The sequence below is a fragment of the Lathyrus oleraceus genome, chromosome 5 (genome assembly GCF_024323335.1).
Source record: "Lathyrus oleraceus cultivar Zhongwan6 chromosome 5, CAAS_Psat_ZW6_1.0, whole genome shotgun sequence".
Classification (NCBI taxonomy): Eukaryota; Viridiplantae; Streptophyta; class Magnoliopsida; order Fabales; family Fabaceae; genus Lathyrus; species Lathyrus oleraceus.
Genome location: NC_066583.1, coordinates 293,376,321 through 293,438,837, shown reverse-complemented (window position 1 = coordinate 293,438,837; position 62,517 = coordinate 293,376,321). Strand labels below are relative to the sequence as shown.

At 34.9% G+C, this 62,517-nt stretch overlaps 4 protein-coding genes across 4 annotated transcripts; 2 read left to right on the top strand and 2 right to left on the bottom strand.

The window, feature by feature from the left end:
• Window positions 1-6,815: 6,815 nt before the first annotated feature.
• LOC127084019 (abscisic acid receptor PYL4) lies at window positions 6,816-7,710 on the top strand. Its single transcript, XM_051024387.1, has one exon. The coding sequence runs from the start codon at window positions 6,831-6,833 to the stop codon at window positions 7,461-7,463; it is 633 nt and encodes a 210-aa protein (XP_050880344.1). The 5' UTR covers window positions 6,816-6,830; the 3' UTR covers window positions 7,464-7,710.
• Window positions 7,711-16,612: 8,902 nt separating this feature from the next.
• Window positions 16,613-19,543, top strand: LOC127080269 (uncharacterized). Its single transcript, XM_051020596.1, has 5 exons — window positions 16,613-17,395; window positions 17,473-18,417; window positions 18,525-18,918; window positions 19,322-19,380; window positions 19,478-19,543. Exons 1-5 carry the CDS (start codon window positions 16,613-16,615, stop codon window positions 19,541-19,543), a joined length of 2,247 nt encoding a protein of 748 aa, XP_050876553.1.
• A 149-nt stretch (window positions 19,544-19,692) lies between these two features.
• On the bottom strand, window positions 19,693-20,498 carry LOC127080268 (uncharacterized). The gene is made up of 2 exons (XM_051020595.1): window positions 20,048-20,498; window positions 19,693-19,968 (listed from the first exon to the last, which is right to left on the bottom strand). The coding sequence occupies exons 1-2, from the start codon at window positions 20,186-20,188 to the stop codon at window positions 19,693-19,695; spliced, it is 417 nt and encodes a 138-aa protein (XP_050876552.1). The 5' UTR covers window positions 20,189-20,498.
• Window positions 20,499-37,760: 17,262 nt separating this feature from the next.
• LOC127080267 (uncharacterized) lies at window positions 37,761-38,534 on the bottom strand. The gene has a single exon (XM_051020593.1). It carries the CDS (start codon window positions 38,532-38,534, stop codon window positions 37,761-37,763), a length of 774 nt encoding a protein of 257 aa, XP_050876550.1.
• Window positions 38,535-62,517: the final 23,983 nt, after the last annotated feature.

The window sequence follows — 62,517 nt, the reverse complement described above, 5'->3', positions numbered from 1 at the left end:
TTTTGTATATAATTTTTATAATATTATAATTATTTTTATTTTTATTTAGAAAATAGAAAAATAGTTAAATTAACTAATTAAATTAGTGAAAAATAGTTTTCCATATATAAATTATACTCTTTAACATCTATCTTAGCACATATTTTTAGAAAAATAATGTTTAAACAATAAAGTATGATAAATTGTAATTGATTTATAATTATTATTATTTTTTAATTTGACAATATTATAAAATATTAAATTTTGTTTTACTTACATATATTTATCCTATGATTTTTAAAATAAATAATTATTATTTTGATTATTCTCATTTTTATTAAATATAAAAATTAATTTAATTAATTGATTAAATATATACACAAATATTTTAATTATTACCAAATAAAAATATTTATTTAATAAAAGATATTAAGATGAAGAAAAAAAATCAATCTATGTAGCAACAAATTATATGAATGTTGTGGTCTTTTTGATAGTATTTTATATTTTTTAATTATATAAAAAGAAAATTAAAGAAAATTAAAACCAATATATTTCTCTCTCTTTTTTAAATGATATTTTTTTATTTGTTATTTTTTTACTATTAGATTAATCCAACCGTAAATAGTTGCACATGAGAGAGAGAGCATGAGACAAAAAATTGGAGAGAATCCAATTCCATAAATCTAAATATGTGTTACTTTCAATTTGAGTACAGACAGAATTATACTTATCACAATTATTGTCATAAATATTTCTTATAAATGATCTTGCTTCGTGGTTATCATTTTCTTGGAAAATCGGGTATGTAAAATTTTGATCCGTAAATTAGTATTGAATTAACATATAAGCCAATTATTTTTGCATAATTAATTGATATTTTGTAAACATAAAGTATTAAAGTATAATCTATACAATAATTTAAAGTTTCTAACCCGTGGATGGAACGCGACTGTCATATGTGGTACTCGGTCCAACTTCACTATCATGTGCTCTTTGATAAAATCGAGAAGCAAGATTGGCATTTGCCAAGTCTTGAAATGACATCATGGTTCTCATATCAAAAAGATCAGATGTTTGAACTTGTTTTCCTTTGTCTTTATTTTGTCTTTCGAACGTCTTTTAGCCAATTCTTGTTGTCTTTGCTCAACACTCATCCGTTGTCTTCGATGTCTTGCATTTTGTGTTCGTCTTTCTCTTTGACGTTCTCTTGAATCTTGACTACGAATATTTTCCATTATATTATTTTATCTGTAAAATTAAATGTAGGATTTAAAAATATCAAAACTTTAAAAACATATATGTCTTTATGCTTCATTTTATATTATATTTTCCATTATATTATTGTATTATATTTTTTAATCTATATTATCTTCAATATCAATGACTGGTATGATTAGGTTGCTAGAAATCACAATGCCTTGAATTTACATATAAACAAATAAGATAATAATACTCTATTAAATGTAGCAAAATGATTGAGTATGTGACCATAATATGATAAAATAGATGCACATAGAATGAAAAACCATGCAAAAAAAATAATTAGAAATGCAAATTGTCACCTTTTTTTCGCTGCCGTCACAGCTATTCTCTTATATACATATTATTTTCTCTTCTCCAATTTTCATGGATATATCTCACCTTCAGCCTTTCTTGCCTCAACTTTGATTTTTTTTCTCTGATTATGCAGTGGTTCTCGATTTTTAGTTTGTAGTTTTATTGAATCATCAATTATTAATAACTTCCTTAAATTATAACTGCTATATATATTATTTATGTCTCATAATCATTAATTTAAAACAAAAGTAAACTAAAAAATATGTACATACCTGTAATCGAAATAACGCAAATTGGAAACTATACCGAATTCTCTACAAAAAATTTGATCGAAAATCGATATATCATCAGACGATGATTTGACATAAATTTTGTTCTTCAATCGCTGCCAACTGAAAACTATACCGAATCCTCTGCATAAATAATTAATCGAAAACTGACATCAGAAGATGATTTGACATATTTTAAGTAGAAAGCTAATTATTAATTACAAAGAAAATAAAAATGTAAAATCAAAAGAAAATAGTAAAAAAGAATATAATAAGGAGAAATAGGATGTAAATAGAATAATAAGTAAAAACAGAAAACTGGAATAAATATAAATGTATTGGCAAAAGAAACTTATCTAGTATCTTTCAATTATTTTTACCATTCTCTAATGTGAAACATTGTTTTTCTTTCTTCTAAAACAAATATTTATGACCACATCCCAGGAAGTAACTGCATGATTATAATGTGTAGAATCTATTTACTGAAAGACCAAATTTATTGTAGAATATGATCTAACCACCCAACTTTTGAAAGACAAAAAAGAATAGGAATGAGAACTTTTACATGTTCATCAATTCTTCCTCTCAAAAATCAGTTTTTATTTCTTCTATTACTATCGACCAACCACCCTCATCCTTCTTTTGCCATGGAACTGAGAATCTATAGAGAATCTATAGAGAATCAAGGAAAGAAATCAAAAATATTATTTTGAAAACAATGGACATTCAAAATGAACTAAAATGCTTAGCTTATTTTTTATTTTATTTTATGTTTTACCACCTTTCTCTCCCTTGATGTAATAATAAGAAGTTAATTGAATGGTTTAGAATGGTAATGGAACACATATGAACTCAAAAGTTAGTGGTAACGGTGAGAAGTAAATAAATGAAAAGAAACTGCCATCAATAAGAAAACTGACATTCAAAAGGTTGGAGGTTATACAGGGGTATTTTTGAAAGAAAAAATTGGCTACAACAAGATAATGTTTTAGCTTTATATTTGTCTGCTTTTTTTAATTTATTGGCGAATCAAAATATAAACGGATATTTTTGTGTGTAAACTTTGTGATATGTACTTATATGTTGATTTGTCCACTTTTTTAGCTTGCACACTCAAGTAATTATTACTCTCTCCCTCCCTCCCTCTCCTCTCCCTCCTAAGGAGAAAAAAAATTATTCAAAATAAAAATTAATTTAAAATCATGTATTGGTTTAATTTTTCTATTTTCGAAAAACATGTTTGTTAGCGAATTATAAAATTACAAATATCTAGACTTTTTAAATATATTATTAATTTATATAATGTAACACTTATATTTTACAACAAAGAGGAAAGTATACAATCTCTCTCCCTCTCCCTCCCCCTCCCCCTCCCCCCCCTCCCCCTGTGAGCATATCGTATGACAATTACTATTTTACAACAAAGAAGAAAGTATACAAAAGACAGGGGATAGAAAAAAAAAAATCAAAACGCAAGACATTATTGTCATGAGTGCAAGATTTTGTACTCTCTCTTATTTATATGCAAGAGATTTTCTTTTTGTCATATCTATAATAACTTAATAGGAAGAACATGAAGAAGTAAGAGAGAAATATGTAAACAACAAACATTGAAAAAATAAGATAAAATGTTACAACAGTGTTATAATGGATTTGAAACACACAATCTCTGAATATTCCTTTTGAATGCTCACACATGTATATTTTTGCTTCTTTTGTCTTTCTATCCTCATTTTTATTTTTGTTTCTTCTCATCATTATCATTATGTGGTTACCTATTTATTGTTTTAAAACTAAATCAAGCAAAAGTAATTTATATATTAAACCGCTAAATGCTCAACTTCCTACGTATATTTTTTTAGTTTTTTTTAAATAATAATTTTTAAGGGTTCTTTTAATCATAATAAAAAATTAAAATTGATTTAGAAATTAAGAAAAAAAAAAAATAGGTAGTTATGCAAAGGGTAATAGTGGAATGAAAAAGAGCCACACCAAAATGTGTATCCTTAGATACTTCTTCATCATCATTTTCTTCCTCAGCTTTAAACATAGGAAAATCAAAGTTTGGAGAGGGAGTATGATCATTATATTCAGTGGGTTTGAAAATCAACCTGCATAATGATTTAATATTTTGATTTTAGAGAAGTGGAGTGCAAATAAATATTATACAGATGGAAAGATTGTTATTTATTTATGTTTTTTGTGATTACCATTTTCAGAAAAGTAAAAAGTAAAATGAAACATCATAGATGTGAATGAATAAAATTGTCTTTTATTGATGATAATAAAAAAATGTCCGACAATGTTCACTTGTCCCTTAGGCATAGGAGAATGATTTTTCTTAAAATAAATGAAAACAAATTATTTAGAACGCTGAATGATAGTAGGAACATCAACAACAACTCAGTTGTTGCAAGTTTGACCATGTGTTACAAAGTTGGCGTAAGCTTCGTTTTCGTCACTGTCTTCGATAATGGCAGCTGAGTGTTGACTATTCTCATGAATGAACCCTCCACTGTGGAACTTTGGTTGCATAACCTTGACAGAGAGAGAGAGAGATAATTTTAACACAGTCTTTTAATACAATAAGGAATCAAGATAATGTTGAAAGTAAATGATCTTCGATCTGAATCCTCTTTGATTATATACGTGTTTGACACTAGTTCCTTGCGAAATATTTACTTGATCTTGACTTTGATATTCAGTTTTAAGAATCTTACTCCAAGCTTTTGTTCTGCAGTGACTTTTACTCGACCCTACCGGTTCCTTGAGCCTTGAAGTTTTTGAAGATGAAAAAAATCCAACTCATTTTGTAGCAGCTTCCACACAGCTCTATCGAAGAAATTTTGGAGAGAAGAACCTTTCTCTTTTTCGCTAGATTGTCGATACCAGCCACAACCACACAAATATGTTAACCCAGAAACCTTCAAATATCCTCACAAAGTGTTAATCACAAGACGAGCTTCCTCACACAAATATCACACCCTAGGTTGAGAAGGTAATCCAAACACCAATGGAAAACGCAAGAGGTTGAATATGAAGAGAGATTTCAATTGCAAACTCAAAACAAAACTCAAAATGCTATGAGTCACACATTTGATTTAAGTAAAGGGAAAATGGTATGAGTTGTGTCAAGAGAGTGAGTGATTTGAATCAAGACTTAAAAACTCATAAAATTTGTCTATATGATTTGAGTCAAGCTTTTTCTGATTTGAGTCACATAACTCTATGGTTTGAATCAATTTAAGAGAATCAAAATCCAAGATTTGCAAGCTTGATTTGATTCGAGTCAAGCCTTTTCATGATTCAAATCAAAATCTCTATGACTAAAGTCAGATTTTCCAATTATTCGAGTCAAATGCACAAAAGCAAAATAACCTGCTTTTCAGAACTATGATTGATTTGAGTCAGCTTATGCCATGATTCAAATCAAAACCTCTATGATCCTAATCAAATGTGCAGAAGTAAAAACCTAATTTTTAGAACTATGTTTGTGAGTCGGCTTATTCCATGATTTGGATCAAGTCGACATAATCAAATTCCTGATTTTTCACATTTAGATTTATTCATGTCAGTCATTCTCATGATTTAAATCACATTACAAAGATTTCAAATTTTAACAAAAATGAAATGCTATTCTGAATCGATACTTTACACGATTTTAACCATGTTATTTGATCCAAATCTCTAACTTATTGACTAAAAACATATTATATTGATTTTAATCAAATAATTCAATTTATGCATATGTAAAAATGATTTAGCATTAAATTCTAGAATGTACAACTATATAAAAATATTTAATTACAACAAATAAATCAAACTACTATATTAACTAGAAAAAAACATAACCAAATAAACTCTAAAAAGCATATCAACCACTAATGTTATAAATAAATATACTCTTTCGTTGTTCCAACTGGATTAGATTTTTTTGGACTAAATATTAATATAAATCTTCCCTTATAAAAAATTATTTAATAATTACATGCATATGAATGCCTTTTTTTATTACAAAAGATGACGTTGAAAAATGAATTAATAAAAAAAAGTATTTATATTAAAAAGTATTTTGTGAACGCCTCACCCTAATAAATGTATACATTTGAAGAGAAAAAATGAGCTAGAAAGTAATATGACATACTGATAATGTGATAGAGGAGATAAATAAAGATAAAATTGAGAGTTAGATGTTAATAAATATTTAGTGTCCAAATGTCATAGTTCATCTGTTTACATATTTATTTAAGTATTCAATTCTAATTACTAAATGCTAAGGTCTAATAAGACAAATTATTTTATATTTCAGGGACCAAAATAATAGAATTCATATATAAACTATTTATTATTTTATATAATTTAACTACTAATCAAAGAAATAATGATATTTTGAGAAACTAAAATAAAAAAATCATTATTGTGCAATTTGATTTATTGTATTTATAAAGAAAAACCAACACAATAGCTAGAAAAATTAAGAAAATGGTGGGAATTAAAAATGCAATATAAGAAAATGTGGTGGGATCCATAGAAAAGAAGTTGGCAAATAAAAAAAATATTTATATACAAGTGAACAATAAAATAATAGGATGGAGGGAGAGAAGCAAATGGTTGAAGTTTGAAATAAAGAAAAAATTGGATAAATGATAAAACTAAGACCAAATACACTTGCAAGTTGATGATCCACTTGCATAAACATGCGTAAGCTCCTTCGTGGCTTTGCCAAAAATCAATAACAAAAACAACCTTGTATAACCAAACAAACCAACCTCAATCCCATTCCTATTACCTATAATCTCTTACTTTCTCAGCTTCGCCCTTATCTCTCGAAGCTGAAAAACAACAAAGAAAAAACCCTCAACACCAAATCTATTGCAACTTGTACTACAAAAATATTAATCACGCAATATAAAGGTTTCTTCGTTTTCTTCTTCGTCAATACATCAATAATTCACATTCTCTTTTCTCACACACTTTTTTATTTTATTTTCTTTTTTAAATATTTATAAAAAAATAATTAAAATGCCTTCTTCTCTTCAGCTTGAGAGATTCAATCCTACAACCGATGCAACCGCTTCAGCAGCCATCGCCAACTGTGTAAACTGCCCAAGACAACCACCAACGCCACCACCCACCGCAGCGCGTCGTACTGTAGACACCTTGTCTCTTCACCACGCGCATATGGTGGGACCTAACCAGTGTTGCTCCGTCGTTACTCAAAACATCGACGCGCCCGTCTCCGCCGTATGGCCGGTGGTTCGACGCTTCGACAACCCGCAAGGATATAAGAACTTTGTGAAGAGTTGCCATGTCATTACCGGAGACGGCATTAACGTCGGTGCAGTCCGTGAGGTTCGCGTGGTTTCCGGACTTCCAGCCGAGTCGAGTACAGAGCGGTTGGAGATCCTCGACGATGAGCGACACGTCATCAGCTTTAGCGTTGTCGGTGGGGACCACCGTCTGAGAAACTACCGGTCGGTGACGACGCTTCATTCTGTTGACGGAAACAGGACACTTGTCATTGAGTCATACGTCGTTGATGTACCGCAAGGGAACACGAAGGAGGAAACATGTGTTTTTGTTGACACAATCGTACGATGTAATTTACAGTCGCTGGGTCAGATCGCTGAGAACATGATCAGAAACAATGTTTAAGGATCATGAACTCATGTTTCATTTTTTTAATGTAATAATTTAGGGTGTGTCTTCCGGTGTTTTTGTTTCGAATATGGGTATGTATGGATCTTGTGATCATTATCGTGACTAAGATGCCAGCCTGTATTGGGAATTAATGGATGGGATGGGTAGATGAAGATCAGTAGGGTTTTTTTCGGATGACAAAAATATAGTTTGAACTTTGAATATGATATATGCCTAAATGTATATGTGTTCATATTTGTGATGTTGATCTTGTTTGCACTAAACTAATTGAGATACCATACCATATTGCATTATGTTGATGTGCTCTATAGTAGATTAGAACACTAGGGACAAATCAGTCAGCAATGTTTCTTCTTTTTCTATTCTTTTTACAAGAGCAATGTTTTTTATTAGATTTTGTTTTTGTTTTTATGCTTGCATTTATATATTTATATATTGGTGTTTGTACAATTTAATTATAAATTGTTTAAATTGTACAATTTACAATTTATAATTAATTAAGGTTTTGTATATTTGTGTTATATGGTTGAGCTCGAAGTATGTAGACTCATTTGAAGCTCTCAAGAAGTCGGTCAAAAGCATATATAGCTAAAGGTCAAAGTTTATGTATATTTACTCCACTTGATCTAAAATATATAAAGTTATCTCATGCGAAATGCAAGCTATACTTTTGGATCTCCATTTTTCATTACACTTATCTTGAATTTTGAATTGGACGTTGAAGTGCTAATCATGGAGGTTCGCTCTCGCGTCACCTTATCAAAGATCAGCACTACTGGTTTATGGTTTTGTATCATCCAATTACATCCAATTATGGTTCTAGAATGGAATAGTGGCACCATCGATAAAAAATGACTTCTAATTCCTGCGAAAACTCCACGAATGGATAATCCTAGATCCAAACTCAGATTTGTACTAGAATTACCCAAGAACTTAGGTAATTACCTCCAAGATCGTACCAACGATTCTCGATCAACTTTCTAGTCTCACATCGCCTCAATTACCCATCATCAACATGATCCTCTTAGTGACAACTTCGAAGATATGGCGAATACGTAACAACTTCTGGTGTAGATCCATTACCGGAACAACTTCTCCATGTGGCGAAGAACCTATAAACGACGAACGAATATCATATCGGACCAGAGTTAATTGATTAGACGAAGTAAACCAAATTCCTAATGTAGAGTTATCAGCGGTTGAAGTGGTTACCACAGTAAATCGTGTTATACACCACTACGACGCAAAATGTTAGAATTCTTATTTTGCTAGACCACGTCTTATTATCACCACTGAATTTCACAACATTGTTATATTCAATTTTGATATGACGATTAGAAAACTACTTCCTCCTAGCACTTTGACAATGAGTCAAGAAATAAAGATTAAAATGCGAGAAAACATTTGAGGAACAAGGAAGTTCCAAGAATCAAAGATAGATACCTACTAGTGATTGCAGCAGCTCCACTGCTGACGGAAGTCTTTACGTGATACCTCGTAAGAAATAGACTCTGAGCGATAATTTATGATCCAATGCAATCAAAGTACCAAATCTTTGCCAATCGAAACCAAGTGTATAGGATCATAAAGATCTTTTGATCTTTAGTAACTATATAGCTTACACTAGCATAACGATGAAGATCATGACCCATATGGAGGAATACACGGGGAAAAGGAAAACTCAGGGCTCTCCATAGCGTTAAAGGTGAAGTATCCTCCAACATGCCTCTAGTTAGAACTCTCACGTAACTTCACGCTCGGCTCCACCGATTTGTAAGGAGACAATATGGAGAAAGAAGGAAACCATGTTCAATCTGTATGAACCGAGGAAGGTTTTAGCGAAGAATTACTTAAGAAATATAATCTCCTTTTGGCAATGGTCTCAGCGTCAAAAAAATCATGTCAGACGCTAGGGGATAAAATCTTACGTCTCTTGTAAACATACTATTAATTATGCTTTGAAGGATCATGGAGAGCATCTACCTCAAAGTGAAGAGAAGCAAAGATACTGTCGTCCAAATATTCAAAGGGTATAACGTCGAGCTACTCCCAGAGACAATCAGGCTTCTAAGGCCGTCAACAAGCAATGTCTATGAAGGCACCACTGCCCCGCGGAGCTCGTCAGTTAAAGGTACATGGAGATGTATGAGGCAAACCATCACTCCATCGGGGGGACGAAGATAAGGTTGTCTCCACCGACGCTATAGTCAGTCGAAGAATATGTGATATCCTTATGAGTTCGAAGAGTACCATTTGATAGATATGCCATACATGCTTACATTTAAGATCATTATATGGAAAACTCAAGGAGATATGACCCCTTTTCAATACAGGCAGGCAAAAGGTAACTAGGACTATAATTGTATAGATACAGAGATATGCAAAGCAAGAAAATGTTACGAGTTAGGATAAGATGGGTATCGTATTCGTTTCAAGAGGTCTAATTCGATAGCCTTATTTTCATACAGTTTAGATTTCACTGATGTATACAACAAAGGTATGATTTCTATTAATGAATCAATGAACATGTTACAATAGAGAATACAGAAACCACATGCTCTATATAAGCCCATACTAACATTGGAGGACTTCAACAACTACCTTCAGTGGCCTACAAATAAGCCATTTTACTCAAAGTTTTGTAGTGGTGGTGCTAGTGGAAGTAGGAGAGGAGATGAGCATACACAAGGTGATGATGAGGAAGAATAATTGGAAGGTGAAAAGGAAGAATAAAAGAGCGGAGAAGAGGATGGTAAAGAAATGGCTAGTGAAAGTGATGACTAGATCAATGCTACCATTTTCATACATCAATGTGAAGTTTTTAATACTTTAATTTATTTGCTTGTTGAACAATTTTTATTTGTTGTTTTATTGTATTATGTTACTAACAATTTCCATGCATAATAGACTTAGGTGTGTCATTAATTTTGTACCGAGTATATGAGCACACCCAAGTTTCCAAAAACATTCGAGTATGTTATTAAACACCTTTTTCCCTTTAATTACGATGTGTTTGGAGATAAAAATTGAATGAGAAAAACATGTATGAAATGTTGTTACAGAAGGCTTATATGTCGAGCCTTGTGTGCGTCTAACACACTCTGTTGCAATTTTAGTCTAGGGAAGGATTCTTTGGCTAAGCGAGAAATCCCTTCAAAAGTCATTCCTTGTCTGATGCCTGAGGACATGCAAACATTTTCCGAAGAAGGGTGGAATGCAAGGATGATTAAAGCCTATAACTGTAAAATTTAAATTTTTTTCATGATTAAATACTTGTTCAATTTGAATTTTCTTCAAAAATTGCTTTTAAGAGGTTTGTATGCAGATGGTCCAGTTGATGATTTGAAAAGCAATAATACATTGGAATCATAAAAGCTAGGTTAATGGCAAAGGTCCAGGGCAATTTACATGAAAAATGTTTTATTCTTTTAAATGCTTCCACCACTACAAAAAGTATATATCACCACAGTTGGAATAATGATTTCCTCACAGTTGATGGTCCGTGGTAACGAAAGGTGTGATAGAAAGTATGCTATTTTCCACCACGGGATATTGGTCGTGGTAATAAAATGGACAACACATCGCTTTTCACCATGATTGGTATAACCAACCGTAGTAAAAAGTGGAAAGATCATGGGTTCGATATCCAACAACACCATTTTGGTGTTTTTTAAATGGCGTGTATCACTACCTTTCAACCATGGTTGCTACATATAATCGAGGTGATAAAATAATCATTTCCCCATGGTTGGAAGAAATAACCGTGATGAAATATGTTATTTTTTTAAATATATATTTTTTGATTTTACATAAATCTCATTATTATAACCTATATTTTTGTGAATTATAACATAAATATATAGAACACAACAACAATACAATTGTGAATATAAACCAAAATGACAACTATTATGAACCAAAAATATCTATCATTATAAAAAAACAAGTAAATAACCAATATACAAAATTATTGTGCATTTGACTAATTATTCTGAAGGAAGTCAAATGCACAATGTGACCCATCATCTTTTCGTGCCTTGTTCTAAACACCTATAATTTGAAATAATAATACTTGTTATTATAACACTTAGAAATTATAACATCTCAATAAATTATGAATAAACAATAAAAAATATTTACTTGTTAGTTTCCCCACATGCATTATTCATGATCATAACGAATAACATGCACATCATCTGTATCAACTTCTTCATAAGAAGTAAGCACATGTGTTGCGAAAGAAAAGGTCTCGGGAATATCAAGATTTAAATCTTGATTTTTATCATTACAAGGAATGTGTTTTCCTTGGAGAAAAACCGACCATATAATGTTAGAAAGGCCAGTGGCATAAAACACTTGTTTTGCCCGGGATGCCATGATGAATGGTCCGTTCATATAAGTTGTCTTGCGAAGGTCAACCCATGTGAATCCCAACTCATCAATTTATACGCTAGCGTTACTGTCAATCCACTTGCATTTAAATAAATGCACTTTGAATACAACATAATCAATCTCTCAAATCTCTTTAATGACCCAAAAGTACGATCTAGATGCCATTATAGGATTCTTATCTTTGGAACTAGAGAAGAAAATGAATTCAGCCTCAACCATAACCCCAATATTTTGTAATGTACTACTTTCATCCTTTTATTTTGATTAAAGGAAAATTTACTAATGTTGTATGCAATCTAAGTTACTAAATTAAATTTAGACATGTATGACATCCATTTAATTGTCTCAGGTTCACTCCCATCATTAGAAATCCTTTCATTAAACAAATTTATGAATATCTTGTTATGCTCTTTCAATAACCACTTGTCACTCATCTGGGGGAATTTGTCCTTGATAAGAATTTTGTGAGCAGATAAGTAAGGTTGAACTTCATCAACATTATTCAATATATATAAATGTGCTTGAAGAACTACATCTCGTGCCATTGACTTAAAATTTAAACCTTGACTACCTCTGCCTTCATATTTTCCATCATGACGAGGCTTTGGAATTCCTATAGAGTTTTCTTTTAATAAATAGTTTGATCAGAACTTAACAACTTCTTCTGTGATGTACCTTTCAACAATTGAAGCTTTAGGATGATGATGATTCTTTGTCTACCTTTTAAAGATCTTCATGTATCTCTTTATTGGACACATCCACCTTAAATAAACTGGAACATACAATCTTATTTCCCTGACAAGATGAATAATAAAGTGAACCACAACGTCAAATAATGATAGAGAGAAATACATCTCCAATTGACACAAGATTATTGCAGCCTCATCTTCCAACTCATATAATTTTTTTAGATCAAATACTTTATTACATATAACATTAAATAATAAGCATAATATGGTTATATTTACCCTTACATTTTTTGGTAAGATGCCACAAATATCCACTGGTAGAAGTTGTTGCATCAAGACATGGAAATCATGAGATCTTAAGAAAATTAACTTGAGATCTGTCATTGATACAAGTTTCTTTATATTTAATGTGTACCCTTGGGAAACTTTGATACCATGCAAACACTTGCAAATGTTTTTTTTCTTTTCTAGATAGTGTTGTACCCCAAAATTTGTCCTCCCTTTTCGCTTCTCATATGACTTATGGCTTGAGACTCATTCATATTTCATTCATGTGCATCATTTATTCATGATTAACATTTGCTAATAGGCATCATAGATTCAAGGTTTATGGTTGGTAAAAATAAGGGCTTTGCTTGAAGATTGTGGTATTGCAAACCTTATGGGATGAAACCCTAAATCTTGACTTTGCTCCTATGGGATCTCGTGTTTGACCTTCTGTGTAATTAACCTGACTTCTGAACCCTGATTATGGGTCCATGGTTTGAGGTGTTGCCTGTAGAGCTTTGGACTTTGTTTGAAACCCTAATCAGGAATAATTGGTTTTCAGGTGCTTTACTGGTTTGGCTTTCTGATCTATGGTTCATCAAAACCCTAGTCCTTGGCTTTGAGGTTTGTAAACCATATGGTTTGCATTGAGGTAGTGGAAACCTTGGTTGTGGTTCATGGCATTGATGCACCACTTGAGTTGACTTCTCACCTGGCTTGAGGTTCTTGATTTGATACACAACTTTGAAATTTGACCTAGTAAACCCTAATTCATGGTGTTATGTGATTGATTCAAGGTATGTTTACATTCATGTTTCATTGACCTCATGGCCTCATGATACATTTGATCCGAGTCTTATTTCATTCCCACTTCATCCATTACTTTCATGGTTTTATTAAAATGTCAAGATTCATTCATGCTTTGATTTATTGTCCCATTGATACAAATTCATTGTCCATTTGATCAAGTCATTCCATGACCCATTAATTCCATTTCATTCATTTATTCAAAGAAAGCCAAGTCATTATGCCTCACACATGAGCCCATGCATCAAAACAAAGAAAAAATACATTCCTAGGTGATGGAAATCGATTACCATGTTTGGGAAATCGATTTCCCCTGCTCCAGTAGCCAAATAATACATTTCTGGATGATGGAAATCGATTACCATGATTGGGAAATCAATTTCCCCTGGGACAGTGGGCCAAAATACTGCATTTTCAGCAGTAATACAGTTTCATTTGCACTCCAAACTAGTTCCAATGCTTGCATCAATGCACATTGAAATCTTTACATAATTATGCAGCAACCAACCATGTCATTCATGCATTGGACCAAGCTCCTAACAATTCAATTCACCAACCTTCTCAACATTTGCGAGTTACTCATAACAGTCTCAAACTAATTCTAAACCATATCAAACTAACTCCAAACCACATCAAACTAACTCCAAACCTATTCAAACTAATTACAAACCATTTTAACTAATTACAAGCCTCATTTAACTAATTCCAAGCCACATCAAAACTAACTCCGAACCTCCATTTGATCCAAACCTATAATCTATATAAACTAATCACTCTCATCAAATCAAGGGGAATGACCAAAAATCAGAATCACTCTCAAATTACTCATTGCAAATTCAACTTTTCTCCTCTCACTTCATCTTCTCCAATTCCTCTCCCTACACCAAAGCTCAAATCACCATTTGAGCAAGCTTCACATTGAAGTTTGTTATCAATAGAGATAAACCTCTTGCATTCGACAATCATCCCTATACTCATATAATCAACATCAACAACAACAATTCAATTCAAAAATTTTCAGAGTTGATTCTTGAAGAGGAGGAGTTCATAGTAGAAGTAGAAGATTAAAGGTTCAAAGTAGCATACCTCTGGTTTTCACTTCTTCTTCTTCTTCATCACCTTCAAATTTCAGCAAGTTCCAAGATAATCCTCTGTCTTGCAGGTCGGCGATTTTCTATCCTTTCTTGTTTGCTGAATTTTTGATACCCCAAATGTAGCTTGTGTAGTGGAGAATCAAAACCCGAAGGTTTGGCGGTTTGATTATCCTTCATCCCCATTTAATTTTAGATTTTGTGCTTAGGGTTCTTGACTTTATTGGCTCAATTTTCAGAATCGATTAACTTCTAGTTATAATAGATGAAAGGTTAGGATGTAAGAGGTTGAGAGGAGTAGGAAAATGATGCCTTTTCTTGATTTCGGTCAACTCTGTCGCATCCGGCGCGGTGGTGTCGGAGCTCCGGTGGTGGTTCTGTTTTGACATGAGAATTGGAATATGATGTGTAGAGAAGAGAGTGAGTTGCTTAATTTTTTTTCATATGTCCCTTTGCAAATTCTATTGGGCTTAGCCATTAAGCCCAATATTTTGCTTTCTACACCCCTGTTTTGCTTAGCAACATACTTGCTCAACCCAACTACACTTCCTTGTATTTGGGCTTATTATGTTGGGTCCAAAGCCCCTATTGTTGAATTCTGCACTCTATATTCAGGTTCTCCACCCCTTTCCTTGGGCTTCTTTTATGCTATTTGTTAGCTTTTACTAATGGATTAATATTTGAATTTTCAGAAATGTTGATAATTAGTTTTAAGGGTTAAATACACTTTTCCCCCCTGTAATGTTAGCGAGTTTAGGATTACCCCCCTGTAAAAATATTTTTTGTAAACCCCCCCTTATGTTATGTAGATTCCTTCATAGAACCCCCTAATATCCAGGTGGCATGGAATCTAATAAGAGGTCCTACACCTGGCATATTTTTAATTTTGTTAAAGTGATTATGTGTCATTTTACACTTTTTAATTTCAAATACCCCCTTAGAAAATTAGGGTTCTGAACATAGCAGGGAAGACGAAGACGAAATTTCCAGGGGAAGACGAAGACGAAGAAGAAGAATGCAGGGAACGAAGCAAACGAGAAAGACGACCGCAGTGAAGACGAAGATGAAGACAACCTCAGCGAATACGAAGAAGCGATCCAGCTCAGTGAAGACGAGCTCAGTGAAGTGTCCAAAGTCCGAGGTTAGTAAAAATTTGAAGTTCATCAATGTCGTAGGGTAAAATTTTGAAATCAACAATCTTTGACATGTGGATATAATATATTGACAGGATTCACAACACTTTAGTGTTACACTCCACCATGGGGGTGAATTTTACAGGGTTTTTGAAGAAGAAATTATATACAGAGGGGGTACGGATACGACAGTTAATGGGATACATGTTTCAAATTGGAACATGGATAACATTGAGAAGTTGTTGAGTAGGTTAGGGTATAAGGCTGATTGTGTTAGGGTATGGACAAAAGTTTTAGAAATTCAAGATGGTTTTTTTCTGATTAGGAAAGATGATGATGTTGTTGATGATTTTGCTCTATACTTTAGTGCAATGAATGTGAAAGGAGATTTGTATGTTGAACATAGTACTGGGAACATGGACCCTGCTGATAGGGAACCTAAATGTGTGAATGATGATGACCACCCCCCTGATAATGGAATTGATGGGTTAGATGAGGAGAAGGTAGAGGGGTTAGATGACAGTGAAGATGAAAGAGCTACTGCTTATTTTGATGGTTTTGAAGGAATAGATGTTACTAAGCCTATTAGGTGGGAGCCCAATAACAGTATGGAGGAGCCCAATAAGAGTATGGATTCAGATGATGTATACTATAGTGATGAGTTGAATAGTTCTGACCCAGATGATTCTTGTGATGAAGAAAGGCCCAAGTATGCTAGGTTTAGGAAAGAGCATCTAAACAAAGACTTTATATTCAAGTGAGGTATGGAATTCAACACACTTGATGACTTTAGGGCAGCTATCCGTGAGTGGTCAGTGCTTAATGGGAGGGAAATTTCTTTTGTGAAAAATGAGGGAGATAGGGTAAGGGTGGTGTGTAAGCATAAATGTGGGTTTTTAGTCTTATGCTCTAAGGTGGGCCACAAGGAGACTTTTGCTATAAAAACACTTGTACATAAGCACACATGTGCTAGGGTTTTGAACAACAAGTCTGCTAGCTCAAAGTGGGTGGCCAAGCATGTGGTAAAGAGGATGCAAACTTCTGATACAGTCAGGATAAGAGACATCATCCAAGATATGAGGCAAACATATTCTGTGGGTATTACTGTTGCAAAAGCATGGAGGGCTAAGCTAATTGCCAAGAAGATAATTGAAGGTGATGCTGACAATCAGTATGCTTCCATATGGAGGTATGCAGAAGAACTAAGAAGGGTAAACCATGGCAACACTGTGAAGATAAATGTAGAAAGACCTAGTCCATCCATACAACCAAGGTTTGGGTCATTTTATTTCTGTTTTGATGGCTGTAAGAAAGGCTTTATTCATGGATGCAGACCATTTGTGGGGGTTGATGGATGTCACTTAAAGACCAAGTATGGTGGACAGTTACTTATTGCTGTAGGCAGGGATGCTAATGATCAATACTTCCCTTTGGCATTTGGTGTGGTTGAAAATGAAACAAAGGAGAGTTGGAGATGGTTTATACAACTACTAATGGAGGACATTGGTCAGGATAGAAGATATGTATTTATCCCTGATCAACAGAAGGTATGTATTTAACTCTATCTTTCTGTTGCAAATTATTCTATTCTCTAAATGTTGAAAAAATTTCTATTTTGTATCAGGGACTTGTGGCTGTATTTGAAGAATTGTCTGATACTATTGAGCATAGATTATGTCTTAGGCACTTGTATGCTAATTTCAAGAAAAGGTTTGGTGGAGGAGCCCTTATTAGAGATTTAATGATGGGAGCTGCTAAAGCCACATACTATCAGGCATGGGTCCAAAAGATGAATGAATTGAAGAATGCAGATCCCAATGCTTGGACTTGGTTGATGGCTGTTCCTACCAAAAGCTGGTGTAAGCATGCCTTTTCTTTTTACCCTAAATGTGATACATTGATGAATAATATCTCAGAGTCTTTTAATGCTACCATTCTAGCTGCTAGGGACAAACCTATACTCACAATGTGTGAGTGGATAAGAAAATATCTGATGAATAGGTTATCCACCTCTGCAAGTAAACTAGAAAATTGGCCACATAAGGTGATGCCAATACCTAGGAGAAGGTTAGATAATGAGGTGTTCAGGAGTGGTCATTGGTTGCCAACATGGTCAATTGCTGAGACTTTTCAGGTTACACATAGTTACAACACACATGAATTTATTGTTGACATTGCTAAAAGGTCATGTAGTTGTAATTTTTGGGAATTAGTAGGAATTCCATGTAGGCATGTTGTAGCTGCTCTGAGTTATAGAAAGCAAAACCCTGATGAATTTGTTGATGCTTGTTACACAAGAGAAAAGTTTGCACTATGTTATGGATTTTCAGTAAGTCCAATCAATGGTCAAGATATGTGGCCAGAAGTTGAGATGGAACCACCTCTACCACCTGCATATAAAAATGGTCCTGGTAGACCTAAGAAGATTAGGATAAGAGAAAGTGGAGAGGATGGTGCAAGGAAGAGAAGATCTGGTGTTGCATATAAGTGCACCAAATGTGATAATTTTGGTCACAATGCTATGACTTGTAAGGCTACCACTCAGGATCCCAATGCACTTAAAAGAAAGGTAATTCATTGTGATATACATTTTGTCTTACATTCTACATTCTGTCTTACATTCTTCATTGTGATATGCATTGTGATGACAACCATACATTGTGTCTTACATTGTAGAGAAAACCTAAAAAAGGACATGTGCCAACTGCAACTGATATGCCAACTGCAAATGATATGCCAACTGCATCTGATATGCCTGCCCCAACTGCAACTGATATGACTGTTCCAACAAATGTGCCTGTTCCAACTGCAACTGATATGCCTGCCCCAACTGCAACTGATATGACTGTTCCAACAAATGTGCCTGTTCCAACTGCATCTGATATGCCTGCCCCAACTGCAATTGATATGACTGTTCCAACAAATGTGCCTGTTCCAACTGATCCACAGCCTCCAACTGATATGCCTGTTCCAACTATTATGAGTCAAACAGGATCTAGTGTGGCTGCCTCAATCACAAAACAATCCAGAAAAAGGGTTGAAAAAAAACCTATCATCAAAAGAAGGCAAAGTGAGAGGATCAAGTTGAGTTGGTTTAAAAGACCCATAACAGGTGAAGGAATATCTAGTGACAAACCAATTACCCTACCAGAAAATGAAGACATACCCACTTCAAAATGAGGGACTGATTATTATGTTTCTGCTATGTATTTTGTAATCCTTTTGGAAAACTCTTTTGTAATGCCAACTGATCTTTGAAGACATGTATTTTGTAATCCTTTTGTAACAAACATATGCACTTACTGTGATGATCAATTCTAATGTATCAGTTTAACATTATTGGTGTGTATTGTCTATAAAACACAATGGCTAGTCTGTCACATTTTTTTCTTGTTTTTCATAAACCATGAATTCTGCAGAGAGCCATGGCTAGTCTGTGCACTAATCTTACAACAAAACCATGAATTCTGCAGGACCTAAAGAAAAAGCCAAAGTATTTAATTACATTCACCTTGAATTCTGCACTGAAAAAGTTTAAGAGATAGACTACATTAATATATTTCAATTTATTTATATGTTTACTATGTCATATTTTCTTTAGAATTACTGACTATAAAATTGTTCTGTAGTTTTCTGATGATTTTGCAATTTTGCTCTTTCATTATGATATAACTTTTTTCTGTCATTATTGGTAGATTGAATGCTGAAAGTTTAATCAAATAATGATGCTGCACTGACAGTTTAAGATTGATGAACAGATTACATTTCATTGATGAACACATTACAAGTTCAACATTACATTGCTGAAAAACACTAATGACATAACAATTACATGACAGACTCATTAGACTAACTTAACCATTGCTGCTATCAACATCCATGACAGACCAATTACAAACATTAACCATAAATTTTTCCTCTTTTCCATTGCAATCTTTTTCTTCAGTTTTTCTAACTTGTTAAGCTTTCCGACTCTGCAATCTATCTCCTCAACAATCTCTTTAGCAAATTCAATCAAATAAGCCTTGTTGACTTCACATTGGCGGCATCCGGACGGATTGGTTTCTTTCACTGCAAACTCACTGACCAAATCATCCCACAAAAATAAACCGCACCCATTCTGCAATTTGAGACAAACACCACCAACAATTAATTTCGAAATCAAACTCAAAATAATAAAATGCTTCAAAATTGCTCACCATATTATTCCTGCATTTCCAAAATTTGCGACCGGGGTTTTCAATTGACTTGGAGACCAACAACTTCATGGTTTCATTGCATCCACATCTTGGTAAGCCGTTTCCAACTTCACTCGTGGAAGATGCCTTGCTGCCACCCATAACCCAGATGAAGGGGACACGGACGAAGATGAAGAGAGGGATGGATTTGGGGTAGGGATGGATTTCACGAAGAGAGAGAGGGATGGATTTGGGATAGGGATGGATTTCACGAAGAGAGAGAGGGATGGATTTGGAACCCTAATTTCTAGTTTATGCCATGCTGGAGACCTAATGAAGATTCACATGTGAAAATAAAAAAATTAAAAAGCCACGTCTGAAATAAAAAACCAAGATTCCATGCCACCTGGATATTAGGGGGTTCTATGAAGGAATCTACATAACATAAGGGGGTATTGAAAAAATAACTTTACCAGGGGGGTAATCCTAAACTCGCTAACATTACAGGGGGGTAAAGTGTATTTAACCCTAGTTTTAATTAGATTTTTTAGGAAATTAAAACTAATTATATTTGATTGATTTTAATTGATTTTCATGATTAGGATTTAATTTAATATTAATGATTTTGTGAAATGACAATTTTATCCCTTAAGGGTTTCTTTTATTATTTTGACCATACAAATGCATGATCCCTTAGGAATTTTGGCTTAGAATTTTTAATCGAATTTTTGACTAACCAAAGCAAGTTCCCCTTTGGAGTAGCTTGTGAATATTTCTAACCATTAGATTAGGCTAGTCATAATCTCAAAATCAAATCAAACCCACGATTCAAGTTGGTCAAAAGTAATTTTGATCAACTAAATCCTCTGACCTTGTATAATCCCATAATCTAATTGGAATGACCAAAAGACCCTTGGTCACTTGATAAGACTTTTCCTATAAGCTGTGGAGCTCAAAGTTTTAAGTCAACGTCTTAAACAAGGCATCCTCAGTCATACTAAGCAGCAGGTTATACAAGATAAATCAAAGGTCAACACTTGGTAAATACGATTGAAATTGTACGAAACGAGCCTTAAGTGATAAGGAATAATGAGACGGAGTGTCTCCTATCCTCGTCTAGAGTGACTTTGCGTACAGGGCATAAACCATAGCTATTCAAAGCATTCACCCTTATTCATAGACTTTAGTGCAATACAAATCGAGTAAACTACCAAGTCTTCTTCATACAAAACAACATCAAAACAAGGACCTATAGTGAAGATTATTCTCTAACAACTTGTCAGTTATGAGAAGTATCATACACCATGAGCCTTAAGTAATAAGGAATGATGAGACGAAGTTTCTCCTATCCTTGTCTAGAGTGACTTTGCGTATGGGGCATATGCCCTAGCTATTCAAAGCATTCACTCTTATTCATAGACTTTAGTGTGATTCTTATCAATCAACTATCAAGTCTCTTCATATTCCATAATCATTCAATCAATAACTTCTTTCCTCCTCAATCATCTTTTTTCAGCCCTAGTGGGCTGAACTACAAATGCTCTGATTTCCTTATTGCACTATAAGGATACGTGGGTAGGAGAATTCAGATTCTTCGGGAGCTACCATATTTATTAACACACCATTCTTCATTCATCGATCAATACCATCTTTTTGAGATCAAATATACTTCTCCTTGTACATCCTTTTAGGACGATATAGCGACACTCCACCTCATCAATCGAGAGTTGTTTGGATCATCCCCAAACATATAATTCATTCTTTTTTAGCTTAGACACCAATTTACTCTTTGATTCAGAGTCTATCTCCTTCACGGATCCAATATACTATTCTTCTTTGATCTCGAACTGTTTGTTCCCCAGCCAGTGATATATTATTCCTTGTACATAATAATACTTTCCCTTGAGCCCTGCCTATACCCTTTTAGGACGATGTAGTGGCATTCTGTCTTGTGAATCAAGAGTTTTTTGGATCATCCCAGACATTTAATTCAGTCTTTTTAGGTTTAAACACCGATTTACTCTTTGGTTCCAAGTTCCTTCCATTTGGGGGTTCCCTTGATACCATTTTGTTGGTGCAAGTTATACTTTTCATCACTTTCAATGTCTCTCTTTGTTCTCGTGGTTCCATGAACTACGATTGCTCTGATTTTCTCATTGCACAATGAAAATACGTAGGCACGAGGATGCGAATCATTGGTGAGCATACTTCTAATTATTCCTTTCGCCTTAGGGCACCATTCATATCTTCCAGGATCTATTATCTATCTTCGATCATAAATCGTTCACCCTAGTGACATATTGTTTCTTTGACATTGAAATACATATTTCTTTGGAATTCCATATACACCCTTTTAGGAAGATATAACGACAGTCCACATTTGTCCCTAGAGTTGTTTGGCTCATACCCAAACATTTAATTCCTTCTTTTTTGGATAAATACCGTATAGTGATAGCCATGCTAGTCCCCATATCGATTAATGTTGTTTCCCTCTATGGTATAGATCCCATTTCTCCTCTAGATTCCAATATATCTTACCTTTCAGTTTAAAACTATACCTATTCAGTCACTTGTTACCAAATACTTCAATTATATGACTTTGGTCACTTCATTTCATTCGTCTCCGTGATGCATTCATATACTACCTTCATTCACTCCATGTGATATATCAATTATCTTAGATCCAAATACACTACCTCTTTGTGCTCCATCTTGCGTTACCTTGTGAACTGAGAGCTGTTTGGATCATCCCCAAACACTTAATTCACCTTGTTTTTGGCATTACCCTATAGTGTCATCCATGCTAGGCCATGTATTGGTAAAAGCCAATTTACTCTTGGGTTCATATTTTCACCCCTTGTTGGAGTTCAAAACATTATCCTTTGGTTCAGACCATACCCTGATCACGATTCTTTTCATCTCCCACCACTAGTTCTTTGAACTACGGAGCTCTGAATTCCTCATTGCACCATGAGGATACATAGGCATGAGGGCCCTAATCCTCACCGAGCGCTTTATCTATTTCTTTTCCTTTTTCCCATTCTTTGCGAGTAATCTTAATATAACACCTATTCGAGCGAGAATAATCAAAATGGTTCCCATGGAGTACCATGGATGTTAGGGGTGCTAATACCTTCCCCTTACATAACCGACTTCCCTACCCAACATATATATTTCCCCCAGGTTTTATAAATGTTTTCCCTTTACTTAGGGAATAAATAAAGTTCGATGGTGACTCTGTTGTATGTTCGAGCGTGCGATGCATTCGAGTATATTTCCGCTAGCTTCAGATAGAGTATGACATGTTGGGGGGAAATATGTTAAGTTTCCTTATTCTTCTGGAGCCAACTCTTGTCGTATACTCATCCCCGCCATATCTAGACATGAATTATTACCATCTTTTGTCTTGCCTTGAATGTTTAGAAGTGTTCCAATCAAAGTATAACACACACTTTTCTCTATATGCATCACATCGAAACAATGTCTTAGGTTGAGGCTAGACCAATATGGAAGATCAAAGAACACCAACCTCTTTTTCCATATATTTTTCTCAATGGTCCTTTTTTGGTTATTACCAAAGATAAAATTAATATGTTGTTTTCATTTATAAACTTCCTCCCCAATTAAGGGCTTATGAGCGATATCAAACTCATGTGTCCATTAAAATCCTCCTGTAATCTACGATATGGATGATATGGTTTTAGAAATTTGGGATGCCCAAGGTAAATAGTCTTTTTCCATAATGAAGTTGGTAGGAGCATGTGTTAGATGCATATATAGTACATACTTTATATCCCTTAATGTTGTATCTAGACAAATTACCATATGCAAGAAAGTCGCTGATTGTGAAAATTAACATGGCACACTTCTTAAACTTTTCACCTGAATATGCATCATCAAAATCAATGAATTCCTCTCACAAAACTCTTAAATCTTTAATAAATTGAATTAGATAAACATTTATGTCATTTCCAGGTTCTCTTGGGCCTGAAATCATCATAGATAACAACATATATTTTCGCTTCATGCACAATCACAAAGATATTTGTAAATCATGAGAAGAACATGCCATGAAGTTTTAGTACTTAGATTATTGTTGTGTGAACTATTGTTATGTGAAACTATACACAATCAAATACTAGCAAGTGATGTAAAAGTAAGAGTATCAATCCCACATAGATTGTGATAACTTAAACTGATTCTTGCTTCAAAATCTTGTGAATAGCCATGAGCAAAAAAAGGATAACAATAATATTGGTTTATCACAAGTTTAGGTTGAAATACAATAAAATATAAGTGAAGATAAAGAAGTTAATCAACAATAATAGGCATGTTGGGTAATGACCCATCTAATGAAGTCCATATTTTGTGTGTGTGTGTGTGTGTGTGTGTGTGTGTGTAATGAGATATGTCGTGACAGATGAGGCATAAGGTGATCCAGTGGTGTATGTCTATAACATGAAGGCATATGCAATAAGTCAAGGGAACAACTCTCGAGATCTCACAATAACATAAAGCATGTCTTTTTCCATCTTCTGTTTTCCCCTATGATTGTAGTCCTTTATTTCTAAAGTGACTAATCTAGTGAATATGTATATCATACTATTCTTATAAAGTTCATTAGTTAATGATTCTCTCAACCCCTAACCAACTTTTACCTATTTCTAAGGTGATCAATCAAAGAAACAAATGTATATCCATATTTGACATAGAATAATATATATCACTTCAAATCACACCATGTTAACACAAAACACTAGTTTTCATTAAACTTTACATTGCTCAACATAAAGAGTTTTAGTTCATGATGAGCAGAAGAAATACAACAATGTAAGCTCTTACATTCAACATTTCTAAACACGGATGAAAATAAAATGTAAACCTAAGTATGTCACTCTACTCCTTGCAATCTTTCAATCAAGAGGAGAACAATTTAGCCACACCTGAATGCTTAGCACCTCTTCAACAGGGAATGGAAGGAAGTAGCTCTTCACTATGGTTCAAACGTCTTCTTCTTCTCATTCAGTAAGATAATTATTCAGTGTATTTCTCAAGTTTCCAACTTTTAAACCTCTCTCAATTTCGTCCAAGCGGCTCCTTTTACACCCTCTAACTTTTAGGGCTTTTTCTTGTCATTGGATCATGGACCTTGTGGATATTCTTTGGTTTTGGCTGATTAATCACAACACGTTCCTTCTCTCTGCATTTGAATCAGCTCTAGGTAGTACAGTTTCCATCCCGCAGGGAACAACACGTGTGACAAACACATAAAAACTCACAAAAGAGATAACATATTGAGCTCTTCAAAAAATTAATTAAAACAACAAAATAAACTTAAAATATCCTAACAAACTTACTTAATAACAAAAAAAAACATCAAGTATTAAGGGATAGAATACCTCACACATTGTGAGTTATCACACCCCAAACTTGAATCATTGCGTGTTCTCAGGTGATGTGACAAATAATCTATAAAAAAACTTCTCTCATCTCTTACTTTAGCAACACATTTCATGCAACTCTTAATTTATCTAAGAGGAACACATCCAAAAATTGACATAACTTGGTGTTTGTTATATTTAGCCTTGTGTGTGTGTGTGTGTGTGTGTGTGTGTGTGTGTGTGTGTGTGTAAGAGAGAGAGAGAGAGAGAGAGAGAGAGAGAGAGATGATGTTATCTATCATGCTAGAAGTCTTCATTAAAGATAATTATCCTAATTATTAGTTTGGTTGCTCTATCCTATGGTGCAAGATTTCATTTTGTTCAGTTTTGGTAGGGGGATTAACTAGCTTACTTTTTGTTTTGGCTTTTTGGTTCATTTTGAAGTTGAGGATTCTACTTGCATAATTTTTCTTAGTAACTTTTACTAGATGCTCCACCTTTTCACCTGATGGGATATCACTTGTAATGAGTCAAACATGTTACTAATGGTGAAGACATTAATTGTTCCTCCAATTTTAGGCACAAGAACTTTATTCATTACGTTCTTTGGCATTTTCATTCTTTTTGAAAACTTGTGTGTACTTTATAACATTTTAGTAAATGCAGTAGATCCTTGTGCTAGCCTTATCTACTAGTGCTTACCTCCACTAAACTAAATCCTATAATGAATCATATACCATACTTTAGAACAATTCAAATTTCTTAAAAGGCTAACTACTTTTCTGACATCTTTTGGCGTGATAGAGGTTATCATTAAATCTCAAATTGGTGCATTGATTCTGATCAAGACTTTGTTTCCAATATTGTTAGTAGTCTAATTAGAAGTCTCCTAAGTTTGTACAAATTCTGATATATATATATATATATATATATATATATATATATATATATAGATATATATATATATATATATATATATATATATATATATATATATATATATATATATATATATATATGTGTGTGTGTGTGTGTGTGTGTGTGTGTGTGTGTGTGTGTGTGTGTGTGTGTGTGCGTGGAATTTGATAACATATACCAACTTGGTTTTATGAAAGTCTGTTTTAGCAAAGTTTAACTAAAAAATGGTTAAATGCACCTTAAGGTGCAGTTGCTCAAATAGACATTTATAAAAACAAGTGGGTCTATGCTAGAAGACCCCATATATAGGTGCCTTTACCCCCAAACTTAAAGTAAGGACAATGTCCTCACTGTCAGCCTGATGTGTTATGGCACAACATAAAAACATAAGTTAAATTGCAGTAAACTAAACATGATGGGTTAGAAATAACAATTAGGCCTGAGGCCTGTTTCTTTTCCTACTTGGTTGTGGTTTTTCCTCTCTCTTCCTCTTATTTTCTTTGTCCTTATTATTTCTTTCCTCCTCTTTCTTTCCCTTGGCCGATTTACCCTATGACTTAGCCTCCTTATCATAAACAACAACTGATTTACCTTTATTTTCATTTTTTAAGAGGACTCAGTGGTTCTTTGTTTCTCTTCTGTTGAGGGTTTTGTGACATGTTTTATTACATTAAATGACTTACTTTTTTATTTTGCCTATGTTTGCATACTCGACCTTGGTCTTAGATTCCATTGTGCAATGTTATATTTGTGAGTATCCTAAACAAGGGTGCACTTGCCAAGAAGCGGTATCACCAAGGAAGTTTCTTCGTAAGAATAGAGGGTATGCCCTTGGCACTGATGACGGGTGTAACACCATTAGTCAAAGAAGACAGAGTCCTCCATTACTCCTTGAAGATTAGGTGGTCAACAACTTCCCCTGATCACGAGGGAGTGGTTTCCACCCCTAAGGGTTATCCAAACCCCAGGCCCAAGAAGTCTCTATAAATAAGTCTCCCCCGAGGGGGAAAGGGGCAGATCTTAAGCATAATAGATCAAAACTCACATATGCTTATAACTAAGCACATCATTCAATAACTTAGCCTTTCACCTCACATGAGAAGGACCTCTAAACTACCATAAAATAATAACATACATGACTTCTCACCACAGTGGGAAATCCATAACCACCATACATCGTAATATACCTAGTAAGGCCTCTAAGAATCCTTTCCCTTCGTAGGGGTACATGCACACATTTACTTTTTGACTAGTACTTTAACACCTTCGTAAGGCCCCAATAAACCTAAATTAGGCCATATATTCTTCATCATCGTCACCCTACTCACTTCCATCATCTTTGCCCTACTCTCGAACACGGTTAATAGGAGAGCTCCATCCCATATGCCAAAAGGTACTAGTGGCAGCAGTGATGCCGATGTCCTGGCGAAGACGCGTACCGCCATGGACGAATTTCGCTTCTATAACTAGATATTAGAGAATAATGTCCACAACATTAGGCAACGCCAACAGAAGTCCAATCCCTCATAGGAGATGGAATTTTTGGACCCCTATCCATTCTTAGATGAAATATGGGGGCGCCCGTTCTAGAGGGATTCAAACCTCCCTCTCTGGACAAGTTTGATGAGTATGGTGATCCCTACGAGCATGTTTCATCCATCCACACATTGATGGCATTCATAGGAGCATTTGAATCTCTAAAGTGTAAGCTTCAATTTGGCATATTTAAGGACTCCTCCCTGCGATGGTATATGGGTCTTCCCCGTGCCTCCATTGCTGCAGGTGTGAAGATTAGTGCAACAAGCTGTTGATTGCAAGGGTTCAGGTGATACTAAAGTTGTGTGGTTTTTCCGAAACTGAAGTGGATGTGTATTCAAGATTCCTGCCTGCTAGTCAAGTTGAGATATATTTTTTAGGGATAAATATTATGTATTGTTGATGTTTTCTTCTCGGAGAATGGATAACAAATGTGACGGATAGTGAAGTACCAATGGTGTGTGATTCCTGATGTTTTTCTTGAAGATATATGTGACTTACTTCTAGAGCGTGAACTTGAGTTTGACAAAGGTAAAAGGTTGTCTATTATGCTTCAGGACAATTAAATATTCATGTGAGGAATTATCCTACCTGTGATTTTGAGTGGGTAGTTATAGTGTTTGTGGTGAAGATATGGAGGCACTAGTTATATGGTCGAGGTTCGAAGTGTTCAGTAATCATGGGAGTTTGAGATATATGACATGGTTAGAATTTTTGAAGGACTATGATGTTGGTTTGAATTACCATCCTGGTAAAACCAATGTTGTAGCAAATGTTTCAAGTCGGAAATCCTTGCACATATTAGCATTGATGGTTGAAGAGTTGGATTTGATCGATTAATTAAGAGACTTGAGATAATGTGCGAGATGACTACTAATAGTGTGAGATTCAGTATGCTGGAGCTGACTAAATGGTATCCTTAAAGAGAATATCGAGAGAGTCATAAGTTATATGTTGATTTGTTGAATCTTTCGGTATTAGTTAACTAAAGTGAAGCTGAGGACTTTAAAATTGATAAGAATGGAATCTTGAGGTTTTGAAATAAAGTTTGTATGCCTGATGTGCCAGATCTTGAGAGAATGATTTTAGAGGAAAGTCACAGAAGCATTTTAAGTGTCTATCCTAGGACTACTAAAATGTACCAAGATCTTAAGAAGACATTTTTGGTGGTCTGGAACGAAGAGATACATTATGCAGTTTGTTTACGCTTGTTTGACTTGCTAGAATTGGAAGAATAAGCATCAGAAAACTTGTATAATGATGCAATCGTTGGATATTCCTGAATGGAAGTAGGACAATATCTCGACGGACTTTTTTACAGGGTTGCCAAGTACTCATAAAGGAAATGATGCGATTTGGGTTGTTGTAGACAGACTGACTAAGTCAACCTACTTTATCCCAAAAGATCAGTTTTCCGTTGCTCAAGATAACATAAATCTATATCAGTGGGATGGTGAAATTACATGGTATTCCGTCGATTATTATTTATGATAGAGGTATGAGATTTACGTCCAAGTTTTGGGATAGCTTGTAGGAATAATCGAGGACTAAGTTAAGTTGAGCTCTGTCTATCATTCGCAGAAAGATGGTCAAACTAGGGGGACTATTCTTTCTTTGGAGCAAGGAAGTTGCATGGTGGGTGGGCGGGAAAGTTGGATAGTAGAGTTTATCTGAAGCTATTCAAATGGGATTGGGATAGTAATAGGGTGTTTTTATGGTAATTTGGAATTAAAAAGTTTTTACTTTAGTTTGGGAATATGGATAATATGTTATTATATCTAGTTAAGGTACGTGGAGGACAAAAAGAAAAACAAAAAAAAATGAATTTTACAAAAGTAGCTGTTAGGAAGGAACCCAGGAATTCGTAAAGTTTAAAAAAAATGATTTTATCAGGTAATGGGGAGAATTACTTACTGTAAGGTGACTGTTAGGTAGCACGATGGTGAGGGTTCCCTTACCCTCCCATCAGCGCCATCTTTGGCTAGATTTTTATATTAGTTTCTTTGTGTTTTTCTATTACTATCAAATGGGATTTGGGATAAATCTCATTTGGCCATCGTCGATTTTTCTGCTTTTTTGTGTTTGATGTTATGTGGGATTTTGGATAAATCTCATTTTTGTTGCCGTATAATTGTTATCAATGATTATTTTATATATTTTTATGTGTTTGCTATTATGATCCTATGGGATTTGGGATAAGTCTCATTTGACTTAAATTCTTTTGAATTGATTTTTCTTCTCCTATCTTATTGTTGTTTGAATCCCATTTGATTGTCTTATTGTTGTATGATTGATATATGACTGTACCATATTTACTTGGGATTTGGGTTCTATTTAAATTCAAATACGATATATATATATATATATATATATATATATATATATATATATATATATATATATATATATATATATATATATATATATATATATATATATATATATATATATATATATGATATAATCAAAATGATATGTTTTTATTTTATTAAAATATATTTAATTACAATTGAAGTGCATTCAATTAAAATAAGATGAAATTTGTTTTCGTAATTCTTTATAATAATACTCATTATCAATATTCAATTTAAATATTGTAGCATTTATTATAAGTTTCGTAGCAGCAACACCATGTGACTTGGATAATGGTTACAGAAACACTATGTCTCAATTTAATTTGTTTTATAATAATTATATTATTATTATTATTATTATTATTATTAATTATAATACTTTATAGTTAAGTTGGAGATATTTGTCATCTAGAGTTATTTGATTAATTTAAGTGATTTTCTTATCCTGTTAGAGTGTCAATAAAGCCAATACAGTTCAATAGAATTATCACTCGTGTAAAATTATCAACAGAGCAATTTCAAAACAGTTTAGAGTACTTTTTTAGAAAATCGAGATTTTGGGTGAATAATGATTTGGGGTGAATAGTGTTTTCGAGTGAATAATGATTTCGGTTGAATAGTGTTGTCGAGTGAATAGTACTTAAAGTCGCATGTTTATGTATCAGTGTTTCGGTGAAGTAACATCCCACGTGTGAATTTTCTATAAAAATAAAGTATGTGGTTTTAAGGTGTTACATAGTGGTATCACATAATGGTCCATCAAGCCAGCCAGGTTTTTGTATTGTTTGTTTCCTAGTATGCGACATGTGTGTGAAACACAGTCGATACTCATTTGTTTCCTTGACCTCTTTTTAGCATGAGCGGTATTGAAACAAGTGGGGGAGAATCATTTGTTTCTCTGTGTTGCTGCAGGTGTGAAGAGTTAGTGCAACAAGTTGTTGATTGCAAGGGTTCGGGTGATATTAAAGCTGTGTGGTTTTTTCGAAACCGAAGTGGATGTGTATTCGAGATTCTTGCCTACTAGTCAAGTTGAGATGTATTTTTGAGGGAGAAATATTAGGTGTTGTTAAGGTTTTCTTCTCGGAGAATGGATAATAAATGTGACGGCTAGTGAAGTACCAATGGTATGTGATTCCTGATGTTTTTCCTGAAGATATATGTGACTTACCTCTAGAACAGGAACCTGAGTTTGACGAAGGTGAAGGGTTATCTATTATGCTTTGGGAAAATTAAAGATTCATGTGATGAATTATCCTACATGTGATTTGGAGTGGGAAATTGTAGTATTTGTGCTGAAGATATATAGGCACTAGTTATTTGGTCGAGGTTCGAGGTGTTCAGTAATCATTGGAGTTTGAGATATCTGACACGGTTAGAATATTTGAAGGACTATGATGTTGATTTGAATTACCATCCTGGTAAAACCAATTGTAGCAAATATTTCGAGTCTAAAATCCTTGCACACATTAGCATTGATGGTTGGAGAGTTGGATTTGATTGACTAATTCAGAGGCTTAAGCTAGTGTGTGAGATGACTACTAATAGTGTGAGATTGAGTATGCTGGAGCTGACTAAATGGTCTTCTTAAAGAGATTATAGAGAGAGTCAGCAGTTATATGTTGGTTTGTTGAATCGTTCGATATCAGTTAACTAAAGTGAAGTTGAGGACTTTAAAATTGATAAGAATGGAATTTTGAGGTTTTGAAATAAAGTATGTATACCTGATGTGCCAGAGCTTGAGAGAATGATTTTAGAGGAAAGTCACAGAAGCAGTTTAAGTGTCTATCCTAGGGCTACTAAAATGTACCAAGACTTTAAGAAGATGTTTTGGGTGGCCAGGAACGACGAGATACATTGTGCAGTTTGTTTACGCTTGTTTGACTTTCCAGAAGTCAAAGAATAAGCATCAGAAAACTTATAGTCTGATGCAATCGTTGGATTTTTCTGAATGGAAGTAGGACAATATCTCGATGGACTTTTTTACAGGGTTGCCAAGTACTCCTAAGGGAAATGATGTGATTTGGGTGGTTGTAAATAGAGTGACTAAGTCGGCTGACTTTATCCCTGCAAAATAAATCAGGTTTTCACCTTTGGTACCCAAATCTTTTTGGGTCCTAGTGTGTTAGTGGGACCGTTTGTTTCAGATTTTTTTAAAAATGATTTTTATAATGTAATATAATTTTGTTAAAAAATTTGCAAAGAAACTTTTCATAAAAACTTTAAATGAAAATTTGATTTGAATAGTTATTAAAATTTTATTTTAGGTATTTCATCATTTTATTGAAATTTTTTTTGGAGGTCAAATTTAAAAGAAATCACATAATTTTGAAGTTATTTCAAATAGATTGTCATAAAAATCATTTTTTAAATACAAATTTTTGAAAAATTTGCGATTTCAAATATGATTTGATCTTCAATAATTTATGTTTATGTTATAGAATTTCAAAATTAGTCTTCGATTTAAAAAAATGAATTGAAAAAAACTTGTAACATTTTGAATATCATTTTTATAAAAATAATTTTTTAAATAAAAATAAAAAATATTTTTTTTAAAGCTAAAACAAACAAGCCCAATAGCTCTAAGAGGTATAAGTTGATTACCTTTATAAATTCTTAATTTATCATAACAAAATAAGAAAGTTTAATTTCTTTATGTTAAAGCCTTTAGTATGTGCTCTACTTGATTTAAAGCATAATCTTGTTTTGTTCAAGGAAGACCTTTGATTTTAAAGAATCAAATCTATTTTTTCTTTCTCCTTAGTAAACTTACTTAGGAACTCGTGTAGATCTTTCACTTCCTTTTTCATAAAGACACAAGTCTCACACTTACTAGATTGGTTCTAATATTAGCAATTTCATGTCTTAAGGTTTTAGACATATTTTCTAGAAACTCAATATAATCTTTAAGTTCTAAGTTACTCTTTTCAATATTATCATGTTCCCTGATTAACTTAGTATTTAATTTAAACATTTTCTTATACGAGAGAGAGAGAGAGAGAGAGAGAGAGAGAGAGAGAGAGAGAGAGAAACCATATATTTATACAAGTTTAACTTAAAGTGACCTACTTATAGCCCCAAGAATTCTTCTTGAGAGTATCCATTAATATTGAGAGTTTTTAGAAGGATATGCTTGCGAACCTCCTTATACAAGGAAAGAAAGTTTAAAAGCTAACTCCCAACCAAAAAACAAGCATGGTTTATAGTGGTTATCTCCAAACCAAACAAATATTTTCCACGGGCTGATCTCGAACTAAGATAGAGTTCTACATTGGCTATCCTCTGAGCCGATATGGAGTTTTGAGCTAGCTATCCTTCAAACTTAACCAGGGTTTATAAGGCATGGCCTCAAACCGAGTTGAGAATTTACATATGCTAATCTCAAACCAACAAAGCTTTTACGCCAAGCTAAACTCACGAACCAAGATGAGATTTTACATTGGTTAATCTCGAACTGACAAAACATTTACATCGGGATGAACTCAAGAACCATTATGGAGATTTTGATGGTTGGTCTTCATGAACTCAAACATAGCTTTTCTTCTTGGAGAAACTCACGAACCAAGCAAAGACTTCCTAAGACAATCCCCCAAACCACACAAAAGCTTTTACTAGTTTAGCTCACAACCAAACAACTTCTTATATAAGTATATCTTACTCAAGAAACAATATACTCTTGGTAAATTACAATTAAGCCCTCACCCAAAACAATGATTCTCACCTAGACTCAAGAATACTCTCAAAGCACTAATGACAAAGTATATGTCAGAAAATGATAGATTTAGAGAAAATAATGAGAGAGAAATTAAGTGAGAACAAAAGCTTATTTCTTCAGATGAAATGAAATGATTGAGAAGTTATTTATTTATAGACCATATTGTGGTTTAAATTTGGAAATAATCAATGAGCAAAATGAATTCCATAAGCGATTAAGCCAATCGATTATTGACCCCAAATAATCTATTGTTCAAGCCATAAATGGAAGATTTTGATATTTAACCGTAATCAATCATTAAGAGACTGTACCAATCAATTTTAGACTAACCAAGTGAAAATAATCTATTAGGTCATTAGGTCTAATCAATTATTCAGGTTAAGAAGTCATCTAATTGATCAATCAATCCCCTAATCAATTAGTTAGGCCTTAAACACATTTTCAGGAGGTTTTACTAGAACAAGAGAGGCTTCTCAAATGTTTTAAATGTGTGCGTGATTTTTCCATAATATTTCTAGTAATACCCTTGTACCTTTAAAAGACATTGATCAATTGGACAGACACGACAAGGTAAGCTTTCACGCTTCGTCCTTTCCTAACTCTGAAGCTTTAAGTCTTAACATCATTATATTTGAGTTTAGTATCACACAAGAACCTTGAATCTTCTTTCTTGATGAGGTTGGAGATATCTTCAGTTTGATTGCCATCATCTAAGAGGGTAGAAGATAAACCACTAACAAACCTTGAAACATAAGTCTTCACTTAAATTTCGTTTGACCACATTGTTGACTTTAAAGAGATGACTTGTTGACTTCAAAATCATATTCAAAAGGATATCTTGATTCAAGAGGATAGCTTGATAAAACACCTTTAGCATCTTCGTTTGCTTGAGCTATCTTCAATAGTGAAATTCTGGCAAGCAGATCCCTGATGTCGTACACGATGTCACGACCTCAGGGTCAACACATTATCACACCACAAACAATAACAAGATTAAAATAACAGTATGACAGTAAATAACATAATCAATTATTAACACAATTTGATGCAACATCACCTACATCTAGGGGCTACCAAGCCAGGAAGGAAATCCACTATCACAAAATTAGTTTGAAGTCCTGAACAACCTCAGGTTTTAAAAACTTCTCACTTAATCTCTATTTGTGGAAGTTTTTATCTAGAACACTCCTAGTTATGAGACCCCTCTCATTTCCCTCTAATCACACAACAATGGTAACAACTTATATTAAAAACCACAATCCACTCTTTCTTAAAAGCTTCAGAGGGATTGACACTTACAACTCAATACACCAGGTCCAATTCAAGTATGGAGGAGATACTCAAATGGCTCACACAAAGCACACACCCGAAACCCTAATTTTAATAATATACTACACTACTTCGATGCATTCTTAGGTTTAGAACTTCTCTATAAATAGTTGTGGAAGGGCATGGACTTCGGTCTTGATATGCAACAGATCCAAGATCTCTGCACAATCTTCTGAAGATATGGTCTCAATCAAATCAGATGTTTCCTAAAATGTCTTGACATCGTTACTTCGTAAATAAGTCAAGACACAATAGTCTTATGCTTTATGGAAAACGCTCAACATAATACGTGAACTAAATCCTCAAAGAATCTTCAGATAACACATTAAAGAGACTGAATCTCACAAGATACTAAAGCTAGGTATCGCTCTAATATTGAAATAACTGAAGGAGAAGGGCGATCCAAAACGCAGCGGAATTTAAAATTTCTCCTTTAATGATCCTTACGAATGGGCATGATCAGTGATAGAATCGTTACCTCTTGTGGCGATTGTAACCTTTGATGCAGATCTGCGGAGCGATCACGAACGTTGAACAATGACAACACCTCTACTCAGTCCACACGAACAGATTCCTTCAATCTCAGTGCTAGCTGCTATGAATGAAGGCTTTGAGTGAGAGAGAGAGAAACGAAATTGCAACTGCACTAATGCTTCTACACAAGGGTTCTATTTATAGAACCACTTGTGTGGGCTGCAATCTAAAAAGCCCACTCAAGTGTATATGGCCCATATCTTATAATATGCCAAAATCACTTAAGCGCGTGGTACCTTACCATATTTCGTATTCTACTTAAGTACACCGTACCTTACGATGTTCTATAATTCACTTAAGGGCACCGTACATTACGGTATTCCTTAGTTACTCCATCTCTCATCAATCCGTCCTTTGTGTGTGACCCTATAGGTTTTCGTGGTATTGGCAATTATATTAAATCACGTATTTAACATAATAAACAGTGAGCGGTATCTAGCAACACATCACTGCTACCCAAGACACGAAAATGTCATGTGATCTGACAAATCCTTCTGTGATAATAATTATGTGTATAATTACCCTTTTTCCCTTATGTCTATATTGAACACAAGGCATAGACCGTGTCATCGTTGTCCAGTTCAATATTGGGCCATAGACATTTATCCTGTTACGCAGGATGGGCAAATTCCATCTAGGTCACTCATGTCCCTTAGCATGCTTCTCGGAGTACCCATCAACTGTCTTTATGGTCATCCAATTACGGACAACATTTGATCAGCAATAAGGTACTCAACTCTACATCTAGGGTCCATAGTGGTTTCAGGTCGAAGGGTGGTATACACCATTATCACCATGAGAATAACTTATGACACTTTGCATAACATTCTATATAGTATTCTCATAGCGGGTCAATCCAGTATAAATATTATTCTTAATATTCATACCTATGTTTAAGACTTGATAACTCCTTATCCATGATCCATGAGATGTGATCATTAGTCTATATACATAATAGTGTTAATGCTTTAATGTTATCCCACTTCACAATAAAGCTCGACTACGGATACTTTAAGAATAGTGTCCTTATGTTTAATGTGATCTCATGATTAAGTCATACTTGATACATTAAACGGACTATCTATTCTAGGGACTTTATTAAACAAACATAATAAAGAAAAAGCTTTTTATTATTAATAAATAATTCGATACAAGTACCAAAAGTATTGGCCTTTAGGGCTTACACCAACAATAACATGTCAGGACATCTTGTTTAACATCTGTAAAAAATATTTATTTTTCCAAAATGTAGCCAATCACACTATGTCAGACCTAACAATCTCCCCCCATTTGGAAAGTTTTGGCTAAACCAATCTTTGCAAAGACCAACAGGTAAGAGGGTTAGAAACAAGGATATACCCCAACAAGAAAACATACGACATCCTTTTTCACGCAAACACCAGAGGCATGCGCAACGAACAACAAGCCTCATATTGTCTTGTACGACGTCCCTAAGAGGAAAAAATAAATTTCATTTTAGAAAGGATGTCAGGATATTGTTCCTGACATCATGAACATTAGTAACCCCTTCATAATAAACACGCTCCTCCTGAGTATTAGGACCAGGGGCTGAGTTACCCCAAGGGTTACTCCCCCTCCATACATGTGCATGCTCCCCCTAAAGGAGAAAGAGGGACTAAGAAGCAGAACACACAACCAACAACACCACATCATACCTACTCCCCCTTTTTAGCCATAAAGTTGACAAAAACCACACTAACCAAAACAACAATGTTAGCAAAACATAGTTAAGAGAGTTTACAAACCAACCATAACCAAGAGAACTTTTAAAGTACAAAAAAAAATTATCCAGGGCACAACCCACAAAAGAGACATAAGAATAACCAACACACAAAAGAACTAAAGATCTTCAATCCACATAACTGCTAGTGGCATCTTCATCATTACTAGCATCAGACCCATCTTCATTTTCCTTTTTTTTCACCTGTTCCATCACCTTTCAAACCTTCTTATTCTTCAGATAGGGCCTTAACCAACACTTCAATCTTGCTTTTCCTTTCAGTACAAATTTTTATAGTGTCATCCAAGGTCTTGGAGGTATCTTTTAGCTCAGCTAGGATGCATGTTCTGTTAGTAGGCATGGAAGGTGTCTGTCCAAATGTCATGACAATGTCTGGGACATGTTTCCCAGTGAACAACCTAAAATGCAATGAGAGAGGATGATCCCTTTTGCATGTACTGTTATAGTTGGTTAAGATACTATGGCGTTGACTCAGGATAACCCGGCAGATAAATGATGATAAAGCTATTGGCATTTTCACAGCATAAGAGGCAACATGCTTCATAGTTTGATCAAAAACATAGAATCCAAAATCAAATTTTGACTTGGTCCCAACAATATAGATAAACTTACCTAGTCCAGTAGCTATGTTGGAGGTGTGATTGGTTAAAACCCAATTTGCAGCTCCATTTTTGTGGAGAACAACATACTTTACACTCAAGGCACTAGCAAACAATTTCCCTTTCCTTGGCCATTCCTTCACTTGCTTAGCAATAATCTCTCTACAAATGAAATTGTCAGAGACTTCAATTTTATCTTGTTCTTTTTCATTTCTTCCCAAGAACCTGTTGATTATTTCAGGAGAAAAATCCACACATCTTCCAATGACATACACTTTTCTAAACTCTTTGCTCCTCTTGTTATCACACTCCTTGGAGATTTTCACAATAAATTCTTTGACAAGCATTTCATAGCACTTGCCAAAACCAGTTACAATTTTCATTAATCCCACCTCTTAAATCAGATTCATCACCTCTTTACATTCAAAAGCATATTTCCCCGATCCCCTTTACAATGCTTATCTTCTTTGATAAACAAGTTTCCATTTTCAACATTCTCCACAGAGTGAAATGAAATGTTGTCAATTGGATTTTCAGGAATATTAGCTGGTATCTTTTTCCCAGAGGCTTGCTTTCTGGAAGTTGAGATGATGCCCTGAACATTGTGTTAGACATCATGGTAAAATTAACTAGACTCAGAGGGAACTTCCTTCTTTTTCAGGGATTTCTTAGATACAGGAGTAACCACCTTGCTCCATCTTTTTGTGGGACCAACACTTGCTTTGTTCCTGACAGATTTGGAGGGTGTGCTAGAGGTTTCAAAAGCTTGGCCTTTCCTATTTTTCAACCTTTTAGCTATACCAGTAGCCAGTCTTTGCCCGATAGGAACATCATCAGAGTCCAGTTCCTCAACATTTACTAAGTCAGTGGGTTGATCATTTTTCTCAACAGGGCTTTTATCTTTGTCACCCAGATCATCAGTCATTTCTCCAGACCTTGCTCTGTCTTGCTATTTCTTAGGAGATAGAGTAGGTGGATTCACATCATATTTATCCCTGGGGTTCTCAGTATTGTTATCAGGTTGGGCCAAGGATGTGGAGACATCCGGCATGACATTAGTCTTGGGGTCAATACCCAACACTTGAGAGATCAAAACACAAATATTCTTATCAATATCATCTCTGTCAGCAAAGATCATGTTGTATTTACTCAAGATAATTATGGATCTAGGTCTATTGCTGGTTTCAGATGCTTCAATATCTTCCATAACATTTGTCACAATGGGATAATCGTTAGACACATCAACATTAGGTTTAATGTTGATGGGATCGAGATACAGACTAGTCATAGACTAGGGTTTCTTCACTATAGTAGGGGATTCAGGAGCATTCATATTTCTAGAAGTCATGGAAGGAGTGGAAGAGGTACTTACTTTAGAAGGCTTGCCTTTCCTTGAAGATGAAGTTCCATCCTTTCTCATGGGATTTGCATGGACAGGGACGATCGAGAGGGGAACAACCTTAGTAGTGACATCCGAGAGATTTATCTCAGTGCCAATATTTTTAGGGTTTGATTGCTATTTGAAGTGTTTGCTTGGAGTAGAGACATAAGGTTATGACATTTTGGAGGTTTTCTGTATGAAATGTAGAGAGAAGATGGAGAGATGAGAGCGTCTGAGAGAAAGTTTGAGAGAGAGAATGCAGGAGGTAGCGTGAAAGTGGTTGGGGTGCAGCGTTGGAAAAGTAAGAAAAATTTGTAATGATAGTCCTTGAGTTTTATGCATAATTAAGTGGAGGGAAGAGAAAATTTGATTTCCATATCTCTACTTTAGTAATTGTTATAATTCTTCAAGCATGCAAATGCCCAATTCGCCCCTTAATTTTTCAAACTGATTTACATCTAAAGCTTTAGTAAAAATATTCGCCAGTTGCTTCTCAGTAGTTACATGCTCAAGAGTGACAATTTTGTCTTCCACCAGATCCCTAATGAAGTGATGACAAATATCAATATGCTTAGTTATGTTGTGCTGAATAGGGTTCTTGGAAATGTTAATAGCACTTAGGTTGTCACAGTACAATGTCATGGCATCTTGCTAGACATTGTATTCTTCTAGCATTTGTTTCTTCCAAATTAATTGAGAGCAACTACTTCCTGCTGTAATATATTCAGCCTCTGCCTAGATAAGGACACACTATTTTTCTTCTTACTGAACCAAGATATAAGACTATTTCCCAAGAAGAAACATCCTCCAGAAGTGCTCTTTCTATCATCAACAATGTCTACTCAATCTGCATCACAGTATCCTGTAAGCAAGGAGATTGCATTGTGAGAATACAACATTCAATATTCACTAGTTCCATTGATATACTTTATAATCCTTTTCACTTGAGTAATATGACTCATTATGGGTTCAGATTGATATCTAGCACAAACTCCTACAACAAATGTAATGTCAGGTCTGCTAGCTGTAAGATAGAGCAAACTACCAATCATACTCCTGTACAGACTTTGATCCATATTTACACCTTTTTCATCTTTAGTCAATTTAAAATGAGTTTGTGCAGGTGTCCTTTTATAGCTAGCATTTTCCATGCCAAACTTCTTCACTATATTCTTGGCATACTTGCTTTGAGAGATGAAGATAATTCCATCCATTTGTTTGACTTGGAGCCTAAGAAAGTATATAAGTTCACCAAGATGACTCATTTCAAACTTAGATTGCTTCTTCCTGACAAAATGTTGTACCATCTGGTTTGACATCCCTCCGAACATAATGTCATCAACATATATTTGAGTTGTCATGATTTTACCATGCTCTTCTTTAATAAATTGAGTTTTTTTTTCTGTTCCTCCTTTCATGTATCCATTGTTAACAAGGTACTCAGTGAGCCTTTCATACCAAGCCCTATGAGATTGCTTTAATCTATATACAACTTGTAAGTTTAAGGAGTGCCTTAGAGGGGGTGAATGAGGCACTTAGAGTATTTTTCGGATTTTTGACGGTTTATGACTTTTACTTTCTAAAATGCTTAAGTGATGAAAAGTGGTAAAGAGCGGAAGGTAAAGGACACAGCGATGTATAGTGGTTCCCCTCACAGATTGAGAGTACTCCACTCCCCTTTCAACACGAAAGAGAATTTACTATCTATTATGACTTGTACACGACAGACACAATCACCAAGAACAACCTCTTGTGATTCACCAAGTTGATATGAGAACAATCCTCTAAAACTCAACTCTCTTGCTTCCAACAATCCTGGACAACAAGGTGTTTACAAAACACACAATCTTATTTTTCAACAATTAAAAATAAGATATGGATTACAACAATGGATTGAATGTAAAGTTTGTAGTAAAATGATCACACAAAGTGATATATCAATATGCTTGATCTTCTCTTCCAATGAAAATAATTCACAACACAAAAATATTAGATTGCTCAAGAATTTTCTGTTTTGAATGATATGAAAATATGCAGAAAAATCTTGAATGAAGATTTAAAACAATAAGTGTGAATTCTGAAAAATCTAAGAGATTGATTGGAAGAGGTGAAGTTTGAATTTGAAAGATCATGTATTTATATGCACATAACACCTCAAATGAAACATGGTAATGTTCTGAAAAAATCATGAACAATTGTCAAAGATGAAATGAAAAGGTTCCATGAAATGGTGCATGAAGAGGTGTATGAACATTGATTTTTCAGAAACGCACAGTGGTAAATCGATTTACATAATGGGTAAATCGATTACCCTGTTGCAACGTTTAAAATTTTTCAAAATCTTTCAGTGGTAAATCGATTTCCCTAAGAGGTAAATCGATTTACCTAGTTAAAAAACTTGAAATTCCGTTTCTGGAAAAGTAATGCTCGAGTGGTAAATTGATTTCCCTAAGTGGTAAATCGATTTACCTAAGTGAAAAATTTAAATTTTGCTTTTAAAAAATATGTAAGCTTCAGTGGTAAATCGATTTCCCTTATAGGTAAATCGATTTACCCAGTTTGAAAATGCAAAAAATTATTCTAAGTCATTTTCCATGCACAATGAAAAGTTATGCAATAGCCATATGAATACTTGAGCATCTAAGACTTTAGTGAAGGTAAGTATTCTCATTATACCTTCTTGAAGTGAAAAGCTTAGCTTCTTGAATCAAGATGCTTTATCATAGAATAACATCTTTGCCTTCTTGTTGCTTGGAGTTTTGTCTTCATCAAAAACATTCATCATAGAGAAGCTTGACTTCACACAACTTTCCTTAGTTTGTAGACATGATTTGGAAAGTTTGGATCTATGAACCCCTTGGGTTGTTCAACATATACTTCTTCATTCACATACCCGTTTAAAAAGGCACTTTTCACATCCATTTGAAATAGTTTAAATTTAAGTAAACAAGCCACTCCTAACAGTAGTCTTATTGACTCAAGGCGAGCAATACGAGCAAAGGTCTCAGCAAAGTTGACCCCTTCAATTTGAGTGCATCCTTGAGCAACAAGTCTGGCTTTGTTTCTGGTTACAATCCCTTTTTCATCATATTTGTTCATGTAGATCCACTTTGTGCCAATAACATTCATTCCTTTAGGCCTAGGAACTAAGTCCCATACTTCATTTCTTATAAATTGACCTAATTCCTCTTGCACATCATTGATCAAAAATTCATCGGTCAAGGTTTCCTTCACATTTTTTGGTTCAAACTTAGAGATAAAACAAGCATTTGAGATCACATCTCTAGAACTAGTGGTGACCCCTTCATTAAGGTTTCCAATAATGAGATTTATTTGATGATCTTTCTGAATTCTGATGGAGGGACCTTTGTTGACTTGGGGGTTGTCTGGTTCAATGCATACTGATTCACTATCTGACTCAATAACTTCCTTATTTTCATGTGTGTTAATCTGCTGAGATGATGTCCCAACATGAGTCCCTTTTTCTGAGATATTGTCGTCCACTACCACATTGATGGATTCCATCATGACTTTGGTTCTGGAATTAAAAACTCTATAGGCTTTGCTGTTTGTAGAGTATCCCAGAAATATACCTTCATCACTCTTGGGATCCATATTTCTTCTTTGTTCATGGTCAACTAGGATGTAACATTTGCTTCCAAAAACATGAAAGTATTTGAGAGTGGGCTTCTTTGCTTTCCATGATTCATAAAGAGTAGATGAGGTACTGGTTCTTAGAGTGACTCTATTATGAACATAACAGGCAATATTAATTATTTCAACCCAAAAATGATAGGGTAGATGCTTGGCATGAATCATGACTCTAGCTGTCTCTTGTAGAGTTTTGTTCTTGCATTCAATAACTCCATTTTACTGAGGGGTGATAGAAGAGGATAACTCATGACCAATACCTTCAGAGGACCAAAATTCAGCAAATATTCTATTTTCAAATTCCTTCCCATGGTCACTTCGAATCCTGATAATTTCACTTTCCTTCTCTCTTTGAATCTGTTGACATAAATCTTTGAACACCTCAAAGACATCTAGTTTTTCTTTAATGAAGTTCACCCACGCGAATCTTGAAAAATCATCAACAACTACATAGGCGTACCTTTTCCCTCCAAGGCTCTCAACATGCATAGGCCCCATTAAGTCCATATGAAGAAGTTCCAGAACTTTTGAAGTCGTCTGATGTTGTAACTTTGGATGTGACATCTTGGTTTACTTCCCAATTTGACACTCATCATAAATTCTACCTTCTTCAATCTTGAGTCTTAGAATACCTCTGATGGCTTCTTTTGACATAATCTTTTTCATGCCCTTTAGATGTAGATGTCCAAGTTTTTAGTGCCACATGTTAACTTCGTTTTCTTTGGATATCAGGCATGTGGAAGTGTAGTTTGTTTCTTTAGATGACCACAAGTAACAGTTGTCCTTAGACCTGACTCCCTTCATTAGAACTTCATTTTTATCATTAGTGACTAGATACTCTGATTTTGTGAAGTTAACTTTAAGACCCTCATCACACAATTGACTAATACTAATCAAATTAGTAGGCATACCTTTTACCAACATGACATTATTGAGACTTAGGAGTCCTGTACAGGCTAGTCTTCCAACCCCTTTAATTTCACCTTTACCCCCATCTCCAAACATGACATATCCGGTTGAGTATGACTTGATGTTTTCAAATAACTTCTTAACACATGTCATGTGTCTGGGATATCCACTATGAAAATACCTGTCTTCTCGAGCCGAGGCTCTAAGAGAGCTGTGAGCTATAAGGCTGGTGTTGACAGGCTTAGGTATCCACTCTTTCTTTTGATTAACCCTGGGTTGTGTTGGATACCTGGAATAGCCATACAATTTGAAACATAAGGGCTTTATATGACCATATTTTCCACAGTAATGACATCTCCAGCGTAATAACTTGCCTTTAGTTTGGGAGTTCTGATGACTGGCATGATGTTGAGCCAAAGGTTTAGACATTACAAGTTTAGACTCCCTCCTTGGAAGAACAAAGTTGGTCATAAAGGCTTCTCCTTGGCTATGCAGAGATTGATTTTTAAAGCCAATCCCTCTCAGATCTCCAGCTGGTTTTCCAATTTGAAAAACTTTATCTAACACATTAGATCCCTTGTTTAGCATTCTTACAATCTTTGTCATGTTGTCAAGTTTGGAAGTCAACAATATCACCTTACTTTGGAGATTAGAGATGGTGAATTGAAGTCCTTCTTTTTCAGCCTGCATTTGATATATAATTTTCTTATGTTTTTCTCCCAGTTGGCATACTTCTTCACTTTTGGTGTAGAGTTCTCTGTAGGATGCAGTCAGTTCCTCATAAGATGATTCTTCATTACATGAATCTTCATCAGATTCATATCTTCCAGTTAAGACAATAACATGTTTATCAACTTCATCCTCATGTTCACTTTCAGAGTTATCCTCATCAGACCAAGAAACAAACAACCCCTTTTTTGTTTCTTGAGATAGGTAGCACATTCAACTCTAATGTTTCCAAATCCTTCACACCCATGACACTGAATCCCTTTACCTTTATTTGGTCTCTCTTCAGTTCATATTCTTTTCTGGAAATCATTATTGTTCCTGATGTCAAAATAGATGTTCTTGATATTTGGTATTGACTTCCTGTCAATTCTCTTTAGGACCTTGTTGCATTATCTTCCTAGAAGAATTATAGCATTGGTCATTCCTTCATTAATATCCAAGTCACATTTGTTTTGTTCATCTTCAGTGTTGGATACAAATGTTATGGTCTTGGTTTTCTTTTCAGATCTGTCACTAATACCCAATTCAAAGGTTTGGAGAGACCCAATAATTTCATCTACTCTCATGGTGCTAATGTCTTGAGCTTCCTCAATAGATGTGACCTTCATGTCAAATTTCTTAGGTAGAGACCTGGGAACTCTTCTCATCAGTTTTTCTTCTGACATCTTTTCTCCCAAGGCACTAGATGAATTAGCTATTTCAAGAATACTCATGTGAAAATTATGAATATTCTTATCATCTTTCATCTTTAGATTCTCAAATCTGGTAGTGAGAAGCTAAAGTCTAGACATCTTCACTTTGGATGTGCCTTCATGAGTAGTTATGAGGATCTCCCAAGCTTCTTTAGCTACAATACAAGTATTTATCAACTTGGATATATTTTTGTCAACCCCATTGAATAGGGCATTCAAGGCTTTCAAATTTCCAAGATCCAATTCATCTTATTCCTTAGACCAATCCTCTTTAGGTTTCAGTTCAGTAGTAGCATTCCTATCTTTTTCATTCACAACAGGATGTTCCCATCCCTTAATGACAACTTTCCATGTCTTATTATCCATGGATTTTAAGAAAGCCACCATCCCCGCCTTCCAATAATCATAGTTGGATCCATCTAAGATGGGGGGTCTGTTGATAAATCATCCTTCCTTGTCCATGGAGCCATAAAGTATCTTCCTTGGATATCACCTAGAAACAGAGCAGGATGCCTGCTCTGATACCAATTGAAATTATGGCAAGAAAATCCCTGATGTCGTACACGATATCACGACCTCAGGGTCAACACGTTATCACACCATAAACAATAACATGATTAAAATAACAGTATGACAATAAATAACACAATCAGTTGTTAACCCAGTTTGGTGCAACGTCACCTACATCTGGGGGCTACCAAGCCAGGAATAAAATCCACTATCACAAAATTAGTTTGAAGTCCTGAGCAACCTCAGGTTTTACAGACTTCTCACCTAATCTCTATTCGTAGATGTTTCTATCTACAACACTCCTAGATATGAGACCCCTCTCACTTCCCTCTGATCACACAATAGTGACAACAACTTATATCAGAAACCACAATCCACTCTTGCTTAAAAGCTTATGAGGGATTGACACTCACAACTCAATAACCAGGTCCAATTCAAGTATCGAGCACACACACACAAAACCCTAATTTTAACAATATAATACACTTCTTTGATGCATTCTTAGGTTTAGAACTTCTCCATAAATAGTAGTGGAATGGCATGGGCTTCAGTCTTGATATGCATCCAAGATCTCTACACAATCTTCTGAAGATATGATCTCAATCAAATCAGATGTTTCCTAAAATGTCTTGACATTGTTACTTCGTAAATAAGTCAAGACACGATAGTCTTATGCTTTATGGAAAACACTCAACGTAATAAGTGAACTAAATCTTCAGAGAATCTCCAGATAAAACATTAAAGAGACTGAATCTCACAAGATACTAAAGCTAGCTCTTGCTGTAATGTTGAAACAACATGTTAGGACATCTTGTTTAACATCTGTCAAAAATACATGTTTTTCCAAACTGCTGCCAATCACACTATGTCAGACCTAACAAATAGATAATGACTTCATTATAAATTGTTTGATATCAGGTGTTGTCATCATGAAAACCAAACAGGTAATCAGGTGAGTGTAGTTTTTCTAACAATAGACTTCACCACTATAGGTTTCCATGACAATACCTACAAGCACATAGATCCACAAACATGTGAGTAAAAAACTTGGTTATATACAATTATTTAAGTTTATCCCTAATGCAAGATAATGATTTTTCTAGACTTATGTGCCATCTCAATATTCTCCACTTTTGTTAGGCGTGTAGGCATTGCTGACTCACCCTTTAATTCTTTAATACATTTCTCTTGAGTTAAACTTGCTTGCATCTTTACTTTCAACAATCCAAAATTGTTGTCTCTGAAAAACCTCTAAATCTGCCATTTAGAATATAAGGTGTTCACTTGTAACCAAAATCATTTTGCCCCACGGTGTGTGCCACTTAATGTGAAATTGAAAGATTTAATTCCACCAAGAAATTTGATGTGTGGGGACAAAGGACAATGATAACCCAAATAAATAACCTTCAATAAAATAACTCTATATGCAATAAGACAACAATTTAAATTGGCAGAAAATGACAAAATAAAGACAAGAAACACAATATGTCGTTTAACCAATTCGATCAAATGGTATACTATAGAGGAGAGACCAGCTTTGTGATTCATTATTATTTCAAAATTTATTACAAAATATTACAAATGAGTTACAAGAAAATAATCATCCAAGTTCCCGAAAACAAATCATATTTTCTACCCCTAAGAGTTTTGCAATCTCTGAAACACAATATGAAGATAGAGGGAAGGTGTTTAGAAGCATTTTTAAATCCTCTTATATACCCCAAAGGTTTTCCTTAACCCTTGCTTCTCTGAGTTTTCCCTAACTAGCATTGTCACCACTTCCCTCTATCTTCATCTGTAAAGTTTTAAAGGTTATGATAACAAGAATGACATATACTCATATTTATAATTGCAGAAACCCAACAAATCCATAAAAAGCCCAAAACACCTCCCATTAACAAATGGGTCCATGGACCAGAAAGAAGATACCCAAAACTTGTGAACCTAGAAAATTAATCAGGATGACAAAAATTAGACTACCATAGACCGACTCAAACCTTCGCCATGTTGAGTCATCCCCGTCATGAAGTTCCAACAGCGCCAATTTCCGATTTCTGGCAGGCGTCTACCACATCCACCTATAAACTTCGTTAGACTGCCTATTTGCAGATCTGACGACCTCCTGGCTGCTTTTACAACTTTTTAGTTTTTGCAATCTCATGATATTTTTTCTTTCTCTTTGCTACTTAAGTGAAATTTTGGTATTCAGATATCAGATGTCGTATGCGATGTCACGACACTAATATCAGGACTTTAAACAAAAATAATAGTAAGTAGATAAATTATATCGTATACGATGTCATGACACCGGGATCAGGACATGTCACACCAGAAACAATTATGCAGATAATATATGTTGTATACGATGTCACAACACCAGGTTCAAGACATGTCATACTAGAAACAATAACAGTGTAAAATGCAGGAAGAAAATAACACATGTCAATTGTTAACCCAGTTCGGTGCAACGTCACCTACATCTGGGGACATCCAAGATAGGAAAGAAATCCACTATAACAATATTAGTTTAAAGTTATAAACAACCTCTGGTTTTATAAACTTCTCACCTAATCACTACTCGTGGAATTTCTATCTAAGACTCTCATAGATGTAGAGTGTAACACCCCTTTTTCTACCCCAAAATACTTAACATATAATCAGAGTAAATAAGCACGCATATAAACAAAAGGGCGTCACATTGATGTTTTCAAAAAACTAAAAGCTTTCAAAAACTAAACGTCATTCATCATCAATATACAATACACCCGGTCATTTAAAATAACACATATCAGTTATCATGAATATTCAGGAATATGTGTTCGCAGCGGAAAATAATGAATACTCATGCATTTCATAAAATGATCCATGTCCCATACCATGATCATCTCTCAATAATCTCTTCAAGATAAAAGAAGACCATATCCAGAATATTTGGCACTACGGCCTCTCAACAGCAATTGCAAATAAACATGTTCATAAGTAATAACATAATGCATATCCAAATAAGATATGAGTTCAATACTACTAATCTACCCAGTGTTACATGACCAGAGCATTGACTCATTACCTAGTCTTCAAACTAAAATACGGAAACTCTCTGGCTAATCTCGAATGAGCTACCTTCCACTTACGTCAGTAATACTACTCCTGAGTATCTGCGTGATGCCCATGTAAAGGCAACATTCAAACAGAAAGGGTGAGAATTCAAATCATTATGAAGAAGTATAATAAGGCACAATGATTAAATCAACAATTAAAGGAATTCATCACACTTCGTATAACCATGTAAATTATATTCATCAATATTTATTTCACATGTTTCAAACATCCATCAAAACTCAAGGAGTACAATATTAAAATCCAATACTATATTCCCAAAAATACACATAACTACAATTATCACATAATCACATATTTTGCCAAGTTATGTACTCAAACATCACCAAATTCAATTACCATATCTCATACACACATCACAATCACAACAATGCATACACTCAATTACCACATAACTCTAATGTGACTCAATGCAAGACATTTGACTCTATGCATGCGGTACCTCAATGTGAACCCAACGTTTCACCGCTTTCCGATTCAATATCTAGAATCCAAGTCACGCTTCCGATCCGGACAAGATCAAAGCCACTACGTCTATTTCCAATAAAGGATCAACGTCTACTACACCTATTTCCAATTAAGGATCAACGTATGCTACGTCTACTACGCCTATTTCCAATTAATGATCAACGTATGCTACATCTACTACGCCTATTTCCAATTAAGGATCAATGTATGCTACATCTACTACGCCTATTTCCAATTAAGGATCAACGTATGCTACCATGTGAACCCACAGTTTCACCGCTTCCACCATGAAGCCGACCATGCCATGAATGAATGTACAAATACCAACACATATGCAATTAAGATCATCTCTACCATCTTAACATTCCACATATCACCATAATTCAACTCTATGAATTATCCACCAATGGTACATATACACATTCATAACAATTACACCATTCACATAATATTCAATTAAGATCATCTCTACTATCTTAACATTCCACATATAACCATAATTCAACTCTATGAATTATCCATCAATAGTACATATACACATTCATCACAATCCACTATTCACATATATATGCTAATTACTAAATGCACACACCTAGATTTCATTCCAAATTGAATACAACTTTTAAAATCTCAATTTTTCATTTTTCACAGCAAGTAACCGGTTAACGCTCGGTGGATAACCGGTTAACATGAAACAAAATCAATTTCCTGGCAATTTTCAACAGTGTTAACCGGTTAACACTTTTGGTTAATCGGTTAACGCAAAACAGAACACAATTTTAACAGATTTTCAACAGTGTTAACCGGTTAACGCTTTTGGTTAACCGGTTAACGCAAAACAGAAGTGCGTTAGCACAAAACAGAATGCAGAAATTTTGGGCAGGTTTTTAGCAAGTAACCGATTAACGCCCCTAGGGTAACCGGTAAACGCAAAACAGAATGCAGAATTTTCTGCGTTTTTTATCGTCGTTGGAGGACTTTCGGACCTCCGATTTCGATTCCATAAAAAGCCAAATGCTCGGAAAATTATAACGCATACAATACTCTAAGTATATAAGTTAATTTTCAGTTTTAACACAATTAAATCCCCACAATCAAGAATACTCATCAAAACCTAATAATTTCAACAACCATACAAAATTAGGGATTTTAACCTAAACATACTTCTACCCATTGACCCAATCATACTAACCCATAATAATAAGGATTCCCCCCTTACCTCTTCAATTTTCTGGAAACCCTAACTTCTCTCTTGTTCTTCCCCTCTTCTCCTTACTTTTCCTTTTCTTTTTCTCTATTGCCTCAAATGATCAAATGAATCATACTTCTCACTCTCCTCACCTCTTACTATTTATATGATTATATTTGGGATTAAAGAGTGTTAGACGGTGTGGCTAGTGATCGAGAGGGGGGGTGAATAGATCACCTCTTTGAAATTAAACGGATTTAAAGTTTTATCAGAGTTTTTAAAGTTGGCGGAAAATTTCAGTCCCGAATCGACTTCCGTCTATTCTGAACCGCTACTAGAAAGCCGGACACGCGAGTTTAATGCTGGATTTGAATAAGAATGACAGAAACTATTAACACCAGAATTTTAGCTAATTGAATGCGCTTATCATTAAAGTCTATTTCCAATGAATAAAACCTAGCTAACAATTTTGTCGAACAGTTGGTGTGTATGTAATCAATAATGAACAACAGTGGAGTTTAGTTAAAGAAGTTTTCTTGCCACTGCTGTCTTGCAAAAGGTACAATCACCACACACTAACTGAATTTGCAAAACTGTTGGAAACGTAAAAAGGAGTAAGGGAAGAATACAATACGCAGAGATTTGGTAAGGAAGTTCCCCACGTCGTCCTCGCGTGTGGGTACGTCTCCCTCTCAATTTCAAATGAAATTGAGAACTTTGATTATCAATTATTGCCGAATTCGTTGATACAAGGTTATGATACAAAGGCAAAATTCTAAATTCCAAGAACTTCTTCTTGTATGAAACCTCCACTTGATCTGAGCACGATCAAGAATTTCCTGCACGAAATTGCAAACAATTCACCGGTTCCACGACCTGCTTGCGAAATCCCCCGATCTCCAAACGCAACGCTGCGGCTGAATCTGTTCTGCAAACGTGACTAACAAACCCGCAAGAACACTCCAGTTCTTGAAGGACAAAGCAGTAGGTTTTTCCTCGAAACCCCCTTCAATCTTCAACTCAGCTAGATCCTCGATCGTTCCACTGAAAACCCTCAGCTAGATCCTTGATCGTACCACTGAATGTTATCTCGTTGATCCTTTAATCCAACGAACAAGAATGATTATGTGTTGATGTTCTTGAAGAAAAGTGATTGAGAAGATGAAGAAGATGAAGTCTCTTTCAGGTTTCTATCTGCTCAAGAAACAATTGCCTCTACACACTGCTTTGATCTTGTGTTCAATTGTTTTTCCCTCTTAGAATTCGTTATTTTGCACTACTGTCACAACATCTCTTATATATGCTGAAAAACAGCAACTGTTAGAGCACAAAACAGACTTATGCATTGATACATGAGAGTATACATCGATGCATACTGTAAGATAAGTGAGTTTTTGGTGAATTGAATTAAGCATGGATCGATGCATAATTCGTATGTATTGATGCATATGACATTTCCACTAACATGTATCGATGCCTAATACGTATGCATTGATACATAGGGTGTTTCAACAGATCATGCATCGATGCAAGGATCGTATGGATCGATCCATAGAGCATTTTGCCTTTCATGTGTCGATACATGACTCGTGTGCATCGATGCATACTGAACAAAAAAGTTTTGTGATTTACCACATGTTGTATGGATCGATACATAGGCTTATGTGTTGATGCATACTGACACAAAATGGATTTTATGAGTTATTTTAAGAGATGTATCAATGTAGGTCTTTATGTACAGTTATGCAACAATAGAATGGGATGAAAACACAATAAAACACAAATGTATTATGTAATGTAATGCACAGCCAACATTTGGATGATGATCACACAATTTGCTATCATTCAAAATTAATTCAAAGTAAAGAATTTTCTCACAAACTCCCCCTTTTTGATGATGGCAAATTCTTGGCAAGATGTGTGATACTCCCCCTGAGTTTGTGCATATATGTATTTCTCCCCCTTTGACAACATCAAAAAGAGGAAGAACTTGGTTTATCAAGGCAACATGTTGTAGCAGAATATGGCAAAAAGATTGATAAAAAAGCTAGCAGTCACAAAGAAGGAAGCTTCAAAGTAAAGTATCACTCACAAAGAATGACAAGCAAGGGTAATAACACTAGAGATAAACAGAAGGTAAAAAGCATTTAAGGAATAGAGCGAGTTTAAGAATTACATAAGCTAAACCATATATTGTGCAACAATTCAAATAAAACTTGAGTAATATGAGATGAAATGCAGTGAAATGAAATGATGATGGGTTAATGGGGATTGTGGCCACCACAGGACTCCTCATCATCTCTATCAGGATCTCTATCAGTAATTGCAGGATGGAGCAAGTCTAAGGCAGTTGGAGGAACATCTGGTGGTTGCTGAGAAGTACCGGCTGTTTCCTTTCCTTTTCCTTTTCCTTTTGTTCTGGCTGGAATAGTGCGTGGAGGCATGGTGATGAGAAATTTAGGGTTTTAGAGTGAGTGATGATGAGGAAGATTAGGGTTAGCCGCTGGTTTTGGGGTTTATGAGCACTGATGATATGAAGTTTTGAGATAGGAAGTGATAAGGATGGCTGATGTGTCGATGCATGAGAGAGAAAATATTCATTTAATACACATAGCATCAGTATGGATCGATGCATGTGGCCATGGGTCGATGCATATCAGGCATTTTTGTTTGTATCAGGGCTATGTATCGATGCATGCGACGAATGGATCGATGCATCCTGAACTTGTTTTTAAAAAATTTAAATATGCAGAAGATATGGATCGATGCCAACATGTTTAGATCGATGCATACTGATGCCAAAGCAGATTTTAGAGAATTTTTATGCAGTATGTTATGATGGTTATGCAGAAGAAGAATTTACAAGTCAGATTGTTAATGTGCAAACAGTATAGGCAAACAATATATGCATCCAAAATTACATCAATTGGAGTAAGAACTTTTGTTCTAACATACACAACCACTTAGCAGTAAAAGAATTGTAGAAAGGAATGATATTACCTCTGTTGACGTAATCTTGTGATGGATAAATAATATCTAAAACGAATCTCATCAACCAAGGTAAGGCATAATATAATTAAGAATCAACAGCTTAAGACATCAAATGAGAAAGATCTAAGATCCCTAATTCACGACGAATGTTGAAGAACGGTTCCGTTGCCAAAGGTTTAGTGAATATATCAGCAAGCTGATTTTTGGAGTCAACGTGCTCAAATACACCGTCTCCTTTTTCAACATGGTCGCGAAGAAAGTGATGTCTAATCACTATATGTTTAGTGCGTGAGTGTAAAACAGGATTTTTAGTAAGGTTTATGGCACTAGTGTTATCACATTTTATAGGAATACGTTTGAGTTGAATGTTAAAGTCTTGTAGTTGTTGCTTTAGCCATAAAATCTGAGCGCAACAACTACCGGCTGCAACGTATTCAGCCTCTGCAGTTGACAAAGCCACAGAAACCTGCTTTTTGCTATGCCAACTTACCAAGGAATTTGAAAATAGGTGACATGTGCCACTTGTGCTTTCCCTATCTGATTTGCAGCCAGCAAAATCAGAATCGGAGTACCCTACTAAACTACAATCACTTCCTTTGGAATACCAAAGCCCATATTTAGGTGTTCCGTGAAGATATCTAAATATGCGCTTCACAGCTTTTAGGTGTGATTCCTTAGGATTTGATTTATAGCGTGCACACATACAAACACTAAACATGATGTCAGGTCTAGAAGCAGAAAGATACAAGAGAGATCCAATCATACCTCTGAACTTTTTGACATCTACATACTTACCATGCTCATCCTTATCTAGATTTCCGTTGGTAGGCATTGGAGTGTCAATTGATTTTGAGTCATTCATTCCAAAGCGCTTGAGTAGTTCTCTGCAGTATTTTGTTTGACATACTGCTGTACCCTCATCAAGTTGCTTTATTTGCAGTCCTAGGAAATAGTTCAGCTCCCCCATTAGACTCATCTCAAATTCACCCTGCATAACCTTAGAAAATTCTTCGACCAAGTGTATGTTAGTTGAACCAAAAATTATATCGTCTACATAAACTTGAACTAAAAGAATGTGCTTCCCTTTGTGTTTAATAAAGAGAGTATTATCCACTTTACCTCTTGAATATCCATGATCAATTAGGAATTTGCTAAGCCTTTCATACCAAACCCGAGGGGCTTGTTTAAGACCATACAAAGCTCGTTTTAATTTGTAAACATGATCTGGATTTTCAGCATTCTCAAAACCAGGAGGTTGTGAAACATATACCTCTTCATTTATGACACCATTAAGAAAAGCACTCTTTACGTCCATTTGGTAAAGCTTAAAATCATTAGAACACGCATAGGCAAGCAATAGACGTATAGCTTCAAGGCGAGCAACTGGAGCATAAGTTTCCTCATAGTCTATGCCCTCCTCTTGGTTATACCCTTGTGCAACTAAGCGTGCTTTGTTCCTAGTAATCACTCCGTTTTCATCAAGCTTATTTCTAAAAACCCACTTAGTACCTATGATATGATGATCTCGCGGACGAGGGACAAGTTCCCAAACGTCATTTCTTTTAAATTGATTAAGCTCTTCTTGCATGGCCATTAGCCAAAATTCATCAATCAAGGCCTCTTTGGCATTTTTAGGTTCTACTTGTGAAACAAAGGCGAAGTGAGAACAAAAGTTACTTATCTTAGAACGGGTCATTACTCCCTTTGAAATGTCTCCCAAGATGTTGTCAATGGGATGGTCTTTTGAGGATTTCCAAGCTGTTGGAAGATCATTCACTTCAGCTGTCTTTTCTTCCCCATTTTCTTCATGACTAGTATCTTCCTCCTTCTCATGGGCAGCTGTTTTGGATTGATCAGTTTCCTCAACAGCTTCCTTGAGTATGTCTTCTGTAGATACACCTGCGTCATCAAAAGAAATACCTTTTCCGACATTTTTTGGATAAGACTCATCAAAAGAAACATGGACAGATTCTTCAACAGTAAGTAAACGCTTATTATACACTCTATATGCTTTACTTGACAGTGAGTAACCAAGAAAGATGCCTTCATCCGCTTTTGCATCAAACTTCCCAATGTTTTCCTTACCGTTATTCAAAACAAAACACATACAACCGAATACGTGAAGATGTGACAAGTTTTATTTAAAATAGGGCGAATTAAGATTCTGTTTAAAACATAACAAGCTGTGCTAACAGCATCAGCCCAAAAGTATTTTGGTAATCCACCCTCATTTAGCATTGTTCTTGCCAACTCCTCTAAAACACGATTTTTACGCTCCACAACCCCATTTTGTTGTGGAGTTCGAGGAGCTGAAAAGTTATGCTCAATACCATACTTGTCACAGTACTTCTCAAAGTGATAATTTTGAAATTCACCACCATGATCGCTACGAATTGTAACTATTTTGGAATTCATTTTGTTTTGGGACAGATTTGCAAAATTCTTAAAAGCAGAAAAAGTTTCATTTTTGCTATGAAGGAATATAGTCCAAGTAAATCTAGAATAGTCGTCAACGATTACAAAACCATAGTAATTTCCACCTAGGCTCTTTGTCCTAGAAGGTCCAAAGAGATCCATATGGAGTAGCTCTAGGGGTCGTGAAGTTGAAATTACATTTTTAGATTTAAAAGAGACCCTAGTTTGCTTTCCCATTTGGCACGCGTCACATAGGTGGTCTTTTGAAAATTTTATTTTTGGTAGACCGACTACTAGATCCTTAGATACAACCTTATTAAGCAAATCGAAATTAACATGCGCTAAACGTCTATGCCAAAGCCAAGAATCATCATTCAAGGTGACTAGACATTTAGTACTTGTTAAAGATACATCAAAAAGGTCAAGCATATAGATATTGTCTACTCTTACACCCTTAAACACAATGTTCTGTTCAGCATGTTCAATTATGCAGCAAGTTTTTGTGAAAGAAACTTTATAGCCCATGTCACATAGTTGACTTATGCTTAACAAATTGTGTTTAAGTCCCTCTACTAGATGGACATTAGAAATAGTAGTGGTGGAGGGATTACCTACACTACCTTTGTCGAGTATAGCTCCTTTGTTATTGTCTCCATAAGTAACATATCCCTTCTTCTTTGCCTTGAAGTCTATAAAAAGCGATATGTCACCGGTCATGTGCCTTGAGCAGCCGCTGTCAAGAAACCACCTTCTATCTGCGGAAGCAAGGCACTCATCCTACAATATCAAAAGAGAGAAGTTGGTACCCAATCTTCATTGGGTCCAAGTGGGTAAGTGCTAACATGGTTGCCTTTTGGCTTCCATTGATAAATACCTTTAGGAACAAGAAATCTCCTAAACTTGCATTTCTCAATGGTATGGCCAGCACGACAACAATAATGACATAAACCATAATGATGTGGTTGTTTATTCTTGTTCATTAAATCCTTTGGAATGAAAGAGTATTTTGCATATGGTGGATTTAAAGACTTCTTAAACAACCTAGAGTCAACGGCATAAGTGACCTTAGGTTGCAACGCTTTTTCTAATTTGACCTTAAGAGTGTTTACCTCTTTTTGCCAAATATGACAAGCGTCACAATACCTAACTCTACTACATCCGTCAATGTCAATATCTTTTGAATTTTTTGCAATACTAGCTTTCAACGCTTCTAAATCATTTTCAGCTTTGTATACTTTACCTTCCAAAAATGAAAAAATTTGTTTGTCGGAAGATAGTCTTTTAAAAGCATCTACAGCTTCGTTATGCAGTTTTTCAAAAGCTATTTTTAGTTCGGAAAAAGACATAGAAGAGAAATTATTGTAATAGGCTTGTTTTACCTTTTTGTCATTGTTTTTCTTCTTGTGGTAGGACAGATTTTTTGTGTGAGCCATAAGGCACAGATTTGCGGCTTCATCGCCATCACTTGAGCTTTGTGTGCTTGATGAATCACTATCACTTTCCCATGCAATGTACGCTCTTCTTTGTTTGCTGTACCCTTTTGGTGAAGCTTTTCTTTGATCCTTATACTTCATAGGGCAGTCCGTTTTATAATGTCCAAATTTACCACAATTAAAACAAGATCCTCTTCCTCTACTCTTCTTGTTCTCTTCTTGTTTCCAATCTGTAGGTTGTCTTCAAAACTTCATGAGATTTTTGTCGGAATGCTTGACTCCATTCTTTCGAATGAATCTATTATATCTCCTTACAAACAGTCCCATTTCCTCATCATCTGAATCTTTGTCACTACTTGAATCATTGTCGCTTTGCTCTTTTCGTGAGGACTTAGAGCTAGAGGCCACAAGAGCTATTGGCTTCTTCTCTCCCTCTTTGTCTCTTTTCTTCTCTTTTTCCTTCTTACTTTTGTTCTCGTATTTTTCAAGACTTTCCAATGCTTGCTGATGTTCTTCCAGCTTTCCAAACAGAGTTGTAATCGTAAGTCTCGTTAGATCGTTGGCTTCCTTAATTGCTATTACTTTAGGTTGCCATTCCCTGCTAAGACACCTGAGAATTTTATTAGTAGCAATTTCATTGGAAACAGGTTTTCCAAGAGCATTCACCTATTAGTGAGATGAGTGAATCTCTTTTGCATGTCGGAGATAGATTCTCCTTGTTTCATGCGAAAGAGCTCAAACTCTTGATTGAGTGTGTTAATGCGGGACTGTTTTACTTCAGTAGTACCCTCATGGGCAACTTCTAAAGCATCCCACATTTCTTTAGCTGTCGTGCAATGGGATACCCGATAATACTCATCAACACCAAGTGCTGAAATTAGCATGTTTCGAGCTCTCCAATCACACGACCACTTTTTCTCATCTTTCTCATTCCAATCATCTTCTGGTTTAGGAACTATGGCGCCAGCCGCATTTGTCATAGTGATTTGAAAAGGACCATTTTCAATGGCAGCCCATACTAGCCTATCCACAGAATTTATATGAACTCGCATGCAGTCTTTCTAGTAGCCATAATTTTCACCGTTGAAAATAGGCGCTCTATTATACGCCCCCTTTGGTTCAGAATCCATACTGTTACAGGCAGCCACAGAGCACCAGCGAACCGGCGCTCTGATACCACTTGTTAGACGGTGTGGCTAGTGATCGAGAGGGGGGGTGAATAGATCACCTCTTTGAAATTAAACGGATTTAAAGTTTTATCAGAGTTTTTAAAGTTGGCGGAAAATTTCAGTCCCGAATCGACTTCCGTCTATTCTGAACCGCTACTAGAAAGCCGGACACGCGAGTTTAATGCTGGATTTGAATAAGAATGACAGAAACTATTAACACCAGAATTTTAGCTAATTGAATGCACTTATCATTAAAGTCTATTTCCAATGAATAAAACCTAGCTAACAATTTTGTCGAACAGTTGGTGTGTATGTAATCAATAATGAACAACAATGGAGTTTAGTTAAAGAAGTTTTCTTGCCACTGCTGTCTTGCAAAAGGTACAATCACCACACACTAACTGAATTTGCAAAACTGTTGGAAACGTAAAAAGGAGTAAGGGAAGAATACAATACGCAGAGATTTGGTAAGGAAGTTCCCCACGTCGTCCTCGCGTGTGGGTACGTCTCCCTCTCAATTTCAAATGAAATTGAGAACTTTGATTATCAATTATTGCCGAATTCGTTGATACAAGGTTATGATACAAAGACAGAATTCTAAATTCCAAGAACTTCTTCTTGTATGAAACCTCCACTTGATCTGAGCACGATCAAGAATTTCCTGCACGAAATTGCAAACAATTCACCGTTTCCACGACCTGCTTGCGAAATCCCCCGATCTCCAAACGCAACGCTGCGGCTGAATCTGTTCTGCAAACGTGACTAACAAACCCGCAAGAACACTCCAGTTCTTGAAGGACAAAGCAGTAGGTTTTTCCTCGAAACCCCCTTCAATCTTCAACTCAGCTAGATCCTCGATCGTTCCACTGAAAACCCTCAGCTAGATCCTTGATCGTACCACTGAACGTTATCTCGTTGATCCTTTAATCCAAAGAACAAGAATGATTATGTGTTGATGTTCTTGAAGAAAAGTGATTGAGAAGATGAAGAAGATGAAGTCTCTTTCAGGTTTCTATCTGCTCAAGAAACAATTGCCTCTACACACTGCTTTGATCTTGTGTTCAATTGTTTTTCCCTCTTAGAATTCGTTATTTTGCACTGCTGTCACAACATCTCTTATATATGCTGAAAAACAGCAACTGTTAGAGCACAAAACAGACTTATGCATTGATACATGAGAGTATGCATCGATGCATACTGTAAGATAAGTGAGTTTTTGGTGAATTGAATTAAGCATGGATCGATGCATAATTCGTATGTATTGATGCATATGACATTTCCACTAACATGTATCGATGCCTAATACGTATGCATTGATACATAGGGTGTTTCAACAGATCATGCATCGATGCAAGGATCGTATGGATCGATCCATAGAGCATTTTGCCTTTCATGTGTCGATACATGACTCGTGTGCATCGATGCATACTGAACAAAAAAGTTTTGTGATTTACCACATGTTGTATGGATCGATACATAGGCTTATGTGTTGATGCATACTGACACAAAATGGATTTTATGAGTTATTTTAAGAGATGTATCAATGTAGGTCTTTATGTACAGTTATGCAACAATAGAATGGGATAAAAACACAATAAAACACAAATGTATCATGTAATGTAATGCACAGCCAACATTTGGATGATGATCACACAATTTGCTATCATTCAAAATTAATTCAAAGTAAAGAATTTTCTCACAAAGAGTGATACTTATAATTTAATTATTAGGCCCAATAAGACCTAATATTTAAATATCTCTAATTAGTTCAATTAAATTAAACTAACACAATATACACACCAAGTTAATTAATTCAATTATTCATTATATCTCATATCAACTAAATAATTAATTAACACACCAAATTAATTAATACAATCGATTATTATACTTCCTAACAACCAATTAATTAATTAACACTCCAAATAAATAAAATAAATAATAATAATAATAATATAAGAAATAATTACTAAAATTGGGTTGTTACATAGAGACCCTTCTCACTTCCCTTCAATCACACAACAGTGATAACAACTGAAAAACAATCAAAGAACAGAAGACACACTTCCAATGAAACATAATGCATTCTTGCTTAAAAGTTCATGAGTGATTCACAATTACAACTCAATAAACTCAGTCCAATTCAAGTATCAAAGAAATACTAGAATGCTTCACAAATAAGAATGACAACTAAACCCTAACAAAGACAATTTCCAGCGCTACTTCTTCTTTAAAATTAGGTTTAGTAACGTCCTCTTTAAATAGCTTTTGGTAAGCATGGGCTTTGGGCTAAAAAAATAGCAGATCAAAACAAGCTAAATCAAATATGATCAAATCAAATATGATGTCTCATTAAATGTTTTGACATTTGTTCTGCATAATATTTGATAAAATCAAATATGATGTCTCCTTAAATGTTTTGAAGTCCATTATGTAGAATCAAATCTAATGTCTCCATAAATGTTTCGACATCTAGTCTGCAGAATCAAATCAAATGTTTCCTTAAATGTTTTGACATCTGTTCCGCAGAATCTAATATGATGTCTCCGTAGATGTTTCGACATCCAGTCTGCACAATCTTCTGTAGAATCAAATCTGATGTCTTGATAAATGTTTCGACTTCCAGACTGCACAATCAAATGTTTCCTTTAATGTTTCGACGTCTGTTCTGCAGAATCAAATATGATGTCTCCATAAATATTTTGACATCTGTTATGCAGAATTAAATCTAATGTCTCCAAAAATGTTCCTACATCCAGTCTGCACAATCTTCTTCAGAATCAAATCAAATCCGATCAAATGTTTAGTTAAAATGTCTCAACATCCCTTTTTATGAAACAAGTGCATAGCTAGAAACGAAACAAGAGTTCCTAAAAAACCCTTCTTGGACAGTCAAATATGATAGCTAAATATTCAGAGAATATTTAGATATCTCATAATAAAATAAGTCTTCCAAGAAGTAAAAAAAAACATGCAAAGATGTATGATCAACATGTCACGACATCTTGCTCGATATCTTGATGTGATATAAGTTTTAACAAATTTTTTGCTAATCATAAAAACATAGAACTAGCAATCTCCCTCTTTGGCAAATTTTGGCTAAAACAACCTTTGCATCATATAGCTGGAAAAAAGATAAACCAACAACAATAATCACAAGCACAAAAACTAAACACTTGGTATAACACTAAGACATATCAGAGGTGCACGCAGCAGAAATAAGTAGTAAAAACCCAACCTCACAAAAAAGACATAGAGAGAAATAAACTCTCACACTTTAAGCCTCCTTCAGAAACAAAATGTCAAGACATTTTGTCTGACATCACAGCAAGCACACAACATCCTAAGCATAAACAGAATTCTCTGAAACAAAATGTCAGGACATTCTGTCTGACATCACAACAAGCACACAACAGCCTAAGCACAAACAAAATTCTCTAAAATAAAATGTCAAGACATTTTGTCTGAAATCACACCAAGTACACAACAACCTTGGTACAAACAAATCAAACTCCCTCTGAATGTCATGATTAGCAACACATAAATAACTCCCCCTGTCACACAAGAAACATACTCCCCCTCAAAGAGACAACCTTCACATAGAGAATAAAATAAATCAATAGCACAACTAGCATACCTCTTCACTATCTACTCCCCATTTTTAGCCAGAATATGACAAACCAAGTAGACATTCATCAATGGAAACAAAATA

Bases quoted from the DNA above. Each gene is read 5' to 3' on its own strand.
- LOC127084019 (XM_051024387.1), top strand. From the start codon at position 6,831: ATGCCTTCTTCTCTTCAGCTTGAGAGATTCAATCCTACAACCGATGCA.
- LOC127080269 (XM_051020596.1), top strand. From the start codon at position 16,613: ATGGAATTCAACACACTTGATGACTTTAGGGCAGCTATCCGTGAGTGG. The intron at 17,396-17,472 runs GTATGTATTTAA...ATTTTGTATCAG, and splicing joins TTATCCCTGATCAACAGAAG to GGACTTGTGGCTGTATTTGA. The intron at 18,919-19,321 runs GTGAGAGGATCA...TGAATTCTGCAG, and splicing joins TATCATCAAAAGAAGGCAAA to GACCTAAAGAAAAAGCCAAA.
- LOC127080268 (XM_051020595.1), bottom strand. From the start codon at position 20,188: ATGGGTGGCAGCAAGGCATCTTCCACGAGTGAAGTTGGAAACGGCTTA. The intron at 19,969-20,047 runs GTGAGCAATTTT...CTCAAATTGCAG, and splicing joins GGAAATGCAGGAATAATATG to AATGGGTGCGGTTTATTTTT.
- LOC127080267 (XM_051020593.1), bottom strand. From the start codon at position 38,534: ATGAAAATTGTAACTGGTTTTGGCAAGTGCTATGAAATGCTTGTCAAA.